We start from the raw sequence: 72,089 nt of genomic DNA on the forward strand, positions 1-72,089 counted from the left end.
GCTCCGTCACCGGCGTCGGCGTGCGGGCGCTTCGGCGCACTGCCAGCGCTCGTTGACCGGCCGCCGTTCTCCGCATTGGTGTTCTCATCCGCCGATGCCGCCGGAGCACTTGTCCCTTGAAGGGGCGCTTCCTCGCTCACAGGCACCTCCGAAACAACGGATGGCAGTACCTGTTTCTTGTCCACGCCCTCGCCCGCCTCTTTTTCAGTGGTCGTCGTAGTTGTCACGCTGGGGGCCACCGCAGAGCTTTCCACACCATCGGTCCCCTTGGCTACTTCCTCAGCCTCGACGACGTCCACAACGTCTTCCGGTGTCTCCTCTCTAAGCGCTGGCACCGTTGCGGCAGCGTATGTGCGGACACACCCATCTTCCGAATGTCCGAAGCGTCGGCAGCGTGAGCAGCGAGGTATCTTGCAGTCACGTCGGACATGACCGCTTCCCTGACAACGCAAACACTGCATGGGCCGCCCAGGCACGACCACAAGGGCAAGCTCGCCGGCGACTCTTATCTGGTGGGGGAGGTCGTCCGCCTTCATTCCAGGCTTCAGGTTGAGCAGAACTATCCTTGTGGTGGAGCCCTTTTCTTTCACTCCTTGCACTCGCCAACGCTCACGGGTTACCTCCGTCACGTTCCCGAAGGCCGCAAACGCAGTCCGGATATCTTCGTTGGCGACGCCGTGCAGCATCCAGTGTAGCCGCAGTTTCAGCACGTGGTCCTCGGGGTCGAATATAAGACACCGGCGTCCTTTAACTGGAAGCTCCTTGAAAGCCGCCAATCGCTTCGTTGCTTCAGCGCTGTTGAGTGTCACCGCCCAAACATGGTTGATTTGGTACGCCCCCAACGCCAAAACGTCGGGGAGCGCACCCGCTTGGGCGAGGGCGTCACGAAAGTCTTCGACCTTGTAAGGCCGCGCTCGCACGTCGCCGTGCAAAAATACCGTGTTGAGAACAACACGTCCTGTTGGCAGAGTAGGAAAAATAATCTCGTAATCCTTATCTGCTTCAATGTCGGACCTGTTTCCGCGGCCAGCAAGGGCTGCTATCGCCGCTCCACCGGAGCTCATGATTCTGCGACCGTTCACTGGCGCGGCCGGAAGTAGAATGAGGATGTGATAACCACTACACCACAGGCACAGCTGGAGAGTTGCTTTGAAGTGCAGTGCTCCTTGAAGGAGGTCTCAGCCGTGTTAGTTTGCTGCAACCGGTTGGCCGGCCTCAGTCCACGCGGCACTAGGACACACAACTGAAGGCCGACGCGGCGCCACACAACGGATTTCGGCAGAAATTTATCAACCTCCGGAATACTGGCTTTGAACAGAGCGGCCTGCTGTACTCTGCGCAACTAACGCCCGAAATAAAAGCGCCAAAAGAGAAAATTCCGTTAGTGCATACAATTCAATCAACGCTGTTAATAGAGAGGCGTGAGCGCCATCTCCTTAAAGCCTTGAGACAGCCGGCATGGACTGCGTTACAGAAAATAAAAAAACGTCATGTGCCTGCCAGGGATCGAACCTGGGACCTTCCGCGTGTTAGGCGGATGTGATAACCACTACACCACAAGCACTTTTGTTTTTCTTTATTTTCGAGATTGACATGAAAACAATAAAAACACTTCAGCTACACTTGAGCTGATACGGGTGAAGTTAAAATTTCTTAAGTTTCACTAGATCATCTAGTAGTGTTACCCACTGGGGTGGGTCACGCTGCGCCTGGTAACATTCCCGCAGAGAAACAGCACTTTCAACAAAGTTCTCACGTGTACTACGAGTGTTTATATCCGCATGCCTTACTTGCATTTGCGTTTTCCACAAGCTGTGGAGGCCAAGAAGCATTAATAAGTCATAAGGTACCTCTTTGCGATCAACTGGTAGAAATCTGATACCATAAGGGTGCAGTGGTAGTCCTTTCTTGATGGTTCTCTGCAGGACATCCCAGAAAAGTATGGCGTCCCAGCAGTCTAGGAAAACATGTTCAATTGTCTCCGGCTGCTTACATAACAGGCGATTTGTTGTCCATGGGACGAAGATTCCTTTTTCATGCAGCCAGGTTTTAACGGGTAGTGTATTAGAGTGCAATTTGAAAAAGAATGTTTTCACTGTCGGCCGGACCGGCATCTTTTTCACCCGTTTTAAAATATCCCGCCCTGGGCCTCCACGGTAAGGTGCACGATACAAAGGTGGCGGCAGCATAATATCAACCAGATCCTTATACAGCTTATTTTTGGGAACGTTATACAGGAATTCTAGTGAAAAACGCACTTCCAACAACCTGAAGGAAAGGACAACCTCACGCAAATATCCGTTTACAGCACCACACATGTTTTCACACGGTGACACTATGATTCCGGGAAGCAGCCTTTGCACCCGCATTTGCATAACAGTTCTCAAAAATATGTCATTTTGATCACGAAGGAAAATAAAGCGCGACACCACTTGACCCAAAAAGAAATGAACCAGTCCAACGCCACCGCTTTTGACTGAAATAAACAAGTTTGTTCGCCTGGTTTTCTCCCAGGTCGACGCCCAAAGAAAAACTTCAAACACTCGACGGATTTTTTGAATATTGCTGCGCGACGCACAGAGCATATTCATCACGTACCATATCTTAGAAATCAAGAAAACATTGCACACAAAGGCACGTGAAAAGATTGACAGCTGCCTTCCTTGCCACGCGTCCGCTTTCTCTCTTGCCTTTAACGTCTCTTCGTTCCAGTGTGTGCTGGGATCGCGATAACTTTTTAGAGGCACCCCAAGGTACCGCGTCGGCAAGTCAGTCCATTGCAGTCGAGAAAAAAAATCTGGTGAAACATCCCATTCCCCATGCCAATATCCGGAGGTTTTTTCCCAGTTTACCTGGCATCCAGTTTGGTCGCAGAACTTTTCGACTACATTCGTAGCATCACGAATGCTGTCTCTGTTTGAGCAAAATAGCGCTATGTCGTCCGCGTATGCAAGGATTTTCACTTCGGCTGCCTGAAGCTTGAATCCAGAAATGCAGTTACTGTTAAGAATAGCCAAGCACAACGGCTCGAGATATACTGCAAAAAGCAGGAGAGAGAGCGGGTCTCATTAATCTCCTGTCTCATTAATCGCTTTTCCATACTAGCTTTGGCCTCCCACATATGAAGAAGGCGGGTGTCTAGTTCTTCAAGTTCCGCGTTGTCGTCGAGCATTTTAGTCGCATTCTTAGCATCCCTGCGGAGTTCCTTCGCCTATTTTTCTATGTTTGTGATTTCTGCCTTTCTCCCGTCCTGGTTACGAGCGTCGCGGAAAGCGTCCCATCCGATAATATGCGGGGAGCGCGTTTGGCGCTTGGCAGGACCAACGTCAGTTTCCGTGACAAGTATGTAATGGCCACTGCCTAGGTTTAGCAAGGAGTTGGACCAATTAGCTGCACCCGCATTCTTCACCAGGGTGAGGTCTGGGGACGTGTCAGCGCACACCCTGTTACCCATTCTTGTGGGGGTGAGAGGATCCGTGAGCAGGGTGAAGCCCATTTGCTGTATGTCTAGCCATAGCTCTCTCCCCTTCATACAGGGCCGCGGGTAGCCCCACACAGGGTGGTGGGCAATGAAGTCACCTAGAATAACCAGTGGGTGCTCATTGCCGATACGCATCACTTTCCTGAAGAGGGAGCCGAATATAACTTTCTTTTGGCTTGGAGTGCTATAAATATTCAGAATGAAAAGACTGCGTTGGGTCTTTTTGGCCGGAATAAGTTCGACGAGGACGTGCTCGATGTGGCGGATGCCCGTGTCATGTTCAATGGCCGTAATGTTCCTTCTAACGAATGTGGTAACATTAGGTTTGTAGCCTGCGGCGTTAAAAACTTGATAACCAATTAATTTTGACGCGCCTCCAGTGTCTTGGAGGGGGATCCCTCTGGGTGGACCTTCAGAGACGCAAGCAGCTGATGGAGGATCGGCCTTTACCTTTTCCGCCGATACCGCCGGCAGTTCCATTGCCACAGCAAGTAGTTGTTATTCTTTGTGTATATGGCCATGTTGAATTTGCTGAATGGTATGTTCCACAGTTTGCTGCCATATATTGATGGCTAAGAGCTCATTCCTGTGTCCTTGTGTTACGTCTGTGAGTCCCTGTATTGCGGAGAGCATCGACTGAATTTGGTTTTGCATGTTAGTTTCCAATGCCTGAAATTGCGCTTGCATTTTGGTATTCAGGGCCTGAATCTGGGTCTGAATGTTGGTCTCCAGTTTATGGCAGACTTCCTCCAGCGTAAGTTCAGGTTGTGCGCCCTCTAACGAATTTCTCTTGCTGGGTGATGGTAGGGATTTCTGCACCACCATCGTACTCTCCTGGGTATTATTTGTAGGTTTCTCGGCTTCCTGTCGTTTCTTATCTATCTGGATCGTAAGCTGCAGCTGCTTCCTAAGTTCCGCGTTTTCATTTTGAAGGGCCGTAACCGCCCCGGTTAATTTTTCTACCATGCAGTTTAAGTTGTAAGATGTCCTCAGAGCCACCGGGTGGATGAGTATGGGAGACCTTATCTACAAAGCTCACCCTCTTCTGGTCATCCGGCACGTCGGTCTTGTCCGTGGGCGGCGTTGACCCTTGCTGATGACAGTCAGAGCGTCCCTCGATTTTGGGCCGGGTTCCCATGTTCCATTTGTTGCCAGTGTTGTCCCGCCCCCAGGAAACGGAGCGCTTGCGAGAGCTGGAATGGCCCCTGGAGCTGGAACGACCCCGGGAGCCGGAACGACCCCGGGAGCTGGAACGACCCTGGGAGCTGGAAGGGCCCTTGCAGCTGAGGCGGTCCCGGGAACCCGAGCGACCTCGCGAGTTGGAGCGTCCCGTGGACTGGCCGTGACCACCAGAGCCTGTCCCCGAGTCCAGGCGCGGGAAGGAGTCCTGTCGCATGTGAAATCCGCCCTCGGCCCTGGTTCTTGATCTGCTCTGTCGTCCAGATACGTTGTTCTCGCTGTCTATTGTAGCCTTGCTCTCACTGTTTTGCGTTCGTTCTTCCCACTGTCGCTTCTTAATTACGTGCGGGGTCCTGTACAGTTCCCGGCACTTCTTATCTCCGAGTATGTGCCCTTTCCCACATAGGGCACACTTTGGGCCACTAGTATGTTCCCGAGGCGGGTTGCTCATACCACATCCTCGACACTTAATGTTGTCTGGGTTCGGGTATACATGTACGTCGGCTCGATGTCCGAGTTAGCCACATGTCTAACAGACCTCATATTTTTTCTTGTAGAGATGGCAGCGTAGCGGCATGCCTCCATAATAAATCCAGTGCGGCACTGTCTCATCTTCAAAGAGTAACAACACGGTGCGAGACTCACGGCCAAGTCGCCGGACTCCCATCATCTCCGGGTTACGCGAGCACTTCAACATATCTTGAATGAATTCCACGGTGTGCGACACCGGAATTCCATGTATAACTCCTTTCCCACAGCCGTCCGGAGTAGCCAGGTAGACGAACGCTTCAACGCGTCCCTCTGGCATTAGAATGGAGCCGATTTTCAGTTACTTTTGCATCCTCTCCTGGCTGTCAGTGCCTATGAGAATCGAGTTTTGCTTGTGGTTGACGAGTACGATATCTTCCTTAACTTCCGCCGGTTTAAAACCTGCCGCTATCTTCACCGCGTCCGCCACTGTTGCGTCAGTGCGTTCCATGATCAGTTTGAGACCCCCTTTCGGTCTGGGCACTATTTTATGAAGCTCGGGGGGCAGGCGCGTCTGCTGCGTGTCAACAGATTGCCTCGTCAGCTTCCTTCCCTCTCTCTTTATCGCCATTATTTGCGCTGAAGCTTTGTCTTGCCTCCCATCTCGGGTCGGGTGGCCAGCTTGCTCTCCTCCCCTGTTTGCGAGAGGCCTTGACTTGGGAATAATTAACCTTAAACCAACGTACTTGAGCGTGGAGCTCTTCAGGCTGGATACTCTCTCCTTCCACAGTTACTTCCATGCGAGACATGGCGCAACTGAGTTACACCGCGACAAGCCAGCCTGTGCGTCCGCTCGGCGGGCGGCTCGAACAGCCGCTCATCAAGTTAGGCTTAGCAGCACGGCCGGGTGGCGTGAGTCCAAAAGTCTGTAGAAATTGCAAAAGAGGGCTTCACTTGCCGAAAACGTGGTATCCCGGTGGTCGCGAAGACTTCCGGCGTTGAAATAGCTCAGTAGTTTGCGACCACAAACGACAAAACCGACGAAAACATCGAAAATTTGCGGAGCGCACATAGGATGCGTCCACTGTCCTAGTAAGACAGGAAGACACGGCTAGGAAGACGTTTCGAGTAAAGTAAACTTGGCAGACGCTTTGCTCTCCAAAAAAGCAGAATATTTCCCTTTTACGTAGTGGAGGAGTTTTCGGTAAATTAGCTCAGCAATTAAAAATCTCTTACTCGATATTAAGGTCTCGACACTGCAGGCATAACTACCTTGTCGCGGTGGCTCAATGCGTTTGGAGTTCGGGTGATGATCTGGAGGTCAAATCTTCGACACCAACCGCGGCGGCCTTATTTCAGTGGCAGTGAAATACAGAAACGTCCGTGCACTGTATGATGTCAGCGCATGTTAAGAAGTCAAGATGGCCTTAATTAATCTGGAGCTCTGCACTACAACGTGACTCATAGCCCAAGTGCAGTTTCCTGGCGTTAAACATCACAGTGGTCGCATGACTGAGGAGCTAGAAAAAAAAACAAAAAAACGTATGCCTTCCAGGGATCGAACGTGGGACCTTCCACGTGTTAGGCGGATGTGATAACCACAACACCACAAGCACTTTTTTTTATTTATTGCAACTACACCACAAGCACAGCTGAATGTCGGGTACGAGGGAGCTGCCGTCCCTACTTCTGCAACCGGTCGCAGCGTTCGAGGTCCCGGGTATTTCAATACGCTCGATTCGAGACTGCACCGTTAGTAAAGCTAGCGCCTCCTAGACGACGAAGCGAATACTATCGCAGCATGCAAATTACGGCGGTCTCTTTTGATCACGTTATACCAGATTATATGATAATTTCTTTCTAATTTCTCTCGAACTTTTCCCGGGTGAACAGCGTATCTGGGCTCGCGATGATTTCTTTAATGGTAGTTCGAACGTACTGCCACAAAAAGAAATCCTAAAGGTAAGCGAATGTTTGCACCAAAATGTTAAAGGGTTAAAGAATGACGCAAGTTTGTGCCCGTGCGCGACGAACTCCTTTTCGTGGACAGACGCACGCGGGCTCCGTGCGAAATTGCGCGCCTGCCAGGTGCGTTTCTTTTGGACTTGACAATCGCGGCAGGCGTGGTGCTATATATATTTTCCAGGTTTATATTATATTATCGTTGAATTCCATATTTTTCTTCTTTTCGATCACCTCTTTCTTTCCCGCTCTCCATCGCCTCCTTGTCGCTTTTATTTCCGATGACAGCAGCTAAGGTGCTTCTACAATTGCGCTGGCCTATGCCACGGGCACCAAAAGTGTTCTTCCATCTTTTTTGTGTTTTATTTTACAATAAACCACTGCTACTACATTAAGTGGTCCTACCACGTATCGTAACTGAGACCTTTTACTTGAAGGGTTCTGCCTGTTGAAGCTAGGCTAAGTATGAAAGGCCGCGTTCGGAACCTGTTAAAGTGTGCGTAACTTGCATTTTTCGCTTCAACCCTGCAATAGAAGTTCTGGTGCATTGAAGAAAGTAATTTCTTTGAGGAATATACGCTAAACAATTTACAAAAGGTCGCAAGTACTGCTGGAATTTACCAGAAGAATAAATTGCCATGCTGAAAAAGGTTAACGAAATTCTGCGAGCAATAGCTATTAGTGATCTCAAGGCGAACATATATTTTATATAGATGCTGCATTTTATGAATGCTTGCTTTGCAAAACATCACACGCATGACGTAGCAGTCTTGAGTCCAATGCAGGTTAAGATGCCGGTTGTAGGCTGTTTAAACAGCATGTCCATTTAGTGCACGGAATATTATCATTAACTAAGAACAACGAGATTTAGTAATTATTCGGCTAAGAAAGATTTCCAAAAATTTGAAGCTCAACTCAAGAATCTGCCAACAATAGTCCTGTTTTTTCGGAAGCGATTTTTTATGGCCGCACCATTTTGAGCAGTCAAAGGCTATAGCAGGCCTTTCCAAGTTTCCGTTATCTATTCTCTCTGCCCGAAACAAACGCAAGAAAAGTCAACTGAATGCCGGCCGTACAAACACAATGATATTGCCAATGAGAGAAAATAGTGGTGAACTTAATAAGCCTACACAGGCATCAGAGAGGAAGAATGACTCACTCAAAGTAATGTAGATTAATGACAGAAACTGTTTTCTAAACCACGGTTTCTTCGTCGGCAGAAACGATCGTCGTCTCGCAAGGTTGTATCGATAGTACCGAGGGAACTTTTTGCTTCTCTGGCAGTGATCTTTTCAATTTACTTTTACTTTGTTGTGCTGTCGTCGTTTAAGTATTGTTCATGGCTTGTGGCCTGCTTTTGTTCTATTGTTCTTTCTGGTACTCGTTCAGCCTCCTAAACAAATTGATCCCTTGAGAAGCGAGCTTGCAAAAAATGAACTCTGCTGTATTTAAACAACTTAAGATGAAATCTTCTCATATAATTTTACGAGTTTCCTTTGACCCAGATAATGCGTCGCCTTTTATACGCTCTACAAGCGAAAATGGCACTGCATAGTTTATACACAGCAATGTAATAAGCCGTAGGAGCAGGGTATTCGGGTGCATTTGATTGCGAGCGGAAATTGCCGAAAACAAATGGCCGCACTGAATGTTTATTCATCTCTTGCTACTGCCACGCAGCAATAAAATAACTATGCACAACAGCAAGCAATACGCACGAATATATGAAACCCCACCCACCACCACTTTCCACGAAATGCACCACCTCCCCAGGTATATACACGTCGGAAACTTAACATGAGAACATATTCACATATCAACCGGCCTAACTTTATAGCTCACGAAAATACACGCCACATTTAACTATACTATGTACATTATAGGTTTACTTTAGTATTATTTTGCAGTTACATTGTTATTACTTTTTATCTTAAATTGCTTTTATTTTATTTTACAGTTACAGTATTAGTCGTTTTTAATTTGCGTTGTTACTCTCTACTTCCGCAGTGGAGTTCTACGGAACGTGTCCCTTTACGTGTACCCGTTTAGTACACGGGCGTTTTCGTACCCATTGTCCAACCTGGGTATCAGCCTCCGAGGCCGGGTCTCTAACCCGTGCATCCTGCCCAACACAGTCGCGGAACGCCATAGCCACTGTGCTACCTCGAAGGGTAAGTACCATGTGCTAGAGGGCGCCTTATATGTGTGTAAGATCCAGCGATATGTGCTCTGATGCTCGTCGTATGCCGGTGGGGGGCAAGGAGCCAAGAAAAATTAGAGGAGCCACTTAAGCTCCGCCTTAAATGTATGACGCGATAGCGTTAATGAGTTGATACCCATATATGTGGAATTGGTCATACCCTACTTTACATTCACGTGTCCCTGGGAGTCCTCATTCATCTCCTTGCGTACTGTTGCAGCGCTTAAAGGGGTGCGCCACTGCCCTGCGATGGCAGGTGCTGCCATCTGTGGGTCTTGTGCGACCCATGTTGCTCTTCTCGAGCAGCCCCTGGCGATGAGTCATTAACTTAACTGCAGCCTGCTAGAATGGTTAGTTTGCTCGCAGTCCTTCGGGCAGGTTGTGATGACACCATATGGTCACGTGACCTAGGTAGACAATCTAGGTTGCTGTCACGGGGGGCGGCTGCGCGGACCACCCTGTTTATCGCTCACAACGCCTTCGACGACGCCTGACTTTCCGCTCAACGGGATCCTCGACTCTATCACGTTAACACATAAGTGGGAGGACTGTGCGGCATGAGTAGTCCCAGGCCCGCCACCTCGCCAAGTCGAAAAGAAAATAAACTTCTTGAGGACGTGCAAGTTATCGTAAGAGTGGAACGCGACTCCACACTTGTCGCCGCTTCTGTTGCATCTGATGTGTGTGTTTGCATCCTTTGACTGCGCCGCCACATTCGGAGGTGTGCGCCATGGGTTTAAAATACGCGTATTAAAGCTCGTTCAGTTAGCTCTCACACGTCACAAACGGTGCCGCTTGCATTTATGATGCAGCAAGTACCGATGCCATTTGTGTGTGTGTGTGTGTGTGTGTGTGTGTGTGTGTGTGTGTGTGTGTGTGTGTGTGTGTGTGTGTGTGTGTGTGTGTGTGTGTGTGTGTGTGTGTGTGTGTGTGTGTGTGTGTGTGTGTGTTTTTATGTAGAAGTACTTATCGTTATTTTGGCGAGAATACTAACCGCACCGACGTCGCTCTATAAATATGCAACGCGGAAAGGCCAGCTCAGCGGCCTTTGAGTTGCGCATATTTGACGTTATATAATTCGAACTACTGTTCCTGTAAAGAAAATTTAAAAACTGCCACATCTTCAATATTGACTGCTTTTAACTTAGCGATATAATCTTGCCCTCTGAAAGTGCAAAAAATATTAACGCGACAGCGTTAAGGCTAAGATTATGCAGAAAACATGGCGTCGGAGTTGAGAGCGAAAAAGCAAGTGGTCCATGTGACTTTGTGACGTCACAAATACCTGCCCGCCGTTTTTAAGGCTGCAACCTGCCCATCGGACTGCGAGCAAACTGCAGGTGTGAGTTAATGGTTGGTCGCGAGAGGTTGCTGTAGGAGAGCAACCTGGGTCTTAAAAGCCCGTCTAGTGGCTGTGTTTGAAATTGACACCTGGGTGTGCAGTGATGCAGCGCTTAAGCGATGCACCATTTAGCCAGGAGTAGAATGAGGACATCATTTCATATATCTGAAGCGCGTAAAAGCCAACTCAGTGGTCTCCGGAAAGCATATATTTGGCGTTCCACAAACTACATTGCCGATAAAGAAAATTAAAATAAAAAATCGGCTAAACTTCAGTGTTACCGGCCTTCAATTTAGCCACATAATCTTACCCTTAAAATGAAAGGAAAAACTTGATTAGGTATATTTACTTTCATCATCATCGCCATCAGCCTGACGGTATCCACGCAGACTTCTTAATCTGATCTGCCCATCTAACCTTCTGCTGGCCCCTGCTAAACTTGCCTTCTCTTGGAATCTACTCCGTTACCCTTAAGGTCCAGCGGTTATCTAGCCTTCACATTACGTGCCCTGCCCAAGCTCATTTCTTCCTCTTGATTTCGACTGGGATATCATTAATCCGCGTTTGTTCCCTCACCTACTCTGCCCGCTTCTGGTCTCTGAACGTTACATGTATCATCTTTCTTTCCACAGCTGAATGCATTGTCCTTAACTTAATGTGAGCCCTTTTCGTTAGCCTCCACGTTTCTGCCTCATAGGTGAGTACCGGTAAGATACAGCTTTTGTATACTTTTCCGTTCTGTCCCCTTGAGGGACATGGGTAAACTGCCATTCATGATCTGAGAGAATCTGTTATATGCGCTCCACCCCATTTTTATTCGTCTTGTTATTTCCCTCTCAAGTTCCAGATCAGCTCCAACTAAGTAGCCTTAAGTAGACGTATTCCCTTAGCACTTCCAGCACCTGGCTACCAATTGTGAACTGCTGTTGCCTTGCCAGGCTTTTGAACATTAATTTCGTTGTCTGCACGGTAAATTTTATACCACCGTTCTGCTGTGCCTGTCTAACTCATTGATCATGCTTGGCAGTTCATCTCCTGAGTGACGTAGCCAGGCAATGTCTTCAGCGAATTGCAAATTACCTGGGTATTCTCCATTAACTCCTATCCCCAACTGTTTCTAATCCAAGCCTCGGAACACCTGTCAACAGGTGGTGAATATCACTGGCGAGATCGTATCGTCCTGTCTGACATCATTCCTTATTCGAATTTTATTGCTTACTTTGTTTAGGACTGTGGTCACTCTCCAGTAATTATACATATATAGATATCTTCCACTATTTTAACGTAACACTCTTCTATACGCCCTTATTCCGCAATGCGTTTAAGCGCCGCGAAATTGCCCCTTTTCTCTCTGCCGGTTTGGCGGTCTTTGGCGCGGCCCTGCCGCCCCGGACTGTTCGGACTTAGCCGATCGGGAGCCTTCGCCCCAGTAGACGCGGTTTTTTTGTTTCATGACTCCTGAGGTTTCTCGTAATCAGTGAAGGCTATATATAGGGGTTGACCATATTCTGCGGATTTCATTATCACGTGATTGATAATGTGAATATGGTCTTTTGTTAAGTATCTTTACGAAAGCCTGCTTGATGGTTTCGTTGATTGAAGTCTAAGTCTTTCCTGGCTCTATTAGCGATTTCCTTAGTAAATACCTTGTAGGCGACGGGCAGTAAGCTGATTTTTCTGTAATTTTTCACGTCCTTGACATTTGCTTTGTTATGAATTAAATGATGTTAGCGTTCTTCCAAGCTTCTCGTACGCTCGAGGTCACAAGGCATTGCGTATGCAGGGTGGCTAGTTTTTCTAGCACAATCTCCCCTCAGTCCTTCAAGGGATTTTTTCCCGTTACCTGATCCTCATCTTGCCACACAGGAGGAACTAAAGAGGTCTAAATTTACAGCTGCCTTCCCCCTTTGCATTGCTCCCAAGGCTTTCTTTACTTCCTCTTTCGTTACTAGCGGGACGCCCTGTTGTTGTGCACTACTGCATGTCTCATTAACACTCTCATTACATTGGCTACTGTATAATATATTTGTGTGGAACTCTTCGGCTACTTTAACTATCTTATCCACACTGCAAACGGCAGTGCCCTCTTACTTTTATTTTATATTCGTCTTATTACTGAACGGTATTTATGCATCTTTCTACACAATGGACGTGCACTGACCTCACCGGCTGACCCCTCATAGTTCCAAAAATAACAATCTGAAAACATTAGTCTAAACCAATTTTAAGGCGAAAGCCTTTAATGCCTCATACTATTGTCGCATGGCGAGTTTTCGAGTTTTTCGCGCCAATTGCTGGAGCCGGGAGCCGACGAGCAGAGTGCGTCCTTGGTGCCATCGGTTTCTAGTTTAGTTGTGGCCCTTCTGTTGCGAGGAAGACACAACTCCCCTGCTGAGGGGCCCGCGTGAGTCCCCGATTTCTGTTCGCTAGGCGCGGTTGGATCAGGTTACGGAGTCGGTGTTTTGCTGTGGATTCCCGACCGCTTTCTGGCGCCGTTTCCCGGGTCTGGCCGTGCGAGGGCTCTCTAGTGAAGGCGCATCTAGTAAGGCGCATCTAGTGAATGCATGGGTTTCATAAATAAAATAAAATAAATGAAATATAAAAAGAAAAGAAACAAAAATATAAAGATGAAAATAAGAAATAAACCAAAAATAAGAAAAATAAATGAGAAAACTAAAATATGAAAAATAAAAAATAAAAATAAACAGTGCGCCAGGAAACGCTTTAGCATTGCAGCACTTTAGAGAGGCAAAGTGCCCCTGAATATTTGATGTAAACAGGCGCTGGCGCAAATTTTTTTGCATGGTGTATTGGATTTTTGTCGCTTCATGTCGGTGGTAACGCATCTAGAGGTAACACAGTCTATTGCCGGTGTATGGAAAGATTTTCATTTGGCTCCAAACATGTATGTGCTATTCACAAACTGGAATGTAACATATTTCACTTCATGATCTCTGCGCGTCATCTGCTGACAACTGGCATGGTTGAGCGCTTTAATCGCACCCTCGACGTTGTGACGACCATGTCAGGTGCATTCCGATCACTGCAACTGGGATCGAGTTCTACCACTTCTTGCTATTCTTACAACTCGGCTACTCAAGCCACGACCGGACTCTCTAGATAATTTCTTATTTACCACCTTGAGCCTTCTTGCACAATGTATGCATTTCTGCAATACCGACCTGATCCTTCCGAATTTGCGACAATTTCTCAAGGCGCAACTTACGCCGAAGAACATCGCCAGCTTGCCCGTTCCTTCCCGTCTCACGCCCAGTAGCGGCAGAAAAGTAGCCACGATCAATATTTGCACTTCTTCCAGCTTGCCTTCTCGACTACTTGGTCTGGCTGTGGGTACCGTCCTCAAGACCCGGCCTTTCATACAAACCTCTAAGCAGGTACCGGTCAGAGGCCCAAGGGGTAGCCAGGAGGGGGTTCGGTGTCAGAACACCCCCCGAAGTTTACTGAGCGCTGCATCCCACTACACCCCCTCTTTACGACCTTTCTTTTACCATGCTATTTACACACCGTGTCGGTATGTTAAAATGTAAAGACGAAAAGAAGAAGAGTGCCGGTTTGTTTCCTGAAAACATTGATGTACGTTGTCGCGGCTCTATAATAGCAAGCGGCACCCAACGGACAAAACGAGCTCGGCGTGTGGTGTGCCTTACATAGGCAAGCCGACCAGAACTGCACGGGCCAATCTTGCTGAAATGCCATAAGCCGAGGTTGGGGATTGACACTGGACCCCAGAGGCCTACTTTGTCGGCCCGGCGCGTTTTTTCGAATTGGTTTGGTGAGTGAGTTTGGTGAGCGGTCCGATATCATGTGCCAATTGAGGCCCAAGTAAGGACCAATGACTTTAAGACCTATGTACAGCCATCCGCCGACATTGCCCCGGTAACCGATAGCAAGCTGTATTTAATGCAGCTTTGTCTTGGGTCCTTTTTTTTTTACACTTGTAAACTCGAGAGCTTTGCCGGGAATGTTAAGCAGCCACTACACACCCGCGTCCAGTGGGCTGCAGCTGGCTCATTTTTTGCTCGATATTGAATGCCAACCAATATCGAGCAAGCCATGAGCCAGCCATGAGCCTAATATTCGCTGCGAATCTTTGGCACCAACAAAAGGCCGCGGCAGAGATACTTCGCTGAGTGCACACAGTTGTAGCAATGTGGGAATGCTCTTCGGCCAATCGAAAACAGCAGGAAAGGTAACACAGCAGTGCCCGCATTTTTGATCTGCAAGGCTTTTGAAAGCTTTCATGCCAACAGCTCTGTGCAGCTTCTCAGTGCTGGCCACGGTGACCATTATTCCTTTAGTTTTGCTGCGTCACTGATCTTTTCATGCCTGCCCTTTGCCCAGCCCCTGCCATGCCACAGGATAAAGAAACAGCACATGTCTCAGCAAATTTTAAAAGCCTGTAATGGTGCTGCTTGCGAGACAGATTACTTGATGGTAAGTCTCACTAGTCTACATATTATTAGGCAAGCCCTTGCGGAGCGTAAAATAGTTATCTATGACGCATTAGCCCTTTTTTTTCAAAACCAGCGAGGTAGTGCCAGCATACGGAATTACTCCCTTGTTTCCTTCTTGTGTTTATTCCTGAATGTCTACTCTTGTTGGTTCACTGAGATTCCTGAGCACATTTTCCGTTGTGAAAAAAGTAGCGTACGGACATACCCAGCTCTGGAGAAATCTAGTGATTTGAGTCACCTCCTGTGAGTTTCAGATAAAAAGTAAGGTGAACAGTAAATGGAGTTTAATGCCTTATATCACATGTAGTATATTTCTGAGCTATTTAACAAAGAATTACTACCGACTCGCCCAAATCGCAGCCTTAAGTAACATAAAAAGATTCTTGTCCAAATTTAATTATCACAACTAAAGCCACCCAGAATACAAAATGTCACTTTTCTGTATGAGCACAGCCTAATGAGAAAATTTTTATCTTAGCTCAATAGAATAACTATCAAAATTAGTTATATTGTAGTGAATTACAATGAACGCGCCTCATGTTGCCTCGCTGGCAGACGAGAAAGTTGACGACGAGGTGCCGGCGCGCGGCTTCAGCTCTCTGGCTGTCTGGACTGACTGTGATTTGGCTGCCGTCCGCTCAGCTGTTTGCTGAACTGTATCGCCGCGTTCACTAGTACACGAACCCCCTTTCAATATATATATATATATATATATATATATATATATATATATATATATATATATATATATATATATATATATATATATATATATGAATTGTGTGTCAAACATTGGCTGTTGAGCGACACTAGACAAAGCAGTCAGGATAGCCATGTGAAAATAAAAATAAAAGAAGAATAAAGCTCTTCTCACAAAATTTTGCCACAGGAGCAACTATAAAGGACTAAATTTACTGGAAGGTATCGCTGTCAGCCTAGAGCAGAAGTGCATTTAAACTGCGAATCATGAAGCACACTAGTGAGGACTGTTACGAATGGAAACATTATAAATGCCGTATTGCGAGGCAGGTTACGTTCGAAGTAGACTAACGCACAGCCAACATCAAACAGTGCCATAAAAATACAACACTAAATTTAACAGCAAGCCGTACGTCACTGTTGCACTTCGTGTCTAGTGTCCGAACTTGCCTTGCAAAGTCACATGCATGCTGGAGACTGCAATACCTAACAGTTGTGGCTTGCTCCAGAGCTTGTCAGGCACCATTACATCAATATCCCTATAATGTTCCCGCACTATTAACATATATTATTTCTGGTGCCTGTCGGTACAGAGTAGTGTAAAGGCAAGTCTTTACTGTCCAGCTCAAAGTTTAATAATCTGCTGCCGTTCAGCAAATGCGACGTTGAAATCGGATTCACTTCGGAAGGGGAGCCGAATTTCCCTTTGCGGCTTTGAACTATATTTCTTATATTCGCAACTAGATTTAGCCATGAGGTGCAAGAAACAATGTTAGCTACAAAAATCGGATTCAAAGACTCATTGGGAAATCTGGCTGCCCTCGAGAAGTACCACCCACAAGCCATTTCCCCACTGCACACCCTTGGGATGGAATGGGAAAATGGCTCAAGGGTGGCTGTCCACGTACCCACCACTACACTGGACGCAGCTTCACCCTCCAGAGAAATTATGTCCCGTGTGTGAAATCTCGGCTTAGAGTTAAATTGTGCATTATAGTAACGGCATCAGAATAATCAGAGGCTAAATCCAGCTGCTTTCGCGGAATTGCTACATCACATGCCTGACGTCCCGGACTTTATAAGATACAGCACAAAGTATATGTCATGCTTTAAAGGAGCACCTAGCTCCGCGTCAACAAACCAGGCAAATCAGTGTATCTGAAAACTAAGCAATCATTTTACCCCTCTGTTAGCGGGGAGAAACTGAATCGTTTTGTTCGAACGGACAGACTGGGCAAACTACGGTTATGCAGCGAATATTTTAGACCGCAGACATGGGAAGGAAGTGGTGATTGAGAAGGAGAGCTGGGGTGCTTGGCAACCCGGCGAATAGAATGCGTCTATCTACTGTGTGTGCCAGCCTTCAAGCAGCGCCATCAAACGTACATCACGTTCGTTGCACATTCGCCAAACCCTTTCCGACAAAGTGACACACAAAACGAGGTCAGTGCGCAACTTTCTCCTTCCTCGATAAGCGGTGTATATTTTTAACATAATGACACGCGCAAAAACTGTCGTAATAGATGATGCTTAAAGGGAAAAAATGAAATGCTTTCAGAATTTCAACCCTTGAATGTGGAATGATTTGGATCCCCTAAGAGGACAAAATATTCAACCATTATGAGGCGTCCTTCAAATATATCTGGAATGTGTCTTCGAAACCGCACAGCCACTTTTTATTTACTTCATTTATTCATCCCAGCTTAAAAGCCATGAAAAGAAACTGAATAAAATACTGGAAAGGCCGTTCGTTACCAAGTTAGTTGACGATGGTTCAAGGGCACAATGACCTGCTAGACTAAATGTAAATGCAGTTTGTAAGCAGTACTGCAAGCTGAGAAAAAAGTATGTTCCTGTGCCTGCCAGGGATCGAACCTGGGACCTTCCGCGTGTTAGGCGGATGTGATAACCACTACACCACAAGCACTTTTTTTTTTTTTTTATTGCCTGGCTTTGACACACAAAACTGGACAACACAAACAATCAACAAAAGACAATAACTATGTACACACTACTTGTGGTCAGCCAGCATAAATCTGGCTTCGTCCAATTAAAATTCACGCAACGTAGAGAGCGGCTCTACTCTTGAGAGCCACTCCGGAGGCTCCGCAGCGGCTTTCTGAATGGCCAGAAACATGTTCATACTTTCGCGAAAGTAAATTCTGGCAGGTCTTGCGTCACTGTCACAATGCCAGCCTGCCATTCTGGAGCGCCATATACAGTGGAGGCCTGTCAGCATTATTAAATCGAAAGGCACCCCATCCTCATTTTCAACACATAAGAACCGGATGCCATACGGGTCTAGTGGAAATTCTTTCTTTAATGTTCGCTGCAATACATCCCAAAAATAAACCCCTTCCCAACAGTGTAAAAATACATGGTCTATTGTTTCCGGCTTTCTGCAAATTAAACAGTTAGATCCCCAAGGCAAAAATAATTCCTTTCCTTCTAAAAATTTTTTAACCGGTAAGGTTCCGGTGTGCAGCTTAAAAAAGAAGGTTTTTGTTCCTGATGGCACCTGCATATTTTTAACTCTCTTTAAAACATCTTTGCCTTGGCCTCCACTGTACAAGGCCCTGTACAAGGGCACCGGGAAAACTACATCGCACAAAGCACGGTAGAGTTTCTTTCTTTTCACAGTCGACAGAAAGTCATTTGAAAACCGCGCGGAAAGAAACCTTACACTGGCAACGATTTCCCGGTAAAAACCGGTGACCCTACTGTAAACTTCAGCAGTTCCGACTATGTACTCTGGAAGCAGATGTCGCAGCCTAACTTGGCATACGGTACGCAAAAATGGGTCTCTTGTGTCCCGAAGAAACAAAAAACGATTGACCAGCTGTCTCAAAAACAAATGGCCCAGTCCCAGCCCGCCGTCTTGAACCCGTCGGAACAGGTTGGTCCGGCTGCAGCGCTCCCATTCAGACGACCAGATAAAGATGGCGAAAATTCGGTGTAGCTTTTGAATGCTTAACCGTGAACAGTGCAGCACCTGCATTACGTACCAGAGCCTGCTGATGAAGAACAAGTTGCAAACAGTGGCTCTGGCAAAAATGGACAAGGTCATTCCTTTCCACTTATCAGCTCTCTCCCGTATCTCTTTAATCTGTCCTGTCCAATACTGTTCACTGTCACGGTAAGCGGCGAGTGGAACGCCCAAGTATTTATCTGGCGTTGTCGTCCAAGGCACGCTGGCAAACCGCTCAGGCGTAGATGCCCACCCGCCATGCCACAGCCCGAGGCACTTCGACCAGTTAACCCCGCTTCCTGTAGTTTGGCTGAAATCTCGTACACACTGAACAGCCTCGCTTATGCCTCCCTCGTCAACGGAAAACACAGCAATGTCATCTGCATACGCCAAGAGCTTTACTTCGGCTGCTTGTAAAGTGAATCCGTTAATACTATTGTTTTTCAGAATCTTTAAACAAAGGGTCTCCACATAAATACAAAATAAAAGGGGGCTGAGGGGACAGCCCTGGCGCACCGAACGCTGCACGCTAATGGGGGCCCCCAGACTCTTGTTAACTATCAATCTCGTCGTGCAGTTCCGGTATGCCAGGGCCACACCCTCGCGGATAACAGAACCAACATTAACATGGCCTAATACTGAAAACAAAAGTTCATGGGCAACGCAGTCAAAAGCCTTTTCCAAATCGATCTGGAGAATAGCCACCTGACCATCAGTGTCATCACAGGTTTCTAAGACACTGCGCGCAACGTGAATGTTTGTAAAAATAGACCGCCCTTTAATCCCGCAGGTCTGATGCGGACCAACTAATAAATGAATCACGGTCTGCAACCTTCGTGCCAAAATCTTCATGTAAATTTTGTACTCAACATTAGTGAGTGCTATGGGTCGGTATGCTGTTACCAATCGTAATCTGTCTATGTCGTCCGTCTTGGGAATAAGCACAGTATGGGACGACCCATAGGACGGAGGCAGTGCTTTTACTTTATAGGCTTCATTAAAGATTACCTGCAAGACCGGGGAAATTACATTTTTAAATTCTTTGTAGAATGCCGCGCTGAACCCGTCCGGTCCAGGCGACTTACCTGGGTTTAAACTGTCTATTGCTTGCTCAACTTCCCCTTGACTTATCTTCTGCTCTAATCTGTCTTTAGTTTCGTCGTCCAGACGCGGCATCTCGGCTAGAAACGAATCCTTAAATGCGATAACATCTACCGGATGCAATGCGAAGAGTGCCTGGTAATGCTCGAAAAAAGCTGCTTTGATATGATCGATGTCCGTTTTTGAAACACCTCCCCATTCTATTTCATGAATGTGATTTCTTTCGGCACGGGCTTTTTCCAAACCAAGCGCTCGTTTCGTTGGCGCTTCCCCTGCAGCCATGTCTTCTGCCCTTGCCCTCACCAGCGCTCCCCGATAACGGTCTTCCTCGATTAGCTCTAGCTTTTGTTTGGTTTTTCTTATGTCGTCCATCCATTTACCAGGCGCTCGGCATTCCTGTTTTAGCATCTTCTGAAGCAGTGCCTTTAGCTCCATTTCCTGTTGTTTTGCTTCATGACGTATACAGGTGGCTCTTTCTATGGCTTTTAATTTTAAACTTTCTTTAGTGAGCTCCCACTGCTGCCAAATCCTCATATTGCTACTTGGTTCTATTTTTGCTATTTCTTCCCTTACAGCCCGGTTATAAAATTCGTCTTGAAGTAGCTTGTCATTTAACTTCCACATTTCCCACGTAAAACCATTCCCCTTCTTAATGATTCCTATACAGCATTGAACCAAACAGTGGTCAGAAAAAGAAACCGGCATTACTACATAACTATTGCATTTAGGTATAGTATCCGCAGATGCATAAATGCGGTCTAGCCGTGCGTGACTTGAGCCCTCGAATCGTGTGTACTTTACAGCACGCGCTCCTTCAAGACACTCTGCCACATCCTCGAGGTTGCAGTTGACAATCAATCGTAACAACACTTCAGTGCTTTTGTCTCGGAAACCTCGGACGCTTGTCTTGTCGCGCGCACTAAGGACACAGTTGTAATCGCCCATGACAATCAGCTGTCTATCTGTGCAAAGCCGTTCTTCGACACTTTCAAAAAACGATGCTCGGCCATCAACCGCATTCGGGGCGTACAGGCAAACAAAGCGCCAGTCAGTGTTACAGAGCGAGAAATCAATGGACACGTATCTGCCCGTCATGCACGAATGGTGACCGTGCACCTCTAGCCCAGCTAACTTCCTAACGAAAAGAACACAACCCGCCGATGTGCCCACAGCGTGGCTAACGACGGCAAAGTATCTAGACGTGAAACGCCGCACCATGCTCCCGGTCTCTTCCTCACCGTCGACTTTCGTCTCCTGCACTGCCAGTATATCGATATCTTGCTCCGTTATGAGTCGGTACAGCTGGCTTTGTTTTCTTTTACCTGCCAGGCCTCTGACGTTTAGGGTGGCGACTTTAAACGGAGTTGCAGAAGCCATTTTAACTTAGGAAGAAGAGACCGAAAGCACGGTGCTTACCTCCCGCGCCTAGCATGTCGCTAGACGATGCCGTCGCCGCCGGTGTCATCCGGCGCGAGCACGTGTTTCTGGTCAGGAGGCGCCTTGTCGCCGCCACGCTTCTCAGCCGGGACCTTTGGGCGCGGCCGCAGACTGGGCCGTCGTGCTTGCGGCGTCTTTGCCGGTGGTTCCTCGACGCTGGGCTCTGTTGCCTTGTCCCCGTCGGGCTTAGTCTCGGCGTGCGGACGCTTCGCAGGGGTAGTGATACCAGTAGCCATGCGCGCGTCGGCCTTCTCGTCGTGGTCTTCGCTCGCCGCCATCGATTCCCCGTCCACTGGTACTGGCGGGTTCGCTCTGTCCTTGGGTGTCTCCAGAGGCGTTAATGACGGGTCACTAACTGGCGGCCCGCTCTCCTGTGAGACCACGGTGTCGGTGCCGCTACTCGCAACAGCTGGCTGACCCGCTGCCCCCTCTGTTTTGCCCGTGTCGTCGGCACCGCTCGCTGCTTCCTCTGCTTCGACGACGTCCATTAGTTCTGCGGAGTCGCTCGCTGCTACATGCCCGGTAGCCGACGCGTAGGTACGAACGCAGTCAGCCTCCGAGTGTCCATAGCGTCGGCATTTCGAACACCTGGGCACCTTGCAATCGCGGCGAACGTGCCCCGTGCCGCCGCAACGAAGGCACTGCATCGGCCGCCCGGGAACCACCACGAGAGCCAACTCGCCAGCGACTCGTACCTGGTGAGGCAGGTCGTCCACCTTCACGCCTGGCTTCAGTTTCAGGAGCACGGTCCTCGTGGTGGAGCCCTTCTCCTTCATGCCCGCGACGCGCCAACGCTCCCGGGTTACCTCGGTCACATTGCCGAACGCCGCGAATGCAGTCCGGATGTCCTCGTCGGCGACGCCGTGTAGCATCCAGTGGAGGCGCAGCTTGACCTGGTGGTCTTCTGGGTCAAAAACGATGCAGCGGCGTCCCTTCACTTCCAGCTCCTTCATGGCGGCCAGTTTCTTTGCGGCGTCAGCGCTGCTGAAGGTCACCGCCCACACATGGTTTATCTGGTACGCCCCCAACGCCACGACGTCGGGGAGCGCACCAACGTTGGCGAGGGCGTCTCTGAAGTCTTCGACCCTGTAGGGCCTCACACGCACGTCCCCGTGCAAAAAAACCGTGTTTAAAACAACACGTCCGGTAGGCAGGGTAGGCAGAACGATCTCGTAATCCTTATCTGCGTCGCTGGTGAACCTGTTTCCGCGGCCGGCAACGGCCGCTATCGCCGCTCCGTGGGAGCCCATGATTCTGCGTCCGTCACGCACGGTGGCTGGAAGTAGAATGCTACACCACAAGCACAGCTGTTGTTCGCAGATAAATATGCTAGCTTGAACAGAGAGGGCGGAGGACAGCTGCAGCGAAACCGGTACGTGTTCTGCAAGGCAAGCATTTTGCGACACATTCTATGCCGCAGTGGTTCACTCGAAGTCCTATTTGACTACAAAGGAGCTGCGAGACTTCGCAGCATTGTCCTGATTAAGCGATGGGCAGACTTTTTGGCATAATTTCCAAAGGAACGTTTGTTGAGAGACTGTAATTGCAGCGTTATCACTTTTGAGTTAAGAAACGAACGCCATGCGAGTGGAACATACGACAGTAGATATCTGTACAACACCAGCGGATATATTTTAAAAGTTTCCATCAGCAATCAGAATCTCTGGTATGCAACCTTGGAGCAGAATTTCCCAACTGGAGTTGCGTTTTTCCCTGAACAATCGAATAGCGTGCCTCTCTCGAGAGAAGTTCTAATCAGCGGCGCATTAACCACAGTTATATGCTAAGCTTTGCACAGTTACGTATGCTTCCAGTTCAACCATCTGTGTCTGTTCCACTAATCATCATCATCAGCTTGAATATGCCCACTGCAGGGCAAAGGCCTCTCCCATGTCTCTCCAATTAACCCTGTCCTTTGCCAGTGGCGGTCACTGCATCCCCGCAAACTTCTTAATCTCATCCGCCCACCTAACTTTCTGCCGTCCCCTGCTACGTTTGCGCTCTCTTGGAATCCACTACGTTACCCTTAAGGACGAGCGTTTATCTTGCCTTCCCATTACAGGCCCTGCCCAAGCCCATTTCTTCCTCTTTATTTCGAGTAGGATGTCAGTAATCCGCGTTTGTTCCCCCAACCATTCTGCCCGCTTCCGGTCACTTAACGTTACGCCTATCATTTTTTTTTTCCATAGCTCGCTGCGTTGTCCGTAACTTCAGGCTAACCCTTTTCGTTAGCCTCAACGTTTCTGCCCCATATAGGTGAGCATAGACAAGATGCAGCTGTTGTATACTTTTCTCTTGAGGGATATTGGTAAACTATCATTCATGATCTGAGAGAACCTGCCATATACGCTCCACCCAATTCTTATTCTTCTGGTTATTTCCCTCTCATGATCCGGATCTGCGATCACTACCTGCCCTAAGTAGACATATTCTCTTACTACTTCCAGCACCTCACTACCAACTGCGAACTGCTGTTCCCTTGCTAGGCTGTTGAATATTACTTTGGTTTTCTGCATGTTAATTTTTAGCCCCACCGTTCTGCTCTGCCTGTCTAACTTATTGATCATGCTTTGCAGTACTTGTCCTGAGTTGCTTAGCAAGGCAATGTCATCAGCGAATTGCAAATTACTCAGGTATTCTTTATTAACTCTTATCTCCAACTCTTTCCATTTGAGGCCCCGGAATACCTCCTGTAAGCAGGCGGTGAATAGCATTGGCGAGATCGTGTCTCCCTGCCTGACACCTTTCCGTATTGGAATTTTATTGCTCTCCACTAATAGCGTTCCACTAATACCGTGGGATAACGTCGGTCATACAATATTGTTAGAAAACAAATCAATATATCTCAAATTGACAGAAGCCTTATTAAGAGAGGAGGACAGCAAGCGAAAACATTGTAGAAAGTGTTCAGCACACAATAGATTCGTTTTATTAACACAGATGGATGACTCCGAAATTGGAGGCACATACAGTTAAATAAAAGACTTCTAAAGACATTGCAGCTGTTATCAAATCTCTGGATATAACTAAAGCCTTCAAATCGATAAAGCACAAATTAATTAGTAATAAATTAAAAGCCATTAAATTTCCTCCGAACAGCCCAAGGATTCCTTGTGGGTTGTCTCTCGTTAGACAACACCAAGGAAATCAGGACTCAGAGCGTTCCCCGCTGTCCATTATTTTGGTATACATTGATTTCTGAAAATTTTCTATTAGGCCAGCCCAAAATTTTAATTTACAGATGTTTACGCACGATGCTATTTTGATCATGAAATTTAAATCAAGACCGGAGGCAGAGAGAGAATCAATAAATGTACTTTACGGCGCCAAGACTTATAGCCTCGTGTGCTGGGCGATGTCAGTGCACGTAAAAGAACCCCAGGTGTTCGAAATTTCCGGAGCCCTTCACTGCGGCGTCCCTCATAGCCTCAGTTGCTTCGGGACGTTAAACCCCAATAAACCAAACCAAACTTATTGCTTCCCTACATTGAAAGCTATAAAACCCCAAATTATACCAATCCATTAATACGCCAAATTAAACAAACTACAACAACTCAGTGAACAAAGCATTTCCTTAACATACGGTAAATGCGACGGAAAAAAAAAAGATGAAGTGTAAAAGCCGGTATACTAGCGAAATCAGCGTCACATCCGGAGACCCAGACCACCTTTATGTGATTTAACATTGCTTTAAAAATAGCTATTACAAGAATTATTTATTAAGTGGGAAGAGGTAAGGCCAGCAAAGGGCTAACAACTTAGGTATACCAAGTGGTTAAAAAACGCTAAGCATATCACAGTACATTTTCCCACAAATCATCATACTCCTAAGTTTGTATCGGGAAAAATTATATTCTCGCGCCACCTGCACCTGTTTGATAAAACCAATTTACAATGCCCATGTAGGAAAGAAGCTATAGACTTCGATTATTTCCTCTCAAACTGTGCCCCAACTAGACTACATTCTTGCTGACCGCGAGAAAATGAGCGTTTTTAGTGCTTGCAAAATAAAAACTATTTCTTCAAGAAGTGAAAAATGCACTGAACATAGTAATTAATCAGATTGTAGCTTATCGATCATACTGGCGATTGACAAAAACTAGGGTTGGGGCACAAAACTTTTCTAAAATTGATTAGTTAAATAGGATGGTAAGAGAAAAAAGGAAACAAACAAATCAAAAATAAGCTGCGCACTAAGCTAGAACTTGATTACAAAAATTAAAATACACAAAACGTTGCACATGTTCACAGCTCGGAGCGCCGCTATTAAGAATTTGGTAGCTACATGACTTTACTGGTTCGCTTCGGATTTATTGATCGCGTTGAGGAAATTCGTGACAACTGGCACAAAAAGAAAACACTAATTTTTGTAAGGCGTTATTTCAGCACACAGTCAAAGAGCTCAGAGTTCTGCGTGCTAGTTGACTAATTATTGAAGGGATGAAAAAGATTTCGCATTTTTAAACATTTTTTCTCTAACTTGTCCCCGGTCAGCAGGGGACCTTTTTTTCTTCAAGAATAATTAGAACCTGCTGGCACGATAAAAAAGGCTGAAAGAAAGGGAACTTTTCAGCCGGCAAACTTAAAGGATTAAATTACTCTAGTTAGCGCCCGCGCGCGACGAACTAATTTTCGTGGACAGACGCGCGCGGGCTGAGTGCGGTGCGAATGTCCACGCCTGCAGGCTGCGTTACCTTTTCGGACTTAAACTTCGCCGCATGTTTGGTGCTATGTATATAAGGAAGGTTTATATTGTCATGGGTCGTTCAAACGAAGCGGGTCGTGGGGTCACTGGAGGACCAGGACCACAGGAGAGCAGGCGCCAGACACAGTCCAAGCGGTCGCGGCCGGGCTCACAGCGATTCCCCACCGAGCCTCTTCCTCTTTGCCGGCGATCGGCACCCCGCTGGTTGAAGATGACGTTAAGTGGAAAATCACAAATAACTCACATGACACTGCTCTCCTCCCGAAAGGCGTATCGTCCCGATGCGCAGAGAGATAAAATTAACGCTGAAAAACGCGTAAAGCGCGAAGAGTTAGGCCATGTGCTCCGGGCGGTCACAGCACGCTTTGAGGCGAGCGACGTGAACAACTTCAGAGGCAGGCGGGCGGCGGGACGCCCGCGTTACGATCGGCAGCACTTCGTAATTTAACTCGCCTACACGGCGAATCACCTCGTACGGGCCAAAGTATCTTTTCAGCAGCTTCTCGCTAAGACCACGGCATCGAATTGGAGTCCACACCCACACGCGATCACCAGGATTGAATTCAACATCATGGTGGCCTTGGTTGTATCGGCGAGCATCGACTTGCTGGCCTGCCTGGATGCGAAGGCGCGCCAACTGTCGGGCTTCTTCCGCATGTTGGGCGACGAGTTGAGCATCGGCGTGAGTGTAGACGTCTGGCTGGTGGGGCAGCATAGCGTCGAGCATGGTAGTGACTTCCCTGCCATGCACCAGTCGAAGTGGTGAAAATCCGTTAGTTTCTTGAACCGCGGTGTTATACGCAAACCTGACGTACGGTAACACTGCGTCCCATGTTCGGGGTTCGATGTCGACACAATCACAAATCACAAATAACACACATGACAATATTACATTAACCTCCCATCCCCTGTCCTTTCTTTTTGTAGCTGCTTCTTTGTTTTCCCGCCCTTTCGCACTCCCTTTGCCTTTTATTTCCGCTAGCCGCAGCTAACGTGATTTTATAGTTCGAGGGCCAATGCTTAGGCAAGCAAAAATCTCCTTATTTTTGGTATTTTATTCTGAAATAAACGACTAATACGACTGGGCGAGTTGCTATCTAGTACCGTGATTGAGGCCATTTAGTTATGAGTTTCTGCCTGTTCGAGCTAGGCTAAAGAGAAACCATCCCGTTCAGGACGCAATCAAGTGTGCACAACTTGTATTTTTCGTTTGAACAGTGCAAAATAAGTTCTGTGGCCATTCGAAATAGTAAATTTATTTCCGTCACTAACATATGCTAAAATATTTACCAAAAGTCGCCAGAAGTGTTTGAATTTTCCTGGAAAAGAAAGTGCCATTAAGTAAAAGAGTACGAGAATTTCGCGAGCAAGAGCTATTAGGGCGCTCAAGGCGAACAAACTTTCTATATAGGTTCTATCTTTAATGAGGGATCCTTTTCAAAAGCGTCACGTAAAGCAGTGTCGAATCCAGTGCAGACTAAGATGCCAATTGTACGGACTGTAAACGGCATGCCCAGTTAGTGCACGGAATTTCAACATTCGCGAAGAACGACAAAGCTTAGTAACCATTCGGATAGGAACACTACCGGGATATCACGTCAAACTCAATATTCTGCTATCAGTAGCCCTGTTTTTGGAGAATCTTTTTTTTGGCCGGTTCATTTTGAACAGATAAAAGCTCTATCAATCCTTCCTGTCCCCATACTCCCTTCCCGAAAGAAACGCGAGAAAGGACAGCTGAATTTCGGGAACATAAACACAGTGACGTTCGGTAAGAGAGAAAATAGAGGCGCGCTTAGTTAACCGCTAAGTAGATCAGAGAGGAACGATCACTCACTCAAAATTTTTGAATAATTTTAATGGCACTGCCTATTTTTCTAAACTATCATTTCTGCGTCTGATTATATTGGAAGTAGAATCGATTGCCATCGCACAAGTTTGTATCGATAATACGTAGACAACATGTTCCTTCTCTGGCATTCATCTTTCCAATGCACATTAGCCAAAGCCCTAACTACAACGCGGCACTTAAACGTGGACACTGCCTTACTTTGTCCCTCCCCGAAAAGCAATACATTCATTTTAACTGGGCCGCCCGCACCAACTGAGTAAATGGCTCTTAAAGATAAAGATGAATGACTTTCAATATTTGGATCCCAGTATTAGAAGAGATTTCGATCGCCTAAGGGCATAAAATTTTCCACCGAAGTCAGGCGTCCTTCAAACATATCTCGCATGTGTCCACGAAGCCGCACATCCGCCTGTAATTTCCTTGATTTTCTTCTTTTACTACAACAAACTTCTTTTACTACAACAAACTTAAAAATAATAAAGAAGAAAAGAATGAAATGCTTGAAGAGCATATGCTGTCGAGTTAGTTGAACTAACTCAAGAACGGTAAGCTCTTTCAGCTAAACATAAAGTCAGTTTGTAGGCAGCACTGGTACAAGAATAAATTACGTTCCTGTGCCTGCCAGGGATCGAACCTGGGACCTTCCGCGTGTTAGGCGGATGTGATAACCACTACACCACAAGCACAGATGTCGTGAGCTTATAACAATCCTGGCGTCAAGACGGAGGTCGGAGGGAAAGTGCAGTAAAACCGGTTGCTGTCTTGGAAGGAAAGTGCACTGCGGCACATTCTCTGCGCGGGAGTGAGTGAAGAAACTTTATTTCCGCCAGAAGAAGACCCGTGCCCCTCCGGGTCCGCACGCAGGCGTCCGGGGAGGGGCAGCGTCGCAGCTGGAAGACTAGCAACGGTATAGTCGCGCAGCTTCTGCTGCCAGGCGGGTAGCGTATCGTTGTATGCTAAGGTCGGCACTTCTGAGTATGGTATCGAGTGGGAATTCGAGTGAACCACTCCCAACTGCGCGGGAGTGGTTCACTCGAATTCCCACTCGACTACTAATGAGCTGGAAGACTTCGTAGCATGGGCCTGCTCAAGCGATCGCCAGAGTTTTAGGCACAATCTCCAAATGAAAGTTTGCGGACAGAATGTAATTCCCACGTTATTACTTAAGAATGAAACAAACACCTTGTGAGTGCAACGTACGCAAGTCAACGTCATTACAACGCCAGCTGATATCTTTTCGAAACTTTCTACAACAGTCAGAGTCTCTGACATGGCTTGTAACCTTACCGCAAAATTGCCAAACTGGAGCTGCATTTCTCCCTCAGCAATCCAGTAGCGGGCCGCAGAACAGAGAAATCACAGTCTGCTGCGCGTTAACCACACATATATGCCCACCTCTGCACATTTACGCACAGTTCCAGTTCAACTATCTCTGCACGTTCAAGTAATAGTGTGGATAACGTAAGGAAGAAAGTTCGCAGCAGTCTTTTTCCAGTCCCATACAATATTGTTAGAAAACAACTCCATATGTCTCATATTGTAGGAAGCCTTATTAAGACAGATGGAAAGCAAGCAAAACCTTGTAGAAAGTGTTCAGTACGGACTAGATTAATTTTATTACACACAGGTGGATGACGCAGAAATTAGAGGCACATACTGTTAAATAAAAGTTCTCGCAGACATTGCAGCTGCTCTTAAATTTCTTAACGAAAGGCTTGAAATCAATGTAGTCCAACTTAATTAGTAAGAAATTGCCGTTAAAATTTCCTCAGAATTTAATTGAAATCCGTGAATCTATAAGAAACAGCCGAAAGAATATTTTTGGGGGTCTCTCGTTAGACAACACCAAGAAAATCAGAACTAGGTCGCAACAGCGTTCACATAATATTTTCCAACCAAACTTAATACTCCGCAGGTTGTATCGGCACAAGGTATACTCTCGCACTTCCCACCCTGGTTTCATAAAATCAAATTACAGTGCACATGTGCCAAAACAGCTATGGACTTCGATTATTTACTGTCAAACTGCGCGATAACTAGACTTTACCTCTCTCCTTACAGCTCCAAAATGACCGATCTGAGTGCTTTAAAAGAAAAGTTACTTCTTCACGAAGCGCTAAATGCACTGCGAATTGTAATGTATCAGACTTTAGCTAATCGATTGTACTTCGGAACGAAAAAAATGTCACAGTTGTGTGTGCAAAACTTTTCTAAGATTTAATGTTTAAATATGGTGGTAAGAGAAAAAAAAGGATACAAGCAAAATAAAAAATCTACTGCACTGAGCCACAACTTGATTGCAAAAATTAAAATACACAAAACGTTGCACAAGTTCACAGCTAACATTCTTGTGATTTTCAGCTGCATACATAATACACAACACTTTCCGTGGCATTTCAAATTAGGCAATACGACTGCTGTGTTACTAGAGAGAGCAGTCGCATGAGAACATGAAGTAGAGGTCAATGTGGGATGTGCTGCACATTGCACTTGTTCTGAGTTCTGTTCTTGTTTTCTTATAAAGCAGAGCTTGCAGTTTCTATTAATGCACTTCCTAATTATTTAGAGCTTGCCGTTCCTATTAATGATATACTTCCGCACTTTACCTGACAGCGTATACAGCTCGTTCAGTCGAAAAGCGGTCGACGTATGTAGGAAATAATCGGAAGCTGAGTAGAAAAAAACCGTATCATGCCAACCGTTTGCCGCAGGACATTCCGGATGCTGTCATACGATTCAGCCTTTCGTACAGCAAAAATCTCCTTCCTAAGTTCGAGCCTAGCTCGCGTCATGGATTCGGATAGGCGACCTATAATCGGGGATTGCGTGAAAAAAAATCGTATCGTGGAAATTTGTGGCTCTATTGATCGATGATTGATTGGGGCGTGATAGGCGATGACGAGATAATGAAGTAATACTAATTAACTGATTATTTGACTAATTTAAAAAATAAAAAAAGTTAAAAATGAGGGTTCAATGGGGACAAAATGCTTAGAATGAAAAGGAAATGCTTGATGATGTTAGTTAAGATAATTTAAATTGTGTAAGTGATCAATTAATATTTTGCAGCCATTGAAAAATACTAAAAATGCCTTTAAAAGAGTCAAACTGCTCAGAATGGAAAGCCTAACCCATTACGCTACCGCGTCATACCTTTAATGCAGAGCTCAACTGTCCTTTTCTACTTTTTTTGCTGCTATTAGTGCTCTTCGGTTGCGGCTAAAAAACTGAAAGAATAAATATCAGGAGCTGACCAGTTCCCTAGGCTGGAGAGCTGTGGAATACTGCTATTCTTATATTAACACAGAAATTGTTTTTATTCCCCCCACGCTGTAGTAATTTGAATCCAGCAGTGCCGTAAATGAAAATCTGCGGATGTTGCTTTTACATTTCGATTGACGCATACCAGCCGCTGTGCTCTGTATGAAGGGTCAACACGACAAATAGGTCTCTCTTTGCGTTGCCTCACTAACAACGTTCAGTGTTCGAAATGGGAAGTAGAAACAGACAATACTGCCGCGAAGCGTTGTTGTGTTTGTTCAGCTTTAAGCCATGGGGACGCGGCTTTATCACTCGGGCTGTGACACGAGAGGTGACTCAACGTGTCTCGAATGATTCTGCGTTTTACGGCGAAAGCCTGTAATGGCTCATACACTCGTCCGTTAACAAAGCGTGCCACACGCGTTTAACTCAGGAACTAAAAAAAGATAGAAGAAAACCTGGTTCATTCAGATAGAGGAGAAAAAATAAATCTAGAAGTCATGTTTAATGACTGTAGATTAATTAGTGAATTAATTATAGGCAAAAACGTCGAAATTACGCCGAAATAGCGCGTACGTCGATACAGCCACAGGAACGGTGTGACGTCACATCCAGCGGAAGTCGTCACGGCATCGTGACCCCCGGCTTTCGCCTCTCAACACTTTAGTTGCGAAACTGTCCTCGTAATTTTTTTAGATTGCAGTAGGTGCTTTCCGCGCCTTGGCTTGAGAGTCCTTCGCTAGCTTTATATTCAGAGTGACCAAGAGCGACACGCAGTCTGACCTTCTAAGACTGCTGAGTGCGGTTCCTGACATATCTCCGCCGCAGAGTTAAATTCTGTTTCCTTTGGAGGGCTTCAGCTGTCTTCCTGCTGCCAACTGCCGTCAGGACTACGTGGCATTCTGGTGGACGTGCTGGTTATCCAAAGTCGCGTATCGTCAGAAAGAATTAATTTGAGCTGACTACGGATAATTAGCTTTCTTGAGAGCAGAAAAGCAGTATCGAAAATGTGACACCTGCTTAACTCACCCATTTGGGCCACTAGCCTTTATCGGGCAATTTTCGAGCACCATTGACAATAAATGTCAGGGTTAATTACATTGTTAGGCCTGAAGGTGTCAGTGTTCTCTGTTAAGAATTCGTTTCCAGTGAATTTCATTACATCTAGAGGTGACGTCCGATAAATATTTCGTTGCTTGCTTTTATTAAACAAAATTTGTTTCGTCGGAAGGAATGTCAAACTTCCTTCATAATTTCTTATCAGCCTTATAAATAAGCACAAGTCTCTCATGTGGCCATAATTAACATTCTATTGATATATTCTATTGCTGTCTGCCCCTTCTCGATAACTGATGATTTGCTCTTCTAGGTAGCGCAGGAATTTTCAGTACATTAGTCACAAAACTCAAAAGTACTTTACTTAATAATGAAGTCCAGACACAACCGTCATAACTAACCCGGTGCGGTGGCTCAGTGGCTTTGGCGTTCCGCTGCTGATCTCGAGGTCACGTGTTCGATACCGACCGCGGCGGCCCTACCTCATTGCCGATGAAATGTGAAAACGTCCGGGCACTGCGCTGCGTCAGCGCGCGCTAAAAAAGCTCCTGGCGGTGTAAATAAATCTGGCCCCTTCTACTACACCGTCCCTCACAGCCATTAAACACCGCAATTTACAATTTACTAACTCCATGACGGCGGAGCAAGTAAAAAAGACGTGTGCCTGCCAGGGATCGAACCTGGGACCTTCCGCGTGTTAGGCGGATGTGATAACCACTACACCACAAGCACTTTTTCTTCTTTATTTTCGAGATTGGCATGAAAACAATAAGAACACTTCAGCTACACTTGAGCTGATACGGGTGAAGTTAAAATTTCTTAACTTTCACTAGATCATCTAATAGTGTTACCCACTGGGATTGGTCACGCTGCGCCTGGTAGCATTCCCGCAGATAAACAGCACTTTCAACAAAGTTCTAAAGTGTAATACGAGTGTTCATATCCGCATGCCTTACTTGCATTCGCGTTTTCCGCAAGCTGTGGAGGCCAAGAAACATTAATAAGTCATAGGGTACCTCTTTGCGATCAACTGGTAGAAATCTGATACCATAAGGGTGCAGTGGTAGTTCTTTCTTGATGGTTCTCTGCAGGACATCCTAGAAAAGTATGGCGTCCCAGCAGTCTAGGAAAACATGTTCAATTGTCTCCGGCTGCTTACATAACAGGCAATTTGTTGTCCATGGGACAAAGATTCCTTTTTCATGGAGCCAGTTTTTAACGGGTAGTGTATTAGAGTGCAATTTGAAAAAGAATGTTTTCACTGTCGGCCGGACCGGCATCTTTTTCACCCGTTTTAAAATATCCTGCCCTGGGCCTCCACGGTAAGGTGCACGATACAAAGGTGACGGCAGCATAATATCAACCAGATCCTTATACAGCTTCTCTTTGGGAACGTTATACAGGTATTCTAGTGAAAAACGCACTTCCAACAACCTGAAGGAAGGGACGACCTCACGCAAATATCCGTTTACAGCACCACACGTTTTCACACGATGACACTATGATCCCGGGTAGCAGCCTTTGCAGCCGCATTTGCATAAAAGTTCTCAAAAATACACCACAAGCAGATCTGAAGGTAGGGTACAAAGAAGCTGCCGTCGGTCGAAGCTCCCGTCGATCGAGTTAAAACCGCAAAGTTCTGCGTTCTAATTGAGTGATTAATGGAGGAACGAAAATGTCCACCGGCTAAGAAGACGCTTCGAGTAAAGTGAACTTGGCAGGCACTTTGCGCTCCACAAAAGCAAAATATTTGCCCTTTTACGTAGTGGAGGAATTTTCGGCAAATTAGCTCGACAATTAAAAATCTCGTACTCGATATTAAAGTCTCGACACTGCAGACATAACTACCTCGCCGCGGTGGCTCGATGCGTTTGGCGTTCGGGTGATGACCTCGAGGTCAAATCTTCGATACCAACCGTGGCGGCCGTATTTCTGTGGCAGCGAAATACAAAACCTCCGTGCACTGTATGATGTCAGCGCATGTTAAGAAGTCCAGGTGGCCTTAATTAATCTGGCGCTATGCACTACAACGTGCCTCCAAGTGCAGTTTCTTGGCGTAAAACATCACAGTGGCTGCATGACTGTGCAGCTAGAAAAAAAAAAAAGACGTGTGCCTGCCAGGGATCGAACCTGGGACCTTCCGCGTGTTAGGCGGATGTGATAACCACTACACCACAAGCACAGCTGAATGTCGGGTACGGGGGAGCTGCCGTCCATCGAACTCTCCGGCAGTGCCCTACTTCTGCAACCGGTCGCAGCGTTCGAGGTCCCGGATATTTCAGCGCACTCGATTCGAGACTCTACCGTTAGTAAAGCTAGCGCCTTCTAGACGACGGACCGAACACTATCGCGGCATCCAAGTTACGGCGGTCTCTTTTGATCGCGTTATACCAGATTACATGATAATTTCTTTCTCATTTCTCTCGAACGTTTCCGGGGTCAACAACGCACCTGGGCTCGCGATGATTTCTTTAACGGTACATCGAACGTACTGCCACAAGAAGAAAGCCTAAAGGTAAGTGAATGTTTGCAACTAAGTTTTAAAGGATCATAGAAAGACGCGAGTTCGTGCCCGCGCGCGACGAACTCATTTTCGTGGACAGACGGACGCGGGCTCAGTGCGAAAGTGCGTGCCTGCCAAGTGCTTCCCTTTTGGACTTGACAATCAAGACAAGTGTGGTACTATATATTGTCATGTGTGTTATTTTCCACTTAACGTCATCTTCAACGAGCGGGTAGCCGATCGCCGGCAAAGAGGAAGAGGCTCGGTGGGAAATCGCTCGTGAGCCCGGCCGCGACCGCTTGGACTGTACCTGGCGCCTGCTCTCCTGTGGTCTCCAGTGTCCCCACGACCCGCGTCGTTTGAACGACCCGTGACATTCTGGTGGAGGCGCTGTCTTATGCGACGCAGGTGACATTAAGCAGGTTTGTATTATATTATCCTTCCACTACCTGACTTTTCTTTTTGTCGCTCCCGTCTTTCTTTCCCCTTCCCTATCTTCTGCCTCTCGCTTTTATTTCTGATGACCGTAGCTAAGGTGCTTTTATAGTTGCGATGGCCAATACCACGGATAGCAAAATTTTTTTCACTCAGGTTTTGTATGTCATTTTCAAGTAAACCACTAATACTGACTACTAGGCGAGTTCCCCTGTAGAACCGTAATTGAGACCTTTCACTTAAAGGGTTCTGATTGTTGGAGATAGGCTATATATAAACATGTGCCGATGCCGCGGCCAGGAAAAAAATCTTTTCCTTCGTTTTCCTATTTTATTTTCAAATAAACCCTTGCTACTACTAGGCAAGTACTCCTTTAGAGTACTGGAATGGAGACTTTTAATTCAAGGGTTCTTCCTGTTGAAGCTAGGCTGAGTATAAACGGCCGCGTTCGGCACCTGCTAAAGTGTGTTTAACTTGCATTTTTCGCTTCAATCCTGTAAAATAAGTTCTTGTGTGAGTGGAGAGAGTAACTTCCTTATCTAACATACGCTTAAAAATTTAACATAAGTCCCAAGGAGTGTTCGAAGTTTCCAGAAAAATAAAGTACCATGAAGTAAAGGACTATGAGAACTCCGCAAAGAAGAGCTAATAGAGATCTGAAAGCGAACATACATCCGACATAGGTGCTAGATTTAATTAATGCATCTTTTTCAAAACGTCCCGCGCATGAGGTTGCAGTCTAGGATCCAATGCAGGTTAAGATGCCAGTTGTAGGCTGTTTAAACGGCATGCCCACTTAGTTCACGGAAGATTATCATTAACTAAGAAGGATGAGGCTTAGTAATTATTCGGCTAAGGAATATTCCCAGCAATTTCAAGCACATCTCAAGATTCTAGCGACAACAGTCCTGTTTTTTTCGTAAGCGATTTTTTTTGTGGCCGAACCATTTTTGAGCAGTCAAAAGCCTTTTCAAGTTTCCTTAATGTAATCTGTACCAATAAAAAAAAAAGAACGCGAGAAAACAATTGAATAGCGGCCTTGCAAACACAAGGTTATTCCAAATGAGAGAAAATAGAGGCGCACTTAGTTAGCTTATACCTATATCACAGAGGAAGAACGACTCACTCAAAGTAATGTAGATTAATGACGGAACCTGTTTTTGTAAACTACGAAACATTCCCCTGCACAGACCGGGGGTAGAAACGATTGTCAGCTCACAACGCCGTATCCACAGTACCGAGCGAACTTCTTGCTTCTCTGGCATTCATCTTTCCCATTTAAATTTACTTCGTTGTGCTGTCGTCGTTGAAGTATTCTTCATGGTTGTTTGCGACCTGTTTTTGTTCGTTTGTTCTTCCTGGTACTCCTGCAGCCCCCTAAACAAATAGATCCCTAGCGAAGAGCGGTCGGGGTAACTTTGACATAAAAATCAACTGTGCGAGTATTTGATTTCTTTAAGCTGAAATCTTCCAGTCTAATTTTACGAGTTTCGTTCGATCCAGGTAATACGTCGCGTTTTACGCGCTTTACAGGCGAAAACGGAACAGCGGAGTTTTTACACCGCATTGTGGCGAGCGGTCGGCGCAAGACATTCGCGAGCAATTGCATGGCGGCTTCAAGAAAATCTTCCACGCGGCTCCCTTCTTTAATTGAGTTAGGCGTCAATCCATTGAGGACGCATTGGGGGATCCGCTGGTTCTCTGTGCCTCCTGTCAGAGGTGTAGCCAAGGAGTGTGTTTCGGTGTTTTCGGGTATTCTAGAACACCCCACGAAATTTTCTGAGCGCTGCATAACCTCCCCACCCCTCCTTTAGAGCTTTTTATTTTTTGCCCATGCTATTTTCACACCGCATCGATATGTTAAAATGTAAAAACGAAAATAAGAAGTGTGTCGGTTTATTTCCGAAAACACTGATGTACGTTGCCCCGGCTCTATAATGGGACGCGGTAGTTATTGCAGAATATAGACATCCTTCTTCGCTATCGCACGACGTGGGGCACTCCTGTTAACTAGGCATAGTTCACCCAATTAAATATGCCTTTCCATCTCAGCCGACTTTTTCATCCTTTGCATTGTTCTCAAGTGATCATAAACTGTCGCGAAAATAACAAAAAGAGCTTTTTTTCCCCTTAAAGTGCCTCTTCGGCCAGGCGCAGGCCCTTGTGGAAGTTTTTACAAAGGCCATTCGTTCGCAGTTGCTGAATTTGTTGTAGTAGAGAAGCTTTTTGTGTTTTATATTATTCGAAAATATTGTTACTAGCCGCGATTTTTGTTCGAGTATTTTTTTTGTGTGAGAAAATAAATGTTCCCTCCGTATCAAGACCTCGGAGTCCTGCCTGCCCTCGTATGTTTATGTAGATATTACAGTAAACAAAATAACCAACAGTTCGGGTTTATTACAGTAGAAAAAGGAGGAAGATATTGTTTGGGTGCCGGCTCTTTCTGTTTGTTTTTTTAGCGTCGGTGTATAACACCCCCTGAAAAGTATTTCTGGCAACACCACCGCAGCGCCCCTATGGCCTTCTACAACAAACATCCCCGAAAAATCACCTCATCGACCACCAAGGGCTGCCCACTGTCCACCTTACAGCGACTTCGCCCTCATCACATCCCCATAGGCCGACAGGACAGTGCCTTGTCTCCAGGGGCAGTTGTAAGGCAGATCTTCGGCTCCGAAACCTCCAGCGGCCAGAGGAATTCGACAAATAGCTGAACGCTCACGCGCTCGTGATTGCATTTAGGATTGCTTTTCTTTATCTTCAATGCAGTTCGAAGTATTTGACGTCAAAAATACGCATTTTTTTAGCTAGTAAAGTTGGCTTCCCAAATGAGTTTTTAAAATGGCGTAGCTCGCATTTCTAATACAACAAGTACGGAAGCCGTTTGTCTGTTTCATGCTGCAGAAGCAGTTAAGTGGTTTTCTGCGGAAATACTCCGCCCAGCGACGACATTATAAAACTCTACATTGCGGGAAACCAAGTGTACGAGCTCAAAATGTGTTTTTTTTTATGTTACACGTATCGAAATGCATTACTGAGGAATAAAATTAAATAACTGGACTCTGCTTCCATATTCACAGCCGTCAATTACTGAATGTAAATCGGCCATTGGAATCAAAAGTGAAAAAATTCCCGCACTAGATGTTTATTTCCCTCTTACAACTGACACGTAGCAATAAAAACGCTATGCAAAATAGCAAGCAATACGCACCAATATATCAAATCTCACCCACCACCACTTTCCACGAAATGCACCACCTCCCCAGGTATGTACACGTCGGAAACACAACATGAGAACATATTCACATATCAACAAGCCAGGCTTTATAGCTCACGAAATTACGACACGCCACAGTTCACTATAGAATCAAGATTATTGGTTTACTTTAGTATTATTTTGCAGTTGCATTGTTATCACTTCTTATTTTAAATTGCTTTTATTTTACAGTTACAGTATTATTAGTTTTTATTTTGCCTTGTTATTTTATTTTGTAGTCAGAGCACTACTGGTAGTGTTACTTTTGTTTTACATTACTATTGTTGAATGCTCTACTTCCGCAGTGGAGTTCTACGGAAAGTGTCCCTTTACGTGTACCCGTTTAGTACACGGGCGTTTTCGTACCCATTCTCCAATCTGGGTATCAGCCTCCGAGGCCGGGTCTCTAACCCGTGCATCCTGCCCAACACAGTCGCGGAACGCCATAGCCACTGTGCTACCCCGAAGGGTGAGTATCATGTGCTAAAGGGTGCCTTATATGTGTGTAAGGTCCAACGATATGTGCTCTGATGCTCGTCGTATGCCGATGGGAGGCATGGGGCCAAGAAAAATTAGAGGGGACATTTTAAGCTCTGCCTTAAGCGTGTGATGCGATAGCGTTAATGAGTTGATACCCATATATGCGGAATTAGCCATTCTCAACTTTACACTCATATGACCCTGTGAGTCCTCATACAACTCCTTGCGCAATATTGCATCGCTTAAAGGGTGCGCCACTGCCCTGCGATGGCAGGTGATGCCATTGGTGGGTCTTGTGCGACCCATGTTGGTCTATCCTGATCAACCTCTGGCGATCAGTCATTAATTAAATTGCCACCTGCCAGAGTGGCTAATTTGCTCGCATTCCTTCGGGCAGGTTGTGGTGACACCACGGGGTCACATGACCTAGGCTTCTCCAGGGGCGGCCGCCTGGGCTACCCTGTTTGTCGCTCACAACTCCTTTGACGACACCGACGACCCCGACTAAACCAACGACATCGACGACGCTGATTTTCTGCGCAACGCGACCCTTGACGCTATATCTTCAACAGAGAAGGGGTGTGGATGTGCGGCATGAGCAGTACCAGTCCCCCCCCCCCCCCCCCCCCCCCCAAGCCAAACAGAAAATAAGCTACTTGGCACGGAATGCGACAGCATTCGACTCCACTCCTGTCGCAGTTTCTGTTGCATCTTATGTGCGTGTTTGCACGCTTTGGCGGCGCCGACACATTCGGAGGTGGGCACGATGGGTTTAAAATACGCGTTTTAAAGCTCGTTGAGTTGGCGGTTCCGCGTTACGCATGGTGTAGATTGAATTTATGATAGAGCAAATACCGATGCAATTTGTGTGTGTTGTTTTATGTAGAAGCAGTTATCGCGATTTTGGCGACAACACTCAGCGCAGCGACATGACTTTATATATATGGAATGTGGGAAGGCCAACTCAACGCCCTTTGAAACACTTATATTCGACGTTCGGTAGTTCGAACTACACTGCTGATAAAGAAAATTTATCAACTTGGCTCACTGTCAATGTTGACAGCTTTTAATTTTGCAATATAATTTTGTCCTCTAGAAGTAAAAAAAAAATACCAACATGATAGCGTTAAGGCTCTCATTATGCAGAAAACCTGGCATTAGGGTTGAGAGCGAAAAAGTAGGTGGCCCACATGACCTAGTGACGTCGCCACAACCTGCCCTCCATGGAAGGCGGCAACCATCCCATCGGAGGGCGAGCAAATTGCCCACCGTGGCAGGTGTCAGTTAATGCATGGTTGGTCGCCAGAGGCTGCTCTAGGAGGGCAATCTGGGCCTCAAAAGCCCGACTGGAAATTATATCCTTGTGTGAAACCTCGGCTTAGAGTTAAAGCATCTATTAGAATCTGAGCATCAATGTCATGATCAAAGATTAATCTAGAGTCTTTCGCAGAATTGCCGCATAAGATGTCTGATCGGCCCGGGCTTTTTAAAATACGGAAGACAGGAAACGTAAGGCTTTAAAGCAACATCAAGGCTTCGCGCCAACAAACTAGGCAAATCAATGTACAAGAAAACTAAGCAATCAGAACAAAGAATAAAAAAAATCAATATTCGGACCCTTGAATGAGAACTGATTTGCATCTTCTCAGAGGATAAAATATTAAACCAATAAGAGGCCTCCATCGAATATATGTGGAACTTATCTTTGAAGCCGCACAGCCGCTCAAATTCACATCAGCTTCTGATTTACGGATCTAACCTTAAAGCCATGAAAAGAAACTGAATAAAATGTTTTACGAACGTTTCTTATCTAGTTAGTTGACGCTCGCTAAAGAAAAGAATAGGCTCCTAGAGGTAAATGTAAATGCAGTTTGTTGGCAGTATGACAAAAAGTTGCTTTCCTGTGCCTGCCAGGGATCGAACCTGGGACCTTCCGCGTGTTAGGCGGATGTGATAACCACTACACCACAAGCACAGCGGTCCTGAGCTTATAACAATGCTGGGGTCAAGAAGGAGGTCGGAGGGAAGGTGCAGTGAAACCGGTTGCGGTCTTGGAAGGGAAATGCTTTTCGACACATTCTCTTTGAGGCAGTGGTTCACTCGAAGTCCGACTCGACTACTAATCAGCGGGAAGACTTCGCAGCATGGGCGTGGTTAAACAATCGCCAAACTTGCTACATAATCTCCAAAGTAAAGTTTGTTGACACTGCAGAATGTAATTCCAACGTTATTACTTAAGAGTGACGGAACACACACCTTGCAATGTCAGTACAACGCCAGCTAATACGTTTTCGAAACTTCCAGTCAAAAAAAAAAATTCTGGCGGTTTGGAATTTCTAAGCAAGAAACATTGTGCGAAAGCAGTTTTTCACAGGTGGACACCCTCTCCACGTACCTGAAAGCGCGATTGAAGTTTTCACTGACCCAGGGAGCCAGTTATGCGCGTCTTCAATTTTTTCATTGTCAGTGCGAATTTACCTAATGTCGTACGCAGGCAACCTATGCTCCATTGCCGTGTTTCTGGAGCAATGTTGCCAGAGCGTATTAATTTAGTGCCGTGTTCTCCCTCAACTACGTTCATGCCAACGTGTACAGCACGTATATTTCTGTCACTACCGCCTCATGACTATAAGCACAAATGTTAGTTTCTTAGTAGTATTAGGGTTATTGGATGAAGAAGATATGCAATGCACAGTGCGAGAGTGTGTAGCAGTTAACCCCATTGCATGTTTGGCGGCAGTCGTAGCCTATACTGCTCTGGCGCAGCGGCCTGCGAAGCTGACCTGTTCGTGCCGCCATAGGTTCGAATTCCACTCGGGGATGTTTGTTCCATTTCTTTGCATGTAATACTTTCAGTTGGCACAAACCCACAAACACCGCAAGCATACAAAGTTCCTAAGATCATGTCACGAGTTGACCCATCGAAAGAGGACTTCCGCACTAAAATAAGAATCTCTGAATGGTTTATGACATCGCGGGAGAACTGCCCAATGGGAGCTGCATTCCTCCATCGATATATAGTTAGCCTACCGCTGGATCCAGAAATTCTAGCCTGCAGCGAACCAGCCACGCCTATAATATGCCCACTTTTGCGCAGTTACGAGCGCTTATAGTTCAACTGCCTGTGCACGTTCCACTGACAGTCTCGTGTGTGTGTGCTCTTTTCTGCGTGACGTCCGTTTGTTGGCTGTTTTCTAGTATGTCACACTGACTAGCCCAGACTGAAGTCCTGCGACTGATAGTATAGTGTGGGACAACGTAACTAAGAAAGTTGGTAGTAATACTTTTGCGCTTCCGTAGAATATTGCTGGAAAACAGCTCAGTATACCTCAAAAAGAGGGAGCCTTATCATGGTAGATGGAAAGCACCGAAATATACTTGAAGAATGTGTCCGGTACATACTAGGTTGATTTTATTACACAGAGCCCTGCCGCGATGGCTCAGTGGGTACGGCACTTGGCTGCTGACCCGAATGACGCGGGCTCGATCCCGGCCGCGGTGGCCGTGTTTCGATGAAGGCGAAATTCTTGAGGCCCGTGTGCTGTGCGATGTCAGTGCACGTTAAAGAACTCCAGGTGGTCGAAATTTCCGGAGCCCATCACTACGGCGTCCCTCATAGCCTGAGTTGCTTTGGGACGTTAGACCCCAGTAAACCAAACCTATTACACAGAAATAGATGACTCCGAAATTACAGACATGCACAAACAGTTAATAAAAGACCGCGGCAACTCTTAAGAATAGATAAGTTACAAAGATGATTAAATCGGCCATACTATTGCATCCTTATGACCCTATGCCAGACAAGATCAGTACGGTACTTAGAGACACCATAGAAAAGCCATACGTCTTTCTTTTGAACGCTCTTCAACTCGTGTGTCCGAATCGGTTACTTTGCGACGACTTGGGGTAGTCTAGAATAAGTACGAGCGAAAAATGTGGTTCCATCCAAATTATGCAACTTCTAACCTTTATTAGATTGACCCCAACTCACTGTCTGCACTTCCAGTATCACTCAACAGAAGTCTAGAAACTCTCATTCGCCGCTTACGACTGAGAAAAACCTACGTGAATAATTATTTTCTCGATAGAATTGGGCTTGCAGACCATTCCATGATATGCATGTGGTGACGAGGATGAGGATGTACCTTTTCTGCTACTGGATTGCCCAGAGCAGGAAAGTTTTAGGACACGACTGAAGGAGGATTTCATCATTGTTGATCCCTTTAGTTGTTCAAAAGGTACTAGGTCCGTGGCAGATGTATGCCCTACAGCAAGGGGCCATCGTAGGCAGCAAATATTCTCTGCATCATCTGCACTTTCTTCCTCGCACAGTGGAGAAAACTCAGCACATAGGGAACCTTTGCAAATAAAAAAAAAAACTTGCAGACCTGTACCCAAGCAAACACTGATAGTTCCCTAAACAACCAAGCCTGGGTTTGTCGCCTGATGGAGATTATCTGTGAATTCTAGTATGCTCCACTGTTGTGAATTTGACGAAGAGGAATCATCATGTAGCGAAGGGTCCCGCACTACCAGCTTATGCCACCATAATGACTTTGCTTTGTACCCCAATGGCCAAACCAATACCACTTGGATTTATCTAAATAATGAGCCGTACCTGATACCTCGCCAAACTGCTCAGCCAAATGCAAAGCCTCAAGCACACTCGTTTTGTCAGAAAAAAAGAGGGCGACATCATCTGCATAGGGTAAAATCTTAATTTCACTTTGCGCCAGGGAGAAACCACGGATAGTTGCGCTGTTAATAATACTGAGGCAAAAAGGTTCTAGATATTGGGAAAACAACAAAGGCGATAATATACGGCCTTGGCGAAAAGATAACTTCAATGGGATAGATTTCGTTAGATCTTGGTTAACGATTAGCCTTGTATATAGGACTCGACATAGAACAGTGTTGTGCAAAACATCTCCAATATTTGCATGCTCTAAGACCGCAAACAAGAAATCGTGACGAACTTTATCAAATGCCTTGGCAAGGTCAGTCTGAATTAGAGCTACTTGTCCGGTCTCATCTGAGACTGTCTCAAATACTGAACCTACAATATGAATAATGGTTTGGATGCTGCGGCCTATGATACCATAGACCTGATAGTGCCAGTTAAGTGAGCGACAAGTAGCTAGAGACGATTGCAATGAACATTTGCAAAAAGTTTGTAATCAAATTTCGGACCGAAATTGGACGATATCCCTCAACTGTTTTCAACCAATTTGTGTCTGTATATACTATGCCCAGAATAGAAAGTGGTGGGAAAAAAGAAACATCGTAAGAAACCCGGAGAACCTCCATCAAGACAAGCGTTAGGCAAGTGGAAAATGTTTTATAGAACACGCTAGTAACATCATCTGGTCCAGAAGATTTGTGAGCCATCAGGGCAGGAATGGCAGATTCAATTTCGTCCAAAGTGATAGGACCCTCCACTACACCATGCTGATCATCGTCAAGTCGGGAAAATGCTTCGAATAAGCGACTGCAATCTGATCCCCCATTTATGCGTGCACAACCCCAGAACAGCTTCCTATAACAGTCAAAGAAAGCATCAGTAATACCAGGAACATCGCTATATGTGCAACCGCCATACTGGATTTCCAAGGGAGTAGCATGCTAGGCTCATAACCAGGCAGACTTCTCCTTTTTCATTAGTCTTTCTCTTTCTCATACTGAATTTCCAATATTTCTTTAGCAAGATCAGTGTGCCTTTAATCACAGAGGGCCCGTCGATATTGTTGCTCATCCAGCAACTTACTAGACCGATACCTTATCAAGGCCCCTTTGCGTCTTTCGGTTTCAAACTGCTGAAGCTCTGCTTTTACGGCAGTGATATTTTCTCTTGCAGCTCTCCCTTCCTCACTTTGCTACGAGAGTCGAATGCCGCTTTGTTGCTCTGTTTCCGCGTCCACTAATTTAGCACTCGTTTCGCTGGCTTGACACCTGCATCTCGACTGCGGCTTCCTACTCTGTTCTGACTGCACGCTTACAGGTAGGTTTCAAAGAAGCTGCTGGCAGTCCAGTTAAAACCCCAATGTTCTGTTTTCCAGTAGAGTAATCAACAAAGGCACAAAAATGTCCACCCGATAGGAAGACATTTTGGGTAATGTATACTTGGCAGGCGCTTTGCTCGAACAAAAACAGAATATTTGCCGTTATAGGTAATGGAGGAATTTTCGGTAAATGAGCTACGACGATTAGAAATGCATTGCTATTGAAGTCTCGTTGCTGCAGGCATAACTACCTTGCCTCGGTGCCCTTGGCGTTCGGCTGCTGACCTTGAGGTCAAAGGTTTTATACCGGCCACGGCGGCCATGATTCAGTGGCAGTGAAATACAAAAATGCCCGGGCGATGCACGATGTCGGCGCATGTTGAGAAGTCCAGGTGGTCTTAATTAATCTGGAGCTTTGCACTACAACGTGCCTTATAGGCCAAGTGTAGCTTGCGGGCGTTAAACACCACAATACCTGCAAGAATGGGGAGCAAGCAAGAAAAAAAGACGTGTGCCTGCCAGGGATCGAACCTGGGACCTTCCGCGTGTTAGGCGGATGTGATAACCACTACACCACAAGCACATCTGAAGATTGGCACGAGAAAGTTGCCGTCCACCCAACTCTCTGGCAGTGCCCTACTACTACAACCGGTCGGACCGTTCGAGTGTCCCGGATATTTTCACACACTCGATTCCAGAGTGCACCGTTAGGAAAGCTAGCGCCTCCTATGCGACAAAGCAGACACTACTGCGGCATCCACATTATTACAGTTCCTCATGACCAGCGCCGTACGAGATTTCATTATGCTTTATTTTTCATTTCTCCCGAACTTGTCCTAGGTAAACCGCGTAAATGGGGTCGCGATGTTTTCTTTAACGGTAGTTGGAACGTGCTGCCACAAAAAGAAAGGCTAAAAGTAAGCGAATGTTTGCACAAAAAAAAACAAGTGATTAAGGACTGACGCGAGTTTGTGCCAGCGCGCGATGAACTCATTTAGTTGACATACGCATGCGGGCTCACTGCGAAAGTGCATGCCCGCCAGCTTTGTCGCTTTCGGACTTAACAATGGCGACCGGTGTGATGCTGCATATATTAAACAGGTTTGTATTACATTATCCTTGAATTACCAGTCTCTTCTATTTGTCGCTCCCCACTATCTTTCACCCTCTCCATCCCATCCCTGTCGCTTTTATTTCTGATGAGCGCAGCTAAGATGCTTCTATAGTTGTGATGGTCTATGCCGCGGATAGCAAAAATCTTTCTCGCGTGTTTTGTATCTAATTTTCTAATAAACTCCTAATACTACAAGGCGATATCCTCTGTACTACCGTAATTGAGACCTTTCACTTCAAGTGTTCTGATTGTCGAAGCTAGGCCATGTATAAACAGGTGCTGATGCTGCGGCCAGCAAAAAATCTTTTCCTTCGTTTTGCTATACTATTTTCAAATAAACCACTGCTACTACTAGGCCAGTTCCTTTCTAATACTGCAATTGAGACTTTTAACTCCAGGTTTCTGCCTGTTGAAGCTAGGCTAAGTGTAGACGGCCACGGTCGGCACCTGTTAAAATGTGCGTAACTTACATTTTTCGCTTCAGCACTGTAAATAAGTTCTGGTGCCTGTGGAGAGGGTAAGATACGCTTAAAAATTTACCAAAAATCACAAGAATGTTCGAGTTTTCCAGAAAAATCAAGTACTGTAAAGTAAAAGATTATCAGAATTCCGCAAGCAAGAGCTAAAAGAGATCTCAAAGCGAACATATGTCCGATATAGGTCTAGATTTCAGGAGTGCATCTTTTGCAAAACGTCAAGCGCATGACGTTGTAGTTTCGGAACCAGTGTAGGTGAAGGTACCAGTTGTGGGCTGTTTAAACCGTATGCCCACTTAGTGCATGGAATATTATCATTAACTAAGAAGAATGGGTCTTAGTAGCTATTCGGCTAAGGGAGATTCCAAGAATTTCCAAGAATGTTTTTTCGGAAGTGATTTTTTGGGGCCGAACCATTTTGAGCAGTCAAAAGTCAAGTTCCCTTCATGTCAAGTTCCCCTTGTGTATTCTCTCGACCCGAAAGAAATGCAGGAAAAGACAACTAAAAGCCGGCCGTACAAACACAGTATATAACGAATGAGCGAAAACAGAGGCGTACTTATTTACCCTGTACATACATCAGAGAAGAAGAATGACTCACTGAAACTGAGTAATGTAGATTAATGACACAACCTGTTTTTCTAAAATACAATTTCTTCCCCTGAATACATCGGAGGAAGAAACCATAGTCACCTCATAAGGCAGTATCGATAGTACCGAGCCAACTTCTAGCTTTTCTTGCTTTCATCTTTCCAATTTAAATTTACTTTATTGTACTGTCGTTGTTTAACTATTGCTCACGGTTTGCGACCTGTTTTTGTTCTATTGTTCCTTCTGGCACTCTTTCAGCCTCCTAAGCAAATATATCCCTTGCGAAGAGCGGTCGGGTAACTTTGACATAAAAATCAACTGTGCTAGTATTTAATTTATTTAAGCTCAAATCTTCTTATCTAATGTTGCGGTTTCGTTTGACCCAGATAATACGTCGCATTTTACACGCTGTAAAGGCGAAAATGACACTGCATAATTTATACACCACAATATAATAAGCGGTAGGCACTGATAACGGCTTCAAGAAAACCTTCCACGCGGCTCCCTTCTTTTAGTGAGTTAGGCGTCAATCCAGTGAGGACGCGACGCATTTGGGTGGTGCGCTGGTTCTTTGTGGCTCCTGTCAGAGGTGTAGCCAGGGAGTGTGTTTCGGTGTTTTCGGGTATTCTAGAACACCCCACGAAATTTTCTGCGCGCTGCATAACCTCCCCACCCCTCCTTGAGATCTTTTTATTTTTTGCCCATGGTATTTTCCCACCGCATCGATATGTTAAAATGTAAAAACGAAAATAAGAGTGTCGGTTTATTTCCGAAAACAATGATGTACGTTGTCGCGGCTCTATAATAGGGCGCGGTAGTTATTGCAGAATATAGACATCCTTCTTCGCTATCGCACGACGTGGGGCACTCCTGTTGACTAGGCATAGTTCACCCAATTAAATATGCCTTTCCAAGTCAGCCGACTTTTTCATCCTTTGCATTGTTCTCAAGTGATCATACACTGTCGCGAAAATAAAAAAAGAGCTTTTTTGCACTTAAAGTGCCCCTTCGGCCAGGCGCAGGCCCATGTGGAAGGGGTAGAAGTTTTCACAAATGCCATTCATTCGCAGTTGCGGAATTTGTTGTTGTGCAGGAGCTTTTTGTGTTGTTGTATATTATGCGAAAATATTGTTCCTAGCTGCGATTTTCGTACGAATATTTTTTTTGTGTGAGTGAGAAAATAAAAGTTCTCTACGAATCAAGACCTCGGAGTCCTGCATCCACTCGTATTTTTATGTAGATATCACATTGAACGAAATAACTAAACGTTCGGGTTTATTGAAGCAGAAAAACGAGTAAGATATTGTTTGGGTGCAGGCTCTTTCTGTTTGTTTTTTACCGTCGGCGTATAACACACCCTGAAAAATATTTCTGGCAACGCCACTGCAGCGCCCCTAGGGCATTCTAGAACAAATATCCCCGGAAAATCAACTCATCGATCACCATGGGCTGTCCACCGTCCACCTTAACAGTGACTTCGCCCTCATAACATCCCCATAGGCCGACAGGACAGTGCCTTGTCTCCGGGGGGAGTTGTAAGGCAGATCTTCGGCTCCGAAACCTCCAGCGGCCAGAAGAGTTCGACAAATAGCTGAACGCTCAGGCGCTCGTGATTGCATCTGAGATTGCTTTTCTTTATCTGCATTGCAGTTCGAAGTATTTGACGTCAAAAATACGCATTTGTTTAGCTAGTGTGACGGACTAGAAGACGACGAAGCGGGCAGTGGCATGGGCAGGAGCGCTCGTGCTAGGCTCGCAGACATTAAATCATATCATCGCCATCGGTCATTCAGTCCTTTCTTCATCGCTTGCCGTCACGTAACATTTGGTGGAGGTGCTGGGTACCTTCTTCATCCCGGTCCTGGAGCTTAGGAACCTGCTGTACACCGAGGTATTCTGTGGAGAGCTCACGGCTTCACACCTCCCGGCGCTTCCCCAGCCTGCCAGGTATGCCCCGATGCCGCCGCTCTTCACCGCCCCGCCCCAAGCCCCGACCAGAAGACACGACGACACAACGACCGCCGCAACTGCCCTGTGACCCCACTCACCGCCCACATGAAAACCTAGAAGACCAAACGACCTGCGACCCCACTGAACCGAGACCGCCGCCACTGACCAGAGTTCCAATTGACCACCGACACTCACACGAGAAACAAGTACCCCAGCCCCCGCCGTTGGGTGTGTCCACGGGCCTCGCCGTTGACTTCCAGAAACCGGTGGCTCCTCAGTTTTCGTGGACCTGGCTTCACCCGCTCATCATCTCTTTCATCGTGGTGGCAAGCCCTTCATCTTCTCTTCTCTGTTAATATGTTCTGCCACGCCCATCGTCACGTCCTGCTTGTCATCGTCTGTGGCATTCTTCTAGTTCGCGCGATCGGGACGATCGCTTCGTGGCACCGAGTCATGTGACGGACTAGAAGACGACGAAGCGGGCAGTGGCATGGGCAGGAGCGCTCGTGCTAGGCTCGCAGACATTAAATCATATCATCGCCATCGGTCATGCAGTCCTTTCTTCATCGCTTGCCGTCACGTAACACTAGTAAAGCTGGCTTCCCAAATGAGTTTTTAAAATGGCGTAGCTCGCATTTCTAATGCAACAAGTACGGAAGCCGTTTGTCTGTTTCATGCTGCAGAAGCAGTTCAGTGGTTTTCTGCGGAAATACTCCGCCCAGCGACGACATTATAAAACTCTACATTGTGGGAAACCAAGTGTACGAGCTCAAAATGTGTTTTTCATGTTACACGTATCGAAATGCATTGCTGAAGAATAAAATTAAATAACTGGACTCTGCTTCCATATTCACAGTCGTCAATTACTGAATGTAAATCGACCATTGGAATCAAAAGTAAAAAAATTCCCGCACTAGATGTTTATTTCCCTCTTCCAACTGACACGCAGCATTAAAAACGCTATGCAAAATAGCAAGCAATACGCATCAATATATCAAATCCCACCCACCACCACTTTCCACGAAATGCACCACCTCCCCAGGTATATACATGTCGGAAACTTAACACGAGAACATATTCACATATCAACAAGCCAAGCTTTATAGCTCACGAAATTACGACACGCCACAGTTCACTATAGAATCAAGATTATTGGTTTACTTTAGTATTATTTTGCAGTTACATTGTTATCCCTTTTTATTTTAAATTGCTTTTATTTTACAGTTACAGTATTATTAGTTTTTATTTTGCCTTGTTATTTTATTTTGTAGTCAGAGCATTACTAGTAGTGTTGCTTGTATTTTATAGTACTGTTAATGAATGCTCTACTTCCGCAGTGGAGTTCTACGGAAAGTGTCCCTTGACGTGTACCCGTTTAGTACACGGGCGTTTTCGTACCCATTCTCCAACCTGGGTATCAGCCTCCGAGGCCGGGTTTCTAACCCGTGCATCCTGCCCAACACAGTCGCGGAACGCCATAGCCACTGTGCTACCACGAAGGGTAAGTACCATGTGCTAAAGGGTGCCTTATATGTTTGTAAGGTCCAGCGGTATGTGCTCAGATGCTAGTGGTATGCCTATGGGATGCATGGAGGCAAAAAAATTGGAAGTGCCACTTAAGCTCTGCCTTAAGTGGATGACGCGATAGTGGTAATGAGTTGATACCCATATATGCGGAATTAGCCATTCCCAACTTTGCATTCATATGACCCTGGGAGTCCTCATACAACTCTATGCGCAGAGTTGCATCGGTTAAAGAATGCTCCATTTCCCTGCGATGGCAGGTGCTGCCATTGGTGGGTCTTGTGCGACCCATGTTGGTCTTCCCGATCAACCTCTGGCGATCAGTCATTAATTTAACTGCCACCTGCCAGAGTGGCTAGTTTGCTCACAATCCTTCGGGCAGGTTGTGGTGACACCACAGGGTCACATGACCTAGGCTTCTCCGGATGCGGCCGCCTGGGCCACCCTCTTTATCGCTCACAACTCCTTCGACGACGCCGACAACACCGACGAAACCGACTAAACCAACGACATCGACGACGCTGATTTTCTGCGCAGCGGGACCCTTGACGCCATCACGTTAGTAGAGAAGGGGTGTGGATGTGCGGCATGAGCTGTACGAGGGGGTACCCAAAAGAAACCGGACTAAATTTTTTGCTCGGCAAAACTTCTGTGGTACCGCGTTTTGCCACTAGGAGCGCATAGAACGAACATTCCAGAGTCAGTAAGCCGAGTGCCGTCGTTGAAGGAGGTCAGACTAGTTTAGGGAGAGTTTTAGAGTGACGACTGTTTTGTGTGAACGTCGTTTTTGCAATGGCTGATTTTCGTGAACAGCGTGCGCCGGTGAAATTACGATTTTTGCTCGGAAAAAGTTGAATGGAAACTCTTGAAATATTAAGAAAGACGTACAAGGACGATGCTATGGGGACAACTCAAGTGTTCCTGAATCGAATCCTGAATCAAAGCAACAATCATGCCAATGAAAAACTTCAAATTCACCTCGCCTCAAGAAAGCTCGTCAGGTGAAACCAAACCTCAAAACAATGCTGATTTGTTTTTTCGACGTGAGAGGAGTCGTCCATTGAGAATTTGTTCCGCAGGGTCAGACAGTTAGCCAGGCTTTCTACTTGGATGTTTTGAAAAGATTGGGAAACAGTGTGCAGTGGAAGCGGCCAGATTTGTGGCGGTCGGGTGATTGGTTTTTCCATCATGGCAATGCCCCTGCTCACACCGCCCTGTCTCTACGACAATTTTGGACCAAAAATGGCATGACCCCTATTCCTTAACCCTTATACTCTCCTGACCTTGCCCCGTGCTACTTTCTTTGTTTCCTAGAATGAAAAAATAGGTGAATGGAAAGCGTTTCGCTGATGTTGCTGAGGTGAAGAAAAAAACGACGGAGGCACTGTGAAGCATCACAAAAGATGAATTTAAACAATGTTTTGAAAAATGGAATGAAAGATTCGACAAGCGTATCATTGCAAGTGGGAAATACTTTGAAGGAGATTGAAGGTCTGTGCTTAAAAAGTGAAGAAATAAGTTCAAACAAAAATAAGTCCGGTTTCTTTTGGGTACCCCCTCGTACCAGTCCCGGAACCTCCCCAAGCCACGAAGAAAGCAAACTACTTGGGAACGGAATGCGATAGCATTCGACTCCACACCTGTCGCAGTTTCTGTTGCATCTTATGAGTGTGTTTGCATGCTTTGGCGGCGCCGACACATTCGGAGGTGGGCACGATGGGCTTAAAATACGCGTTTTAAAGCTCGTTGGGTTGGCGGTCCCGCGTTACGCATGGTGTCGATTGAATTTATGATAGAGCAAATACCGGTGCCATTTGTGTGCGTTTTTCATGCAGAAGCAGTTATCGCGATTTCGGCGACAATACTCAGCGCAGCGACACCACTTTATGATTATCGAGCGCGGGAAGGCCAACTCAACGACCGGAAAGTTGGACTAGTTAGAAGCTGTTCATGATGAAAATGGGGGCGCCAACAAAACGGTGACGCAGAAAGAAGACAACAGAACGAGCGCCTAGAGGACGAAAGGCGCTCGTCCTGTTGTGTTCTTTCTACGCCTCCGTTTTGTTTGCGCCCCAATTTTCATCAAGAATAACTACGCGGCTTTTGAAACGCGTATATTTGGTGTTCGATAATTCGAACTACACTGCCGATAAAGCAAATTTTAGAACTGTGCTCACCTTCAGTGTTGATGGCCTTTATTTTGCAATATTATCTTGCCCTCTAGAATTAAAAGAATATTTACGCGATAGCATTAAGGCCCATTTTATGCAGAAAACCGTCGCCGGAGTTGAGAGCAAAAGAGCAAGTGGTCCATTTGACCTTGTGAGATCACCACAACCTGCCCACCGTGGAAGGCGGCAGCCAATGCATCGGACGGCGAGCAAACTTCCCACCGTGACAGGTGTCAATTAATGATTTGTCGCCAGAGGCTGCTCTAGGATAGCAACCTGTGCCCCAAAAAACCGACTGTAAGTTATGTCCGTGTGTGAAACCTCGGCTTAGAGTTAAAGCATTCATTATTGTCAGGACATCAATGTCATCATCAAAGACAAACACAGTTTCGTTCGTGGAATTGCTGCATCTCATGTCTGATGGTTCCGGACTTTTTAAAGTACGCAAAGTAGAAAATGTCAGGCTTTAAAGCAGCAGCAAGGCTTCGCGCCAACAAACCAGGCAAATCAGTGTGCATGAAAACTAAGAAATAATTTACAGCTCTTTTGGCGGGAATAAACTGAGTGGTTTTGTTCGGACGGATAGACTGGACAAATTAGGGTTCTGAAGCGAATGTTCTAGATGGAAGACATTGAAATAAAGTGGGAATAGAACAGGTGAGCAGGGGTGATTGGCGACAGGTCCATAAAACGCGTCTGTCTACTCTGTCTACCAGCCATCTAAGTAACATCACGTGCTTTGGGCAGTCGCCGAAACCGTTCCTACGAATCGACACACACGCAGAGGCCAGTGGGCAACTTCCTCCTTCCCCGATAAGCGGTATATCTATATTTTTAAATGAACGATACGCGCCAGCTGTCGTAGTAGATGGTGCTTAAAAATAAAGAATAAGAAGCTTTCAATATTCGGAGCGTTGAATGAGAACTGATTTGGATACCCTAAGAGGATAAAACATTTAACCAATAAGAGGCGTACATCAAATATCTCTGGAATGTGTCCTCGAAGCCGCACAGCCACTTGTAATTTACTTTATCTTCTCCTTTTACTGATGCCACCAAAAAAGCAATAAAAAGGTCATTTAGCGTAGAAAGTAGGGCTAGTTGGTTGCTAGAACATAAAAAGGAACTGAATAAAATGTTTCACGAATGTTCGTAATCGAGTTAGTTGAGCAGGTTGAAGAACAGATTAAGCTCCTACAGCGAAATGTAAATGCAGTATGAGAAAAAACAACTTCCTGTGCCTGCCAGGGATCGAACCTGGGACCTTCCGCGTGTTATGCGGATGTCATAACCACTACACCACAAGCACAAATTTCCTGTGTTTATAACAATACTGGCCTCAAGCGCGAGGTCGGAGGGAAAGTGCAGTGAAACCAGTTGCTATCTTGGAAGTAAAGTGCTCTGTGGCACATTCTTTATGCGGCAGTGGTTGTCTTGAAGTCCTACTCGGCTACTAATGAGCTGGAAGACTTCGCAGCATGGGCCTGCTCAAGCGATCGCCAGATTTGCTCCGTTATCTACAAAGTAACTTTTGGTGACAGAATGTAATTCCAACGTTATTAAGAGTGACGAAACTAACACCTTGCGATTGTAACATACGGAAGTCATGTCAGAACAACGTCAGCTGATATCTTTTCGAAACTTCTTGTAAAAAAAAAAGAAGTTCTTGCGGTTTAGCATTTTTGAGTAAGAAATATTGTGCGAAAGCAGTTTTTTGCAGGTGGACACATCCTCCACGTACCTGAAAGCGCGATTGAGGTTTTCACTGACCCAGAGGGCCAGTTATGCGCGTCTTCAATTTTTGATCGTCAACGTGAATTTACCTAATGTAGTACGCCAGCAACCAAGGCTACATTGCCGTGGTTCCGGAGCAATGTTGCCAATGAATATTGCTTTAGTGCCGTCTTTCTGCCACAACGTCGCTCACGCTAACGAGTGCAGCTTGTATCTTTCTGACACTACCGCCTCATGAGTCAAAGCACTAATGTTAGTTTGATATTCGTATTCGAATTATTGGATGAAGAAGATGAGCAATGCCCAGTGAGAGAGTGTGTAGCAGTTTACCCCATTGCGTGTTCGGCGGCGGTCGTAGCCTACTTCTCCGGCGCAGCGGCCTGCGAGACTGATCTGTTGGCGCCGCCAGAGATTCGAATTTAATTCGTGGATGCTTGTTTCAATTCTTCGTATGTAATACTTTCACATGGCACAAACCCACAAACACCGCAAGCATGCAATGTTCCTAAGATCATGTCACGAGTTGACCCATCGAAAAAGAACTTCCGCACTAAAATAAGAATCTGTGAATGGTTTATGACATCGCGGCAGAATTGCCCAATTGGAGCTGTATTTCTCCATCGATATACAATTAGCCTACCGCTGCATCCAGAAATTCTAGCCGGTAGCGAGCCAGCCACGCCTATTATATGCCCACTTTTGCGCAGTTACGCGCGCTTATAGTTCAACTGGCTGTGCACGTTCCACTGATAGTCTCGCGTGTGTGTGTGTGTGCTTCTTTGTGCGTGACGTCCGTTAGTTGGCTCTTTTCTAGTATGTCACACTAACTAGCCCAGACTCAAGTCCTTCTACAACTGATAGTGTGGGACAAAGTAAGCAAGAAAGTTGGTAGTAATACTTTTGCGCTTCCGTAGAGTATTGCTGCATAACAGCTCAGTATACCTCAAAAAGAGGAAGCCTTATCATGGTAGATGGAAATCACCCAAATATACTTGAAGAATGTGTCCGGTACACACTAGATTCATTTTATACACAGAGCCCCGCTGCGATGGCTCAGTGCTTACGACGCTCGGCTGCTGACCCGAAAGACGCGGGTTCGATCGGCCAGTTTCGGTGAATGCGCAATTCTAGAGACCCATGTACTGTGCGATGTCAGTGCACGTTAAAGAACCCCAGGTGGTCGAAATTTCCGGAGCCCTTCACTACGGCGTCCCTCATAGCCTGAGTTGCTTTGGGACGTTAAACCCCAGTAAACCAAACCTATTACACATAAATAGATGACTCCAAAATTACAGACATACACAAACAGTTAATAAAAGACTGCGGCCGCTCTTAAGCATGGATAACTTACACAGATGATTAAATCGACCATACCATTGGATCCTTATGAGCCTATGCCAGACAAGATCAGTACGGTACTTAGAGACATCATAGAAAAGCCATACGTCTTTTGAACGCTCTTCCACTCGTGTGTCCGAATCGGTTACTTTGCGACGACCTGGGGCGCTCTAAATTAAGAACGAGAAAAAAATGTGGTTCCATCCAAATTATGCAACTTCTAACCTTTATTAGATTGACCCCAACTCGCTGATTACACTCCCATTATCACTCAACAGAAGTCTAGAAACTCTCATTCGCCGCTTGCGACTGAGAACATCCTGCGCGAATAATTATTTTCTCGATAGAATTGGGCTTGCACACCATTCCATGGTATGCATGTGGTGACGAGGATGAGGATGTGCCTCTTCTGCTACTGGATTGCCCAGAGCAGGAAAGTTTTAGGACACGACTGAAGGAGGATTGGATCACTGTTGATCCCTTTAGTTGTTCAAAAGGTACTAGGTCCGTGGCAGATGTACGCCCTAGAGAAAGGGGTCATCGTAGGCTGCAAATATTCTGTGCATCCGCTGCACTTTCTTCCTCGCACAGTGGAGATCATCAGCACATAGGGAAGTTTTGCAAATAAGAAAATCCTGCAGACTTGAGCCCAAGCAAACACTGATAATTCCCTAAATAACCAAGCCTGGGTTTGTCGCCTCATGGAGATTATCTGTGAATTCTAGTATGCTCCACTGTTGTGAATTTAATGAAGAGGAATCCTCATGTAGCGAAGGGTCCCGCACTACCAGCTTATGCCACCATAATGACTTTGCTTTGTACCCCAATGGCCAAACCAATACCACTTGGATTTATCTAAATAATAAGCCGTACCTAATACCTCGCCAAACTGCTCAGCCAAATGCAAAGCCTCAAGCACACTCGTTTTGTCAAAAAAAAAAGAGGGCGACATGTTCTGCATAGGCTAAAATCTTAATTTAACTTTGCGCCAGGGAGAAACCACGGATAGTTGCGCTGTTAATAATACTGAGGAAAAGGGGTTCTAGATATAGGGCAAACAACGAAGGCGATAATAGACCGCTTTGGTGAAAAGATAATTTCGATGGAATAGGTTTCGTTAGCTCTTGGTTAACGATAAGCCTTGTATAGGACTCTACACAGAACAGTGTTGTAGAAAACATCTCCAATATTTGCATGCTCTAAGACCGCAAACAAGAAATCGTGACGAACTTTATCAAATGCCTTGGCAAGGTCAGTCTGAATTAGAGCTACTTGTCCGGTCTCATCTGAGACTGTCTCAAATACTGAACCTACAATATGAATAATGGTTTGGATGCTGCGGCCTATGATACTATAGACCTGATAGTGCCAGTTAAGTGAGCGACAAGTAGCTAGAGACGGTTGCAATGAACATTTGCAAAAAGTTTGTAATCAAATTTCGGACCGAAATTGGACGATATCCCTCAACTGTTTTCAACCAATTTGTGTCTGTATATACTATGCCCAGAATAGAAAGTGGTGGGAAAAAAGAAACATCGTAAGAAACCCGGAGAACCTCCATCAAGACAAGCGTTAGGCAAGTGGAAAATGTTTTATAGAACACTCTAGTAACATCATCTGGTCCAGAAGATTTGTGAGCCATCAGGGCAGAAATGGCAGATTCAATTTCGTCCAAAGTGATAGGACCCTCCACTGCACCCTGCTGATCATCGTCAAGTCAGGAAAATGCTTCGAATAAGCGACTGCAATCTGATCCCCATTTATGCGTGCACAACCCGCGAACAGCTTCCTATAACAGTCAAAGAAAGCATCAGTAATACCAGGAACATCGCTATATGTGCAACCGCCATACTGGATTTCCAAGGGCTAGGCTCATAACCTAGGCTCATGCTAGGCTCATAACCAGGCAGACTTCTCCTTTTTCATTAGTCTTTCTCTCTCTCATACTGAATTTCCAATATTTCGTTAGCAAGATCAGTGTGCCTTTAATCACAGAGGGCCCGTCGATATTGTTGCTCATCCAGCAACTTACTAGACCGATACCTTATCAAGGCCCCTTTGCGTCTTTCGGTTTCAAACTGCTGAAGCTCTGCTTTTACTGCAGTGATATTTTCTCTTGCAGCTCTCTCTTCCTCACTTTGCTACGCGAGTCGAATGCCGCTTTGTTGCTCTGTTTGCCGCGTCCACTAATTTAACACTCGTTTCGCTGGCTTTACAACTGCATCTCGACTGCGGCTTCCTACTCTGTTCTGACTGCACGCTTACAGGTAGGTTTCAAAGAAGCTGCTGGCAGTCGAGTTAAAACCGCAATGTTCTGTTTTCCAGTCGAGTAATCAACAAAGGCACAAAAATGTACACCCGATAGGAAGACATTTTGGGTAATGTATACTTGGCAGGCGCTTTGCTCGAACAAAAACAGAATATTTGCCCTTATAGGTAATGGAGGAATTTTCGGTAAATGAGCTACGACGATTATAAATCCATTGCTATTGAAGTCTCGTTGCTGCAGGCATAACTACCTTGCCTCGGTGCCCTTGGCGTTCGGCTGCTGACCTTGAGGTCAAAGGTTTTATACCGACCACGGCGGCCATGATTCAGTGGCAGTGAAATACAAAAATGCCCGGGCGCTGCACGATGTCGGCGCATGTTGAGAAGTCCAGGTGGTCTTAATTAATCTGGAGCTTTTCACTACAACGTGCCTTATAGGCCAAGTGTAGCTTGCGGGCGTTAAACACCACAATACCTGCAAGAATGGGGAGCAAGCAAGAAAAAAAGACGTGTGCCTGCCAGGGATCGAACCTGGGACCTTCCGCGTGTTAGGCGGATGTGATAACCACTACACCACAAGCACATCTGAAGACGGGCACAAGAAAGTTGCCGTCCACCCAAATCTCTGGCAGTGCCCTACTACTACAACCGGTCGGACCGTTCGAGTGTCCCGGATATTTCCACACACTCGATTCCAGAGTGCACCGTTAGGAAAGCTAGCGCCTCCTATGCGACAAAGCAGACACTACTGCGGCATCCACATTATTACAGTTCCTCATGACCAGCGCCGTACGAGATTTCATTATGCTTTATTTTTCATTTCTCCCGAACTTGTCCTAGGTAAACCGCGTAAATGGGGCCGCGATGTTTTCTTTAACGGTAGTTGGAACGTGCTGCCACAAAAAGAAAGGCTAAAAGTAAGCGAATGTTTGCACAAAAAAAAAACAAGTGATTAAAGACGGGCGCGAGTTTGTACCAGCGCGATTGGATTGGATTGTAAAACGTTTATTGCCAACATTCTGAAGGGCATATAGGCCCCCTGCCTAAACGACGGCCAGAAGGTCTTGGCTCCTGGCGGCGTCTTCGGCCAGTTGGACGACTTTTGTTTGAGTCTCCGGATCGGAGCTGAGTAGGAGAGCCTCCCATTGTTCAAGTGACTTTATTTTTTGTCCCTCCAGGGGGGCAAAAGGGCATTTCCAGAGAATATGGTTGAGATCCGCTTTGGCCTTGCATTGCTTACACTCGTTTGAATATTGTCCCGGATAATAACGACTACACATAACCGGGTTCGGAAACGTATAAGTTTGGAGACGGCGCCAAGAGGTGGCCTGACTCTTTGTCAATGATTTATCAGCAGCGGGGTACTTTGTTCGATTGAGCCTATAATGTGTTGTGATTTCTCTGTAACCTACAAGACGATCCCTGTCTGCGAAGCCCTCGGTATGGCCACTGGCTCGGAAAGCAAGACCTCGAGCCAGTTCGTGAGCTGCTTCATTTCCAGCCAGGGATGCGTGTGCAGGTGTCCAGACTATGCGAATTTTGCGGTCGTCCCTTGCAGTCCGCAGGATTCCGTTCGTCAGAGGGGAGACCCTCCCCTTGGCAAAGTTCATCACTGCTACCTTTGAGTCACTGACAATCATTGACGCATCCGTGCCCACTATTGCAAGAGCGATGGCGGCTTCTTCTGCAATTTCGGGACTGTCCGTCGTGATCGAAGCGCCGGCTCGGAGATATGTCTCGGCGCTAGCTACCGCTATCACCATTCTCCCCCTCCCGCAATTAGCTGCGTCCACGTAGGCCACGTCTTCTATCGGATAGTTTTTGAAACATTTGCCGAGGGCTTCAGCCCGTTTCTCTCTGCGATCCTTGTGGTGGACGGGATGCATGTTTTTCGGTAGTGGTGGGATCATCAGCCTATCGCGCACGCTCTTAAGCATGTCCACTTTCGGACCGCGCTGACTCTCGTAATTTATTCCTAGTTTCGCGAGGATTTGCCTGCCTGTAACGCTTCCCGACAGCCTTTCGTACTGCGAGACTGTCACGCCTTCCACAATTTCATCCAATGTGTTGTGAAGACCTAGTTCTAAAAGTTTTGCGGTGGGGGTCCGAATTGGTAAACCCAGCGCCTGCTTGACACTTCTGCGAATGATCCCTTCCAGCTTGGACTTCTCCGCTGCCTTGAGATTAAGGAAAGGAGCTACGTAAGAAATCTTACTTATTACAAAGGCTTGAACTAATCTGATTAGATTCGTTTCTTTCATGCCATAGCGCCTATTTGCGATTCTGCGGATGAGCCGCATGAACTCATTTTCGTTGACATACGCATGCGGGCTCACTGCGAAAGTGCATGCCCGCCAGCTGCGTCGCTTTCGGACTTAACAATGGCGGCCGGTGTGATGCTGCATATATATTAAACAGGTTTGTATTACATTAATCTGTACATTAACGACATCACAAACATTGATAATACTGCGAAATTAATTGCATATGCTGACGATGCTAGCCTGTTTTTTACTTCTTCCCATCCTATTGATCTTGTGCCACGCTGCAATAATTTCCTAAGTAAATTACACGAATGGAGCACATTCAACTCACTTTCTATTAATAGCACTAAAACTACGGCCGTGTTATTTCAAGCGAAAAATAAAAACACCTTTATTAACAGTGACCTCGTTATAGGCACATCGACCATTGAACTTGTTCCGTACATAAAAAGTCTTGTAATTTTATTTTACGCACACCTAACATGGAATAATCACGTTCAACTCATTTTTAAAAAACTTGCGAAAGGTGTTGGCATATTAACAAGATTACGCTTTTTCTTACCACGGGCCATTAAGGTGCTAATATATAATTCACTATTTTTATCGCATATTAACTATTGCCACCTGGTCTGGGGTACCACCAACGCAACTAACATTACTAAGCTGTTATTATTACAAAAGAAAGCTGTCCGTGCAATTGCTAACGCACCGCGCCTCGCTCACACAGAACCACTTTTTAACAGACTTTCCATAGCCACCATGAATTCCATATACAATGACTTACTCCTTAGGCGATTTATAGGAAGCAAAAACAGGGTAACAATTTATTTCAAGAGCTATCTAACCTCACAAGAAATACTAACGTTTACGATACCCGGCATAACGAAACATGGTACATTCCAAAAACAAGAACTAACTACGGAACGCAGGCACTGAGTTACAGACTGCCATCATTACTCAACTCACTCGGCAACATTACATGATCATTTGTGTCCAGCGATAAATGTCTGTGTGGTAAACTTTTTCATACTGTTTGATTTGAACTGTTGTAATTTGTGATAGTTTTGTATTTTCCAAATTCTGTTTTGCATTTTTGATTGCTACTTCGTATTGCTATGTTGAATTGTACACTAAACTATTAAGAAGCATTGTTATTGTAAAATATCTTAATCACTTGTATTCCAAATTGACTTTCTTAATAACCCTATGTCGAATTGAATACTAAACTGTTTTTTAAAGGTGATCTTTGTACCATTTTCTAATCGTTGCTGTTGTCAAATTGTGTTTGTTACCAGAATTCATAACATATGTAGCCTTTATTAATAGGGAACATGGGCCCTCTCAAGCCGCGCTTTTTCCGGCTTTTTGCCCATGTTCCCGACATTGTGTACACATGATGTCAAATAAATCTGTCTGTCTGTCTGTCTGTCTGTCTATTATCCTTGAATTACCAGTCTCTTCTATTTGTCGCTCCCCACTATATTTCGCCCTCTCCATCCCATCCCTGTCGCTTTTATTTCTGATGAGCGCAGCTAAGATGCTTCTATAGTTGTGATGGTCTATGCCGCGGATAGCAAAAATCTTTCTCGCGTGTTTTGTATCTAATTTTCTAATAAACTCCTAATACTACAAGGCGATATCCTCTGTACTACCGTAATTGAGACCTTTTACTTCAAGTGTTCTGATTGTCGAAGCTAGGCCATGTATAAACAGGTGCTGATGCTGCGGCCAGCAAAAAATCTTTTCATTCGTTTTGCTATACTATTTTTCAAATAAACCACTGCTACTACTAGGCCAGTTCCCTTCTAATACTGCAATTGAGACTTTTAACTCCAGGTTTCTGCCTGTTGAAGCTAGGCTAAGTGTAGACGGCCACGTTCGGCACCTGTTAAAATGTGCGTAACTTACATTTTTCGCTTCAGCACTGTAAATAAGTTCTGGTGCCTGTGGAGAGGGTAAGATACGCTTAAAAATTTACCAAAAATCACAAGAATGTTCGAGTTTTCCAGAAAAATGAAGTATTGTAAAGTAAAAGAATATCAGAATTCCTCAAGCAAGAGCTAAAAGAGATCTCAAAGCGAACATACGTCCGATATAGGTCTAGATTTCAGGAGTGCATCTTTTGCAAAACGTCAAGCGCATGACGTTGTAGTTTCGGAACCAGTGTAGGTGAAGGTACCAGTTGTAGGCTGTTTAAACCGTATGCCCACTTAGTGCATGGAATATTATCATTAACTAAGAAGAATGGGCCTTACCCAGGCAGCACAACAACATTGGCCGAACGTCGCGCAAGTGTTGGCAAAACTTGGCACGAACATCGGTCATTCACGGCACGAACACTGGCATTTGGGCCGAGCGCTACCACTTCACACATTGGCCTTACTTTCATGCCAGTTTTGGGCCAACGCTCGGCCGATCAAGCGGCCAACGCAGTCCCGATGTTCGTTCTGCAGCATGGACCAGCAAAGGTCTCATACTGGCATTCAATTTTCAAACATTGGTAGCCAAGTTTCAAACATTGGTAGCCAGCTTTCGAATAATGGTTTCCAGCTTTCGAATATTGGCATCCAGCTTTCGAATAATGGTTTCCAGCTTTCGAATAATGGCATCCAGCTTTCGAACGCTGGCACATGCAATTAACCCACTCGCCAATGACCGGCACTGTGGTTAGATGTACATACATAACATTCTACCTAGCAAATATTCATAAATGAGGGTGCGAAAGAATTCCAGAAAAAAGACCCGTTTATTGCTTTGAGTTACAAGAATCACGCTTCTAGCGCACACAGGATGGTTTGCGCTACCACCAGCCACCCTGGGGAGTAAAGAAAAGGGGCCCAAGAGCATGGTGGCAGAGGCTGTGGGAAAACAATTTATTTTCAAGTTTGGTGAGTGCCGATCAGGTTGGACAAAGCCTCTCGGCAAGCTGCTGCGGCACGGCTAAGGCATCCAAAAAGCGCTCAACGGAGCTGTCCTCCAGTGAACTGATCAGTCATATCCGAAGTAATCGTTGCACTCCACTTGCAAGGGGGCTGCTGGACTGCATTCAAACAAATTCCTCGTCCAGTTCTTGCACGATGGCCTCACGAAGTGCCAAGCCTGCAAAGAGATGCATGATGTCATGGTAAGTTGAATTATGGCCATCACAGAACAAAAACAAACATAACAAAGATAACACCGAATTTTGTGAAACACAGTAATCGTGAAGACACTAGCAACATATTTTACAGGATAATTTTTAATTTATTCTTAAGAACCAGCCCCACATTAGTTGCACAAAGTGGAATTTAATTTACTAAACTTCCCTTACACCAAATGGTTTAATTTAGTTTAATGCGTCGTGTCGCACTCCCAGTAAATATACTCAATGCGAGATAAGGAAATTAATGTGATATTGAAAACAGATTAATGTATTATTTTGTTTTAATATCATAACTTGTGTCTCTAAATTGCGAGGTAATTTTTTATTCCAGTAAATATGCACAGGTTGTAGCGTCTCTTCCACATGGACGTCAAAACAACATTTTTGATTAGTTTTATTTAATGGGGTCAAAAATGCGGCTTGCGACTTTTGACGAAATACGCTGAACGCAAGGAACTCAGGGCACCTTTGTTTTACCTTAGTTGCTTCGCATGCATGCTATAGTTGGATTCGAAACTGCAACTTGAAAACCACACAAAAATACTAGTCTGATAGTCCAGAGTAATGCCCTTTTTCATTGCGAGAGAACTTGGGCAAAAGCTTTAACCAGTAATTGCGGATTTTCTATTGAGTCTGCAAGAGTAGAAGGCAAAAAGAAACACTACGGAAGTATTACACATATCCTTACCAACTAGTCTGCAGTGGAAAATTAATTAAGCGGTTCTGATTTCCGTCGTGCATAAGCGGTAAAGGACATATTCCCGAATGCATCCTATCTCAATTCATATGAGTTCAAACCCGCTGTTAGCCAAAGTAGTGAATCTTTAGTGAGTTCATCTCACCAAAGACGAAAAATTAAATTCTCACCATTCGGCCACAATTCCACTGCGCACGACGTCAAGCAAGCCATTTCGCAATGAGAGTGGGTACACAGAAGTCGTCCTCGTGCTTTTTGGCTCGCTCTCTTCTCCTGCCGAAAAAGTAAAGGCGCATGTAGTCAAAGCAACATTTACTACAAAAACCACTTTAACTTCCAGACGTATATCAAGATAAAAGAGTTTTAGTACTTACAAAAGATCTTGCAGGCGGTACGAACAGCGTCGGAGCTCTCCTAATATATGAGTGTGGCTTTTCGCGTGCGCAGACTATGAACGGTGCTAGCTCGAGTGTGCATGCATTTTCGTCGCGTTGGTTTGCACGTGGTTGAGCTCCGCCGTGCAGTCAAGAATGTCTTATTGTGATGAGTCGCGCGGTTCCGAGACGAGCAGTGGAGACGATGGTGTGGGGGGGTGGGGGGTTGGCTGGAGGGGAGAGAGGAATTTTCCTTTACACAGGTTTTGCGGTTCCGAGAAAAGTCCTCGAGCTGAAAGGTGGAGACAGGGAGGTGGAGGAACAGCGAAGCGCGTAGCTGCGCGCGAGGGAAAACAGGTTTGAGAAAGTGACAACCAGAAAGAAAAAACAGCGCTTCGCGGGGTGGGGTGTTAGCCCGCTACCTGGAAAAGGGCACGGCCGGGAGAACAGGTGGGGAGATATTGGACTTGAAGACTTGAAAGAGAAAGGGAAAGAGGCCAAAACACGTGAAAAGGGTTTGGAATTTTTGGAGAATGAGTCACATGGCCACAGGCAGTACAGAAAGGAATATCTACAAGAGAGAAGTGGATGGGAAACACGGAAGCGTCAAAGTATTGCTACAAAGCTGCAGCAAAAGCCTGAAAATTTTGAAGTGAAAAACTTGGAGCTTCAAGATGCATTTCGCCAAAACGACTTGAGACACTCGCGTATTTTGTGGGGCCGTATGATGTGGCTTCTGTTAGTTCAAGATAGCTTAAAATGTTACCACATAATAACAAAAATATAAAGCAAAAAAAAATATCCAAGCAGAATGCGCGCTCTTTCATAGTTTCATGTACCGTACATGCGCCAAACAAGCTAGGTTAACATGCGTCTAACGCCAGTTGTCAGTCCATTTATTCAGTGGTCGTCGAAGAATCCACAAATTGTTTGTTGGTGTGGAAGTTTCGCGCAAAAAAGCAAAAACAAACAAAGGCATGTTGAATTGTGGTTCGCAACTACTTTCGACGGTTTTCATCAATAAAGGTCATGTTCGAAAGAAAAAAAAAACTTGCGAGTAAATATGCAAGGACGTGAGCAAGAGCTATAATGCCCCCAATGCAAATTACGCAACAGAAGAATAAAATGGTCAAAAACAACAATTTCCAACACAACGATTTGCAGAAAAGGAAGGAAATAGCAAATCAGAAAACACGGGAAAGGCGCAATCACAGGGCACGACGTAGGGAAGCGTAGGAATCGCTTAGCACGTGTCCGCGTGCGTTTATGAAGCACCCGCCTAATATTTCACGAGCGCAACGCATAATTCAAAATTACGAGGCGACTGCTTCGTTTCTGGACGTTGCCAAAACTGAGCACAATTTCGGTTTAGCGAATGCACTTGCGCTAATCTATTACGTTTGTATCGCGATCTCCCTGAAGCAGACACCAGCTGCGCACTGCGGCAGTGAATTCCTAGAGCGAATAAAAAAAGTGATTTTTTATTCCAAAAATTTAATAAAATGAAACTTATTTGATTTTTGTTGAAGGCACCTGTTCACAATTTTTGTTGAAGGCGTCTCGGGTGTAATCAGAACGTTAATTCTGGTCAACAGGACTTCGATCGCAATTCTAAACGTATTATTGCTGCTCACTGCGCAACCAGAGTGCAGTTTTTCCAACGGAATCATGGGTAGCTTTGCTCACAAACTGCAAAAGTGTTCGCTTAAAATATAATAATAAATAAAACCAAATCTTTGAACTCGCATGTTTTAGCGCGTTCGAAAATTATGAACTGCCGATATGGTACTCGACAATAAAATTAATTTTGAACCCATTTTAATGGATGACACAATGTTTACCAACGTTTGCCAGTATACTTTGAACACTGGATAAGCGGTGGTAATCCTAGGCCAATATAGCCAGCTCCCGGAAATGGCATAGCCAATTCTGGCAAAGAGTGGAACAACACTGGCTAACATGGCCCATGATAGCCATGATTCGATGATGGCACAGCCAGCAATGGCAATCAGTGGGGCAATCCTGGCTAACCTGGCCCATGATAGCCAGGATCTAATGAGGGCTCAGCCAATACTGGTAAAGCGACGGACAACCAGGGCCATTGTTGGATGTGCTAAGGAGTGGCACAACCAATATCGGATGCTCACTGGCAACTCTGGGCCTAGTTAGGGCCACGCTTTGCCAGTGGATTTCCAATATTGGCCCGCCGTCGTGTGCTACCTGGGTAGTAGCTATTCGGCTAAGGGAGATTCCAAGAATTTCCAAGAATGTTTTTTCGGAAGTGATTTTTTGGGGCCGAACCATTTTGAGCAGTCAAAAGTCAAGTTCCCTTCATGTCAAGTTCCCCTCGTGTATTCTCTCGACCCGAAAGAAATGCAAGAAAAGACAACTAAAAGCCGGCCGTACAAACACAGTATATAACGAATGAGCGAAAACAGAGGCGTACTTATTTACCCTATACATACATCAGAGAAGAAGAATGACTCACTGAAAGTGAGTAATGTAGATTAATGACACAACCTGTTTTTCTAAAATACAATTTCTTCCCCTGAATACATCGGAGGAAGAAACGATAGTCACCTCATAAGGCAGTATCGATAGTACCGAGCCAACTTCTAGCTTTTCTTGCTTTCATCTTTCCAATTTAAATTTACTTTATTGTACTGTCGTCGTTTAACTATTGCTCACGATTTGCGACCTGTTTTTGTTCTATTGTTCCTTCTGGTACTCCTTCAGCCTCCTAAGCAAATATATCCCTTGCGAAGAGCGGTCGGGTAACTTTGACATAAAAATCAACTGTGCTAGTATTTAATTTATTTAAGCTCAAATCTTCTTATCTAATTTTGCGGTTTCGTTTGACCCAGATAATACGTCGCATTTTACACGCTGTAAAGGCGAAAATGACACTGCATAATTTATACACCACAATATAATATGCGGTAGGCACTGATAACGGCTTCAAGAAAACCTTCCACGCGGCTCCCTTCTTTTAGTGAGTTAGGCGTCAATCCAGTGAGGACGCGACGCATTTGGGTGGTGCGCTGGTTCTCTGTGGCTCCTGTCAGAGGTGTAGCCAGGGAGTGTGTTTCGGTGTTTTCGGGTATTCTAGAACACCCCACGAAATTTTCTGCGCGCTGCATAACCTCCCCAGCCCCTCCTTTAGAACTTTTTATTTTTTGCCCAAGCTATTTTCCGACCGCATCGATATGTTAAAATGTAAAAACGAAAATAAGAGTGTCGGTTTATTTCCGAAAACAATGATGTACGTTGTCGCGGCTCTATAATGGAACGCGGTAGTTATTGCAGAATATACACACCCTTCTACGCTATCGCACGACGTGTGGCAATCCTTATAACTGTAGGCACAGTTTACCCCATTAAATATGCCTTTTCAAGTCAGCCGACTTTTTCATCCTTTGCATTGTTCTCAAATGATCATAAACTGTCGGGGAAACAAATAAAAGAGCTTTTTTTTTCCTTAAAGCGCCCCTTCGGCCCGGCGCAGGCACCTGTGGAAGTGGTCGAAGTTTTCACAAATGCCATTCTTTCGGACTTGCTTAATTTGTCGTAGTACAGAAGATTTTGTGTTGTTGTATATTATGCAAAAATATTGTTACTAGGCGCGAGTTTCGTAGGAGTATTTTTTTTTGTGTGTGAGAAAATAAAAGTTCTCTACGAATCAAGACCTCGGAGTCCTGCATGCCCCCGTATTTTTATGTAGATATTACATTGAACGAAATAACTAACCCTACGGATTTATTAAAGCAGAAAAACGAGTAAGATATTGTTTGGGTGCAGGCTCTTTCTGTTTGTTTTTTTACCGCCGGCGTATAACACACCCTGAAAAATATTTCTGGCAACGCCATTGCAGCGCCCCTATGGCATTCTAGAACAAACATCCCCGGAAGATCACCTCATGGACCACCATGGGCTGTCCACTGTCCACCTTACAGCGACTTCGCCCTCATAACATCCCCATAGGCCGACAGGACAGCGCCTTGCCTCCGGGGGAGTTGTAAGGCAGATCTTCGGCTCCGAAACCTCCAGCGGCCAGAAGAATTCGACAAATAGCTGAACGCTCAGCGCTCGTGATTGCATCTGGGATTGCTTTTCTTTATCTGCAATGCTGTTCGAAGTATTTGACGTCAAAAATACGCATCTTTTTAGCTAGTAAAGTTGGCTTCCCAAAGGAGTATTTAAAATGACGTAGCTCGCATTTCTAATACAACAAGTACGGAAGCCGTTTGTCTGTTTCATGCTGCAGAAGCAGTTCAGTGGTTTTCTGCGGAAATACTCCGCCCAGCGACGACATTACAAAACTCTACATTGCGGGAAACCAAGTGTACGAGCTCAAAATGTGTTTTTTTTATGTTACAGATATCCAAATGCATTACTGAGGAATAAAATTAAATAACTGGACTCTGCTTCCATATTCACAGCCGTCAATTACTGAATGTAAATCGGCCATTGGAATCAAAAGTAAAGAAATTCCCGCACCAGATGTTTATTTCCCTCTTCCAACTGACACGCAGCAATAAAAACGCTATGCAAAATAGCAAGCAATACGCACCAATATATCAAATCCCACCCACCACCACTTTCCACGAAATGCACCACCTCCCCAGGTATATGCATGTCGGAAACTTAACACGAGAACATATTCACATATCAACAAGCCAAGCTTTATAGCTCACGAAATTACGACACGCCACAGTTCACTATAGAATCAAGATTATTGTTTTACTTTAGTATATTTTGCAGTTACATTGTATCACTTTTTATTTTAAATTGCTTTTATTTTACAGTTACAGTATTATTAGTTTTTATTTTGCCTTGTTATTTTATTTTGTATTCAGAGCATTACTAGTAGTGTTGCTTCTATTTTATAGCACTGTTAATGAATGCTCTACTTCCGCAGTGGAGTTCTACGGAAAGTGTCCCTTTGCGTGTACCCGTTTAGTACACGGGCGTTTTCGTACCCATTCTCCAACCTGGGTATCAGCCTCCGAGGCCGGGCTTCTAACCCGTGCATCCTGCCCAACACAGTCGCGGAACGCCATAGCCACTGTGCTACCCCGAAGGGTAAGTACCTTGTGCTAAAGGGTGCCTTATATGTTTGTAAGGTCCAGCGATATGTGCTCTGATGCTCGTCGTATGCCGATGGGAGGCATGGAGCCAAGAAAAATTAGGGGGGACATTTTAAGCTCCGCCTTAAATGTATAACGTGATATCGTTGATGAGTTGATACCCATATATGCGGAATTAGCCATTCTGAACTTTGCACTCATATGACCCTGTGAGTCCTCATACAACCAATTGCGCGATGTTGCAGTGCTTAAGGGATGCGCCACTGCCCTGCGATAGCAGGTGCTGCCACCGGTGCGTCTTGTGCGACCCATGTTGGTCTTCCCGAACACTCTCTGGCGATCAATCATTAATTTAATTGCCACCTGCCAGAGTGGCTAATTTTCTCACAATCCTTCGGGTAGGTTGTGTTGACCCCACAGGGTCACATGACCTTGGCTTCTCCGGATGCGGCCGCATGGGCCACCCTGTTTGTCGCTCACAACTCCTTTGACGACGCCGACGACACCGACTAAACCAACGACATCGACGACGCTGAGTTTCTGCGCAACGCGACCCTTGACGCTATATCTTCAACAGAGAAGGGGTGTGGATGTGCGGCATGAGCGGTACCAGTTGCGGAACCCCCCCAAAGCCAAGAAGAAAACAAACTACTTGGCACGGAGTGCGACAGCATTCGACTCCACTCCTGTCGCAGTTTCTGTTGCATCTTATGTGTGTGTGTTTGCATGCTTTGGCGGCGCCGACACATTCGGAGGTGGGCACGATGGGCTTAAAACACGCGTTTTAAAGCTCGTTGAGTTGGCGGTCCCGCGTTACGCATGGTGCCGATTGCATTTATGATGGAGCAAATACCGATGCCATTTGTGTGCGTTTTTATGTAGAAGCAGTTATAGCGATTTTGTCGACAATACTCAGCGCAGCGACATGACTTTATATATATGGAACGCGGGAAGGCCAACTCAGCGACCTTTGAAACGCTTATATTTGACGTTAGATAGTTCGAACTACACTGCTGATAAAGAAAATTTAAAAACTGGGCTCACTTTCAATGTTGACAGCTTATAATTTTGCAATATAATTTTGCCCTCTAGAAGTAAAAAAAAATATCAACATGATAGCGTTAAGGCTCTCATTATGCAGAAAACCTGGCATCAGAGTTGAGAGCGAAAGCGCAAGTGGGCCACGTGACCTTGTGACGTCACCGCAACCTTCCCACCGTGGAAGGCGGCAACCGGCCCATCCGACTGCGAGCAAACTGTCCACCGCGGCAGGTGTCAGTTCATGATTGGTCGGCAGAGGCTGCTCTAGGAGAGAAATGTGGGCCCCAAAAGCCCGACTGGAAATTATGTCCGCGTGTGAATCCTCGGCTTAGAGTTAAAGCATTCATTAGGGTCAGAGCATCAATGTCATCACCAAAGACAAATCCGGCGTAGTTCGCGGAATTTCCGCGTATGATGTCTGTTCATCTCGGACTTTTTAAAATGCAGAAGACAGGAAATGTCAGGCTTTAAAGGAGCATCAAGGCTCCGCGTCAACAAACCAGGCAAATCTGTACATGAAAACTAAGCAATCAGGATAAAGAATAAAAAGCTTTCAATATTCGTACCTTTGAATGAGAACGGATTTGGATCCCCTAAGAGGACGAAATATTCAACCAATAAGAAGCGTCCATCAGATATACCTGAAATTTGTCCTCGAAGCCGCACAGCCGCTTGTAGTTGACTTCATGTTCTCATTTTACTCATCCCACCTTAAAAGTGAGGAAAAGAAACGAAATAAAATGTTTCACGAACGTTTGTTATCGAGTTAGTCGACGCTCTTTCAAGAAAAGAATAGGCTCCTAGAGGTAAATGTAAATGCAGTTTTTAGGCAGTATTAGAAAAAATTTTGTTCCTGTGCCTGCCAGGGATCGTATATGGGACCTTCCGCGTGTTAGGCGGATGTGATAACCACTACACCACAAGCACTTTTTTTTTCTTTATTGCCTGTTTTGACAGATTACAACAGATCATAAACAGATGTTCTGCGCTGCACTTTCAAGCATCAAGAGCGGACATGTGTTTCACTCGCGTGAGAAAATCAAAACTGTTTCAGGGAACACAACTCTCCCATCAACTCGATAACTTCATCTGCAAAACGTAGCTCCTTGTACACTTCACGTAGCTTAAATATGTTTTCTCTGAAGTAATCGCGGACAGAACGCGCATCTTCATCACAGTGTCGTACAGCCATCCTGCTTCGCCAAATACTGTGCAGGCCAAGCAGGAAAATTACATCATATTTATAAAGATCCGGCTCAACGTCCAGGAATCGTATCCCATACGGCGTCAAGGGTACATCTTTCTTTATTGTGCGCTGGAGCACGTCCCAAAAGAGCAGCGCATCCCAGAAATCAATAAAGACGTGTTCTATTGACTCTGGTTTGTGACACAACAAGCAGTCAGCACCCCATGGTAGAAACAATCCCTTCTCCTCCATCCATGCCATGTTTTAACCGGC

At 45.6% G+C, this 72,089-nt stretch overlaps 9 non-coding genes across 9 annotated transcripts; all 9 read right to left on the reverse strand.

The window, feature by feature from the left end:
- Positions 1-1,491: 1,491 nt before the first annotated feature.
- On the reverse strand, positions 1,492-1,564 carry TRNAV-AAC (transfer RNA valine (anticodon AAC)). Its single transcript has one exon. It is a non-coding gene; the product is annotated as a tRNA-Val (tRNA).
- Positions 1,565-17,660: 16,096 nt separating this feature from the next.
- Positions 17,661-17,733, reverse strand: TRNAV-AAC (transfer RNA valine (anticodon AAC)). Its single transcript has one exon. It is a non-coding gene; the product is annotated as a tRNA-Val (tRNA).
- A 10,749-nt stretch (positions 17,734-28,482) lies between these two features.
- Positions 28,483-28,555, reverse strand: TRNAV-AAC (transfer RNA valine (anticodon AAC)). Its single transcript has one exon. It is a non-coding gene; the product is annotated as a tRNA-Val (tRNA).
- Positions 28,556-32,845: 4,290 nt separating this feature from the next.
- TRNAV-AAC (transfer RNA valine (anticodon AAC)) lies at positions 32,846-32,918 on the reverse strand. The gene has a single exon. It is a non-coding gene; the product is annotated as a tRNA-Val (tRNA).
- A 1,377-nt stretch (positions 32,919-34,295) lies between these two features.
- TRNAV-AAC (transfer RNA valine (anticodon AAC)) lies at positions 34,296-34,368 on the reverse strand. Its single transcript has one exon. It is a non-coding gene; the product is annotated as a tRNA-Val (tRNA).
- A 6,394-nt stretch (positions 34,369-40,762) lies between these two features.
- On the reverse strand, positions 40,763-40,835 carry TRNAV-AAC (transfer RNA valine (anticodon AAC)). The gene has a single exon. It is a non-coding gene; the product is annotated as a tRNA-Val (tRNA).
- Positions 40,836-45,369: 4,534 nt separating this feature from the next.
- Positions 45,370-45,442, reverse strand: TRNAV-AAC (transfer RNA valine (anticodon AAC)). The gene has a single exon. It is a non-coding gene; the product is annotated as a tRNA-Val (tRNA).
- An 8,479-nt stretch (positions 45,443-53,921) lies between these two features.
- On the reverse strand, positions 53,922-53,994 carry TRNAV-AAC (transfer RNA valine (anticodon AAC)). Its single transcript has one exon. It is a non-coding gene; the product is annotated as a tRNA-Val (tRNA).
- A 4,541-nt stretch (positions 53,995-58,535) lies between these two features.
- On the reverse strand, positions 58,536-58,608 carry TRNAV-AAC (transfer RNA valine (anticodon AAC)). Its single transcript has one exon. It is a non-coding gene; the product is annotated as a tRNA-Val (tRNA).
- Between the last annotated feature and the right edge of the window lie 13,481 nt (positions 58,609-72,089).

Source organism: Amblyomma mixtum, chromosome 1, assembly GCF_055824585.1.
Source record: "Amblyomma mixtum isolate Tamu chromosome 1, ASM5582458v1, whole genome shotgun sequence".
In the NCBI taxonomy this organism is placed as follows: domain Eukaryota; kingdom Metazoa; phylum Arthropoda; class Arachnida; order Ixodida; family Ixodidae; genus Amblyomma; species Amblyomma mixtum.